Source organism: Manis javanica, chromosome 7, assembly GCF_040802235.1.
Source record: "Manis javanica isolate MJ-LG chromosome 7, MJ_LKY, whole genome shotgun sequence".
NCBI classification, from domain to species: domain Eukaryota; kingdom Metazoa; phylum Chordata; class Mammalia; order Pholidota; family Manidae; genus Manis; species Manis javanica.
The window spans coordinates 11985181-12057269 of NC_133162.1; the positions used below are offsets into that span (position 1 = coordinate 11985181).

The 72089-nt window shown below is 38.9% G+C and overlaps 1 protein-coding gene across 5 annotated transcripts; it reads left to right on the forward strand.

Moving 5' to 3' along the window:
- Window positions 1–14957: 14957 nt before the first annotated feature.
- Window positions 14958–44963, forward strand: FAM204A (family with sequence similarity 204 member A). Of its 5 annotated transcripts, none has more exons than XM_037011581.2 (9): window positions 14977–15104; window positions 18594–18775; window positions 20194–20435; window positions 20520–20607; window positions 20748–20778; window positions 20964–21063; window positions 30793–30882; window positions 43941–44047; window positions 44341–44963. In XM_037011581.2, exons 3-9 carry the CDS (start codon window positions 20202–20204, stop codon window positions 44390–44392), a joined length of 702 nt encoding a protein of 233 aa, XP_036867476.1. In that variant the 5' UTR covers window positions 14977–15104; window positions 18594–18775; window positions 20194–20201; the 3' UTR covers window positions 44393–44963. The 5 variants fall into 5 exon arrangements, with proteins under 5 accessions (XP_036867479.2, XP_036867476.1, XP_036867478.1 ...); XM_037011583.2 differs by having other exon boundaries at window positions 15025–15104; window positions 18643–18775; XM_037011582.2 differs by lacking the exon at window positions 14977–15104 and adding an exon at window positions 15463–15607.
- Window positions 44964–72089: the final 27126 nt, after the last annotated feature.

Here is a 72089-nt window from a genome sequence, read left to right on the forward strand (position 1 = left end):
ATGCAAAAGTCTTTCATCTATTCAAAAATATGCAGTGCACAGAATGTCTGCTAAGGTGCATGACAAGTCAGAGTTAAATATATATTAATAAATGAATTAGCTTCATAAATAATAGCCATAATGACATTTTAGGAGACAATAAGTCTGAGGATTGTCAGAAAACGGTTGATGTATGAGCTTCACGTCTCAGTGATTCTTCAAAATGAATAGGCTTTGCGAGATAGTTCAGACCCACGACCAGCCTATTTCCTTGAATAATTTACTTGTTGTCAATTTGTACAGCCACATTACACATGCAAATTGTGCTGCCTGTGCAAACACCACTTGGAGATGATAAAAACAAATTTACGAAGGCTATAGAAGAAGGATTTATTTCACTTTCTCACCCAGGTCAAGCAATACATGTATCTGACGATTGTGTGTACCCAATTTTGTTGTAATTATATCAGCAAATTATTCCTTATAATCTTATTATTTTTAGCAGACTCCTTGTGCTTGGGATAATTAGCTTTCTTCACTCAGTGTAAAAACAATTCAACTTGCCAGCCAGGCAGGGCACAGCTCCATTATCTGTTTTGGGTTTAAATTTATTCCCTATATTCTTGGACACTTTGTGTAAATTAAAAATTTCATAGTTCCTAATACTGTACACGCTGTTCATTCAGTGATGAATTAAGGCCCCTAAACCTCTCCGTTTGCTATTAGATATCTCACCCACTTTATATGTTAATCTGTGCTAATGAATTCCACAACCCCTAGCCACAGCAAGATGACTAAAATTATTACCACTTACAGAGATATGCCTTTTTCATTTAAAGTTCAATTCAAATTGCTCCCATAAACAGTCTGCCACACAAAGATACCTCCTATAAAGGAGAGTTACTTACCTGTGAGTAGAGTTCTCTGAAGGTAGTATTATCTTGGGATGCACATTCCCAGGTCACGTGCCCTCAGGTCTCTGGCATCGGGGGAGAGAATTCATAGCTGATAGGCAAGCCTTTCTCTCCTTGGGGCACTTCATTAGCTCTGTGGCCCGAATTCCTAAGGGTTATTTGTGCCACACCCCTTCCCACAACCAAGCCCTTCTGAGCAGAGCAGGTCCCAAGTGGAGGTGCAAAGGCAGGTCAACCACCAAATGGGAGTTAAGGCCTGGCTACCGTAAGCAGTTGCTGATGACCAAGAGACACGCTTTGCATCTTATAAGGACTTACCTATAAAATAATGTGTCAAATAACTGAAGAAGAAATCTAGTGTTTTTTTATATATGATATGAAATTTAAAATCTGTATTTCCTTTTTATGTAAACAACATTTTTATTGCAGAAATAACATGTTCTTATTACGGCATTAGGCGGTAGAGATAAAAAGATAAATAAAAACCACACTCATTCCACCAATCGTCCCACCACCCAGGGACAGCCTCTACTAGCGTCTGTTTGTGGACTAGTTTGTACTTACATATGGCAACAAAATCACTAGTCCTGTCATCCCCTGCAACCCATTCCAGTCAGAGGTTCTGGGATATGGTGCATTGCCCTGCTGGCCCGTCTCTGACTTAATCCATTTTAAGAATGTTATTTGCAGCCTTTCTCTAAAATTGGGTGATTCAGGTTCCGAGCCCTTTGCTCTTTCCACCCTGTTTTCCTCAACAGAACATTCAAGCAAGTTCTCATCCTGCCTTAGATCTTCTGTACTCTCAGTAATTACCACCTTCCAATAACCTTTACAAACAATACAGCAAGGCACAAGGGAGAGCCAGGCTCTGCCGAGGGCAGGGTCCTGTGCCAGACTTCACTGGGTCTTACATACACCAGTGTCCTTTTAGAGTGGCTGTGTTTCCCATTCATGGCTGCCTCTGCACTTGATCCTCACAGCCACTGTGGAAGAGGACGGAGCAGGTGCTGGGATTCCTGTGTCACAGATGAGAACATCTAAGGTCTGGGTGGTGAAGCAATCTGCCAGCAAGGAGAAAAGAATTAGGACCCAGGTACTCTTGCTGGTAATTGTCCCTTATGACTTTGGGATTTAGGGCACTTGATGTGTATTCAGCATTTCTCCATAAAGACAGATCATTTCCAAAGACAAATCTTTGGAAACCTTTTTGGATAGAAATTCAGAGCTTCATACATTATTTTATTTTGAGGCTCCTTAATTATTTATTATCTTGAGAAGCCTATTTACATAAAGCAAATAGTTTGCTTCAGGGGAGTTTATAATAGTCTACCTTTTATAGTATCCTCTCCTTAAAAGTCAAAACAATGTCTAGGGAATGAGAATTTTCGGTCCACGCTTAAGAAAATACTCAGAGATCAACTTAATTCACTATTGCCCTGGAGGCAGTATGATCAGGACTCAATGTGAGCCCTTCCCTACTCTGTGCTTGTCTTTTTGCTGCAGGGCCACTGACAGTATTACGTACCCAAGCAGTTAGAATGGCACGTCACATGTGACATAAAGCATGGGAGGAGCTCCGACCTAGAGGAACAATTTAATACATCACTTAAAAATTTGAAACCTCCATGTGGATGATAGATTGGGCAGCCTGCAATTAACCTGAGTTAATATTTGGCAGAACCAGACGTACAGTTCTTAACATCTAATCTTACATAAAGTGCAATGTGTTCTTTAGTTAATAGAACCAAATGCACTTTTATTCAGCATCTTCTCTGGAATGCTCTGTGTTCACCTAATTATCTCATCTCCATTTGTGAATCTCAAATGAGAGTTTGGTTTTAGAGAGACCAAACACAAATAAACGTGAAGGACGCGAGGTTGGTATTTTGTGACTCTACTATCCCTAGGGTGTCTCCCCCTTTCCTCCACCCAGTCTGGCCCTGCCCTTTCTTCCTGGGGGCCCTGTGGCCTGCGAGTGCTCCCTCACCTTGTTAAAGCTCCCTGTCTTGAAATTGGCTGGTCATTTAGTCACAAGCAAGTGCAGTTAACTCCCAGGTTTATTGTGGTTTTGACTGGGACACACCCTGGTGAAAATATTTAGAGACCAAGGTAATGTTCCCAGTGACCATCAGATGATGTGCCTTAGATCAGAGATCTTGGTGGTTGTGGGTATTTTAGTTGCACAATTGTTGAATGCTATGTGGAAGATCTGGCTCCTTACGATACGGCTCCTGGTCCCCAACGACAACTTACTCTCTTTCCTGGAGTAGTTAACTCACAGATAAAATGAGGGTAACAAAGAAATCACGCTCATATGATTGCTGAGATGATTTAATTAGTTAATATGTGTGAAAGTGGTTAGAATAGTGCTGGCATTTAGGAAGTTCTCATTCATTTTGCAGTCTTCTTTCCCTTTGTTTTCCTGCTCCCCTTTTTCCTATGGGAGGCAACACATAAAATTGGGAATCAGGTGATCCTGGGCTTATATCTAGATTCTACCACTTGCTGACTGTGTGACAGGAGGCACATAACCTTTCTGAATTTTAATTTCCTTTAGTATAAAACAGGTATAAAAAAGCATCTCATCTTCTTGTCATGAAAATTAGGTGAGATAGTACATACATTATGCTTAGCAAGGTGTTTTGCACCTAGCAGACACACATTAATGAATTATTATTTTTGATGCTAATAAAGGCAAAAGGCATACATATATTTGAAGTCAACAGCACAGTTTTCTAAATATTAAAATTGCCTCTTACAGTCTCTTAACTAAAGACAGATGCAAGCTTGTTTGCATTTAAATACTAAGAGTTTCCAGGTTTATGGATGATAAATACCACTTCCTTTATAGGAATCATTTTCCGCTATCCAAAACAAATTAACAACAACAAAAAACCCCACAATAGCATTATTTGGAGAAAACACTCCAATGGAGTAGGAAGGAGGTGCTGGGAGGAGGTTGTTATTGTAAAGACATTTAATGTAATGGAAAGTATGAAGCATTCACTAATAAGACTTTAATGAACAAGAAAGTAGAAAAAAAGGAAAATATAAAAATTCTGTAATTAAGCAAAATCATGCTTGGGCTTCTTTTTGAAACATTAGAATAAACTTCTGAAAATTATTTTTTTTTCTCAGCATCTTCACAGTTCCATTACCATTTTAAAATAGTTTGTGATTGTATTAAAATATTAGATAATTGCCTTTATATCAGCAAAAAATGAACCCTAGGTAGATATGATAGTAACCTAATAGCTGTAATCTACAATCTGATTCTAGCTGTTCCCATTAAATTCCCCAAGTTTCACTTCCTTTTTTCTCCATAGAATCTGTTGCCAAATCCTTTACATTTGTACTCTGTCATTTTTCCCCAGAGTCTTTGTTAAGAACAGAAGACACAATCTTTTGTTTTCACTTGGTAAGTACTTTTCATCTGGATTATTGCCACAGCCTCCTAACAGGCATCCCAACTCCAGTCTACATGTCTGTATCAACCTGTCTTTTAAAGCTCTCCACAATTTGATTTCTACTCAATTTTCCCATTTTTTTTTGATGATGAAGCTAAGGTTCAGGGAAGTTTTAGAAGCTGAACATAGTCATACATATTGAACATAGTCATGCATATCTTTTGATTTCATAGTCCAAAGTTTTATCATTAAACCATGTTACTCTTCCTTTTACATGATGAAAATTTCCCAAATTTTCATAAAATACTAAATTGCCTATCATATACCTATTAAATTCTTTGCATCCTTCTAAGGCCAGTATATAACCTAACTTCAGCAAGAAACTGTTCTGGAATCCCTATCTGATTTCATTGCTTCCTATTTACTGCAATTAAATATTGAAATTTGTTCAATCACATTAATTTATACTAGGTCTTTGTCTTGAAATTACCTTCTTTATATTAGGGTTATTTACACCTGTCTGTCTCCCCAACCAGATTTGGGATTCTTGGAGAGCGGGGACCATGTCTTATCTGTCTTATTTAATCATCCTTTCCTTTTATCCTAAAACAGTCAGTGTTGCCCATGGTACTTTGCATCTAATAGATATTAAGTCAGTGTTGGATAACTTAATATAAAACTCCATTTTAAAATAGAAGAAAATGGGGTCCTATGTTTTTGAGAGAAATTTAAGTGATTTTTTTTTCAGTTCTAATGGCAATTTTTACAAAAAAAACAGCAATTATTAACTAAGTGTTCTTGTGTAGAAAAATTTTTCTTAGTAAGACTATATTTGCATAGGTAAGGAAAATTTTATGCTATGTTTATTCATAATTCATCATTTAAATATTTATCAAGTGTCCAGTGTATATAGCACTTTAGAGCATGCAACAGTTGATATGGTGCCAAACATAGGTAGTATCAGTCCTTGATCTTAAAGATACAATTTAAAATAAATAAACTCTAACAACAAGATACCATGACAAATACAAGAATGTTTAAGAAGATATGTACCTATCTGAATTAGAAATGCTTCTACTTTTAGACATAGCCTAGTAAGTTCCTGTCTGACCAACCTTTCCACTGATGATAACTCTAGACTCTGGAAAAAGCAAAATTACATCTTGAAAGCATTGGAAGAAGATTGCAAAGGAGGAGTTTACCATTATTTTCCAACTATTATCCTGAGGGAAGGCCATGGCCAGTGAAGTGAAGGGAAACTAGAAATTGATTAGAAATCTGGTCTTCCTCGGGAAAGAGTCTGGGTCAATCACAGGAGCTAGAAAGTGAAGGGGAATCTTGTCAGGAAGAGAACTAGAGAGGGCGAGCCTGAATTCCACCTCTGACCTGTTCCCTGATCTCTGGATGACTCTTGAACTATTTTAGTGGAGCTAAATAGCCGGTCAGACTCCAAGCAGACCGGCTAATGCTAAAATAACTGAATTTAGATTTGGGCTGCCACCTATCACAGGGAGACAGAGCTTGTACTTTGGGCCCACCCAATTCACTGCCTGCTTAAAAAAAAAAAATTAACAGTCTTTGGAGGAACATAATAGAATCTAGAATGTCTGCAACCTATCATTTATATTTTCCAGGATGAAATCCAAAATTCCCTGTCATATAAAGAAACAGGAAAACATGAACCATTTTCAAGAGGAAAAATATCAGTGGAGACTTAAACTGAGATGACCCTGATATTGGAATCTAAAGAAAAGAATTTTAAAATATTTACATTTAAGGACTGAAAGGAAAATATTTATAATGAAGGAAAACATAGGAAACCTCAGTCAAGAGATATGAACTATAGAAAACAACTAAGTAGAAATTATAGAACTGAAAAATAAAAAGTTTACTGCATGGCTTATGAACAGCATGGATATAGCAGAGAGAGAATTAGACAACTTGAACATACAGCATTTATAAATGATATAATCTAAAAAACAGGGGAAAGTTTTATAATAAATGATCAGAGCCTTAGGGTTCTGTAGCACAATATAAAAATATTAGTATTTAAGGAATAGAATAAAAGAATGGACTAGAAAAAAATGGAAGAAATGATGGCTGAAAGTCCTTCAGATATGACTTAAGGCATAAATTTTCTAGTTCAAGAAGTTCAGTGAGCTCCAAGCAAAATATAAAAAAATGTAATCATAAATCTAGAAATATTATAGTCAAATTTGCTGAAAACCAAAGATAGACAATCTTGCAAGCAGCCAGGAAAAAAATGACACATTTCATACTGAGGAACAATAATTTGATGGAACTATAACATCTTATCAAAAACAACAGAGGCCAAAAGACAGTAGAATGGTGGCTTTAAAAGAATGAAAGAAAAAAAAATTAACCCAGAATTCTATATCCAGCAAAAATGCCCTTAAAAATGAAAATGAGTCCACTTCCAACAAGGATATAGGAAGCTGGAAAGATCCTTATTCATACTTTAAAATAAGAAGGTGCTGTATAAATGACAAAATCGTAATTCCTTGAACCTAACAGAATAGTTTATACGGCAAGCAGGTAGCTGGAAAGCCAAGGAATGATAGACCCCATTAGGGAGAGATGAGATGGGAGCACTGGATCACCCAAGAAAAGCACAGAAAAAAAGGAACAAAGAAGACATGGAACAAATAAAAAATAACTGGAAAGATAGATTTAAATCTGACTGTGTGAATAATTATATTAAATGTAAATATTCCACATACAACAATTAACAGATAGGGGTTGACAGGATAAACAGGCAAGACCCCAAGTATGTATTTTTTATACAAAAAAACACACTATAAACAGAAATGTGTTAGTATTTTAAGAATAAAATAATGGAAAAAGATGCAGTGCAAACACTAGTAAAACAACTAGAGTGGCTATATTAATATCAAACAAAGTGGACTTCATAACAAAGAATATTACCAAAGATAAAGATGGCTATTGTATAATGAAAAGATCAATTCACAAAGAAGTTATAAAAACTCAAATATATATGCACCTAAAACTAGCTCCAAATACCAGAAGTTAACTGGTATTAGAAATGAAAGGAGAAATAGACATACCCACAATAACAAGTTGGAGATTTCAACATTCCTCTTCAATGACTGGTTGAATGAGGAGACAGAAAATCAGAAAGGAGATAGAAATCCTAAATGCTATCCATCAACTTGATCTAATTGATGTTTATAGAACAATCCACACAACAGTAAAACCCACATTGTTTTCAAGTGCATGATAAAAATCTTTAAATTGCATTTCTATTTAATAGCAATGAATAATTGGAAATTAAATTTAAAATAGTACCATGTACAATATAGCACAAGAACTACAAAATACTTAGGCAAAATCTAAAATATGTACATGACCTATATGCTGAAAGCCACAACATGTTCATGAAATAAATTAAAGAAAACCTAAACGAAGTGGGAGATAAATTGTTCATGGATTAGAAGACTCAGTGATATTAAGATGTCTGTTCTTTCCAAATTGATCTACAGATTCAATGCATTCCCAATCAAAATCTCAGCAGTAGTCTTTTTTATAGAAATTGACAAACTAATATAGAATTTGTATGGACAAGCAAGCAGACTAAAACACTTAAAACAATTCTGGGGGAAAAAAATGAATGTGGCTGAAGACACTACTATCCAGTTTTAAAATTCACTATAAAATCACTGCAATTAAGACAGTATGTTTTTAGAGAAAAGATATACACACATACCAGTAAAACAGAATTGCAGATCCAGAAAACAGATCCACATATATATGCGGTGAACCTGATTTTCAAAAAGGTGCAAAGGCAATTCAAAGGATGAAGGAGTTTCAACAAATTGCCAAAAAATAAAGCTTTACTTATAATTTGGACCGTATACACATTTAACTCAAAATGGATCATAGACCTAAAATGTAAAATTGTAAAAATCTCCAGAATAAAACAGAGGAAAAATCCTTGTGACCATGAGTAAGATAAAGATCTCTTAGACATAAAACAAAAGGTGCAAACCAAAAGAAAATATCAATAAATTGAACTTTATTAAAATTGAAAACTTCTGCCCTTTGAAAGACACTGCTAAGAAAATCAAAAGACAAGTCAAAGACATCATTAGTCATAAAGGAAGTTAAAATTAATACAATACAGTACCACTATACACCTTTTTGAATGGCTTTTTTTTTCAATGTCCCTGCCAAGAATGTGGAGCAACAGGAATTTTCATACACTGCTGACAGGAATGAATAATTGTAACACCACTTTGGAAAATGGTTGGCAGTTTCTTATATAGTTAAATGTAAACTTACACTGTATAACCCAGCAATCCCTTTCCTAGGGGATTGACTCAATCAAACTGACTCAAGAGAAACGAAAACTTTTCTTCACACAAATCTTTGTGTGAGTGTTTTGACATCTTTGTTCATAATTCATTATTGCTAAATATGGAAAACAATCCAAATTTTCTTCACCTGGTGAATAAACAAATTGTTATAGGTAGACAGTGGAATACTACTCAGCAATAAAAAGAACGAACTGCTGAAACAGTCAAAATAATAATCCAAGATATAAATTAAAATGAAATTCTCAAAAGAACCTAAGAAGTGAGCTTGGGAAGAAGGAGGACATTTCTTTAGGGTGGGCAAAGCTCAGAGCTGGGAAGGCAGGGTAGCAAGTTCTGTGTAGCTGAGTGACTGATTTTGCTGTACTGGCTGAGAACATGTCTGTAATTCGAGACCATACAGTGGAGTGAACTTTTCTTAACTGGCATTAAATAAGTAAACTTACCCAAAGTTTAAAGGTAGAAAGCAATTTGAAAAAAATTTTATGACATAACCTAGCAAGGGTAAGATTGTATGGGGCAGATGATTCAGGATATCCTCAATTTAGCAAATATGTGGTTTCAAGCATTTATTTCCAAAGAGTTACAGGAAATTCAGAATAGTTATTTCATTAGAGATAGTATCTTAAATGCTGATTAGATTCCCAGGCCATAGACAATAACACCACATTGCAATAAAGTCAAACAAGATAAATAATAGTACAGAATAAGAAATGACACTCCCTTACTTTCAATGGTGGAAACTTTGGAAAATATTCTAATGAGTTCTTTTGGACACATTCAAGGTGAGATGCCAGTTCTTTAATTAGTTATTTCACTTTACACTTACAGCTTTCTTTTTCTTTGCAAGCACGTCATCATCTTGTGTTTGGCAGTCAGGAATAAGTGTGGTGAAAAGTGGTGTTCTATAGGTCACAGAAGAGATAATGGCGGATGAGACATCAAAGTTACTGGGCTAAAACTGGAAAGGAAGCTTCCAGTTGGTGCACATGTATCTGAGCAAGAGATTAGCTGACATGGGATTTCCATATTCTCAACTGTGTAAGAATCAAAGGAGAGGCAGCCTGAACTTTTTACATTCTCCCTACTGCAAGAGGAAATGTGTTGCGTCAGTCACCAAGTGGGCCACTAGAAGGCCACCTACACAACCATCACTCACCTGGAATGGCGTTGTTATTGTATAGAATAAATTGATGTGATATTGAAGGTGGAAAGGAGTTAAGAGGTGGCATGCAATAGATTGTTTATGGAGGTTACTTAAAAGTCAGATTTAATTAAAAATGTTCTATAGGGTTCATTGTAAAGGAGGTATCCCTAAAAACTGGGTTAAATTCATAAAACTGAATGCAGAATCTGAGTGGGTAAAAAGCAGGGAGCAATCATGAGAGAAAAGGCAGAAAAACAAGAATGAAAGGGAATGAAGGAATGAAGGATGAGGAAAATAGTAGAGGATGCTCAACTTCTCCTCTTTTGCTCCATTGCCAATGCCTTTGTACAGATGCTAATGATTTATGCCGTAATGGTCTTTTAGCTAAGGTGTCTTTCATGTTAGCTCAACTACCTCCAAATCCATGTTTTCATATTCACAAGACTGTAAGATTAGGCTCTCCAGAGCACAAGCTTCATCTGATCAGAATTACTCCCTTGATCAGAATCCTTTCATTCCCTCTCTTGTATCAAGGCAGAACTTGTCTATTTGTCTTAGGGAAGGACCCTCATAGACTGACCCAAGTTGGTTTGTGTCTTACCTAAACCACAGCCTTCCTGCCATCACTCTGCCTTTGTTCACGTGGTGCTTCTAAACTATCTTTCTCATCTCTCTTCATCCCACGCGTTGACATCTCCCCTTGTCACCCATCCATCCTCTTCACAAGCACCTACTGAGCACTACATGACAAAGATGTGACTTCAAAGGAGCTCACAATTTATTGAGGCAGATTGACTCAATTGACAATAAACTGTATTTTGGTGTAGTAAAGTCCTAGTTGTGCTGTGTATTAACTATTATGAAGGCATAGAGAAGAAAGGCATGAACTGCATAAGTAAAGAAATGTTTAACTCAGGAGGTAATAGTAGACATGGTTTTTACGGGTGAAAAGAAGTTCAACAGGTACAAAAAATAATGGTATTCCAGGCAAAGGGAAGAGCATGTGCTAAATTCCATCTAGTTACCCTTCCATTCTCAGGATTCCTATAGTTCCTACTTACACCGTGCACCTCACAGTTCTATTATGGTGTAAAATGTATCATTTATAGCCATATTACATGTCTCAGGCTACAAACTTCTCGACAGGCCAGTTCATACACTTCATTTGTATTCTCCTTAAACCTCAGCAAAGTGCTGAGCAATGGATACATAGTAAGGACCACAAAGATGTTGACAGATAAATCTGATAATCTGTCAGCATTTATGTACTCCTTAGTTTTTTGTGCATAAGTTCCAATAGAACTCATTTATGGACACTTTAATTTGGATTTTGTATAATTTTCACAGGTAATAAACTATTGTTCTTTTGAATCTTCCTAATGCTTTTTTTTAAGAGTAGTTCTAGGTTCACAGTAAAATGGAGGCCACAGTAAAATGGACAGAGATTCTTTCACATATTCATTGCCCTACATATGCATAGCCACCTCCATGATCAGTATCCCCCCCAGTGGTACATTTATTACAATTAATAAACCTACACTGACACATCATAATCATTCAAGTCCACAGTTTACATTACAGTTCACTCTGGCTTTTGTACACTCTATGAGTTTGGATGAGTGTATAGTGACATGTACCTGTCATTAGAGTATCATACAGGATAGTTTCACTGTCCTAAATATCCTCTGTGCTCCGCCTGTTCAATGCCCTTCCCCCAACACACACACACACACACACACACACACACACACACACACACACACATACACACACACTTATTCCTTAGTTTTTATGTGTAAGGGAAGGAAACTAATTTATTGACCACTGACTACATGCTAGACTCTGGGTGAAAAGCTTTTCATGTATTCCTCCATCTAGAGAGACTGATTAATCAGGCAGTGAGCTGTTTGGGAGGTTGAAGGTATTAGGAAAAGGGAGACTAGCAAAGAGTTCAATGTAGCAAACCAGGAATGCCTGAAGAGGATACCTCTGATGGGATCTGATCACTCACTAGGTACTGAGGGGGACAGAGAGGGGATACAGTTTGCTCCTGCAGCGTCTGGGTACACATCCCATTGGGTGGTAATGATGTCTATACTTTATTGACTGCACTATGCTGGGATTTATCAGGGACTTCACCTTCAATGGGGGGCAGGGTGTGACAGTGGGAATAACAGGGGTTTCAGAGTCCATTGAAAGTTTCCCAAACCTTGATTTGATATATTACTAGCTGTATGAAATTAGGCAAGTTTCTTAAACCTCTGAAGCCTTAATTTCCTAATCTGTAAAATGGATACAGTAACAACTACCTCACAGGATTTTAAGATTTTAGTTGCAAAATACCTAGCCTACAGAAATGCTCAATAAGCCTTCCTCTCATCTTCCCTTTCTTCCTATGTACAACCTATTGGACCTGGAGATTTTAAATGTACATGACCAATAAAGAAAAGTGATTTCCTTTGGCAACATCCTATATTACAAAAATTTTGTTTCCTCAAATGTCAACTCTTGCCAATGTTATGGTGTTCGTTCTCCAACATATTCTTGGAAGACTACCATTGCTTAAAGCTGCTTCAGTATGCAAATTTAAAAAGCAAATCCAGGTAGAGAAATTGTCACACATTTTCTAAAATTTGGAACTTCTTTGTTTCTATTTTTTTGCAAAAGTCACTAGACTACTTTTTCTCCAATGCTGAAAATGAGGCATTTTGTACAGATGGAAATTAACTGTACTCTTTTCCAGTTTCAGCAAGAAGCATGTTTATTATATGTTCAACAAAGTCATATTCACTTTTACTAACTGAGAAATATTTAAGAGATTTCATTATATTTGGGGAAATTTTCATCAATCAGAGTTTTGGCAGCTACCAAAAAAGACTTCCATAGTTAATCTTTTATACCATGAGTGTGATTTGTAATCTCTATGCTAAAAAAAAATGACTGAAAATAAGGGAAAACTCTTCATAAGCTATAATATTTCATGGCAAAGAAAAACTGCTTTATGATTTTTTAAGATATGTTTGAGAATTTAAATGTAATATACATGTGTGAAATTAGTGCCAGATGCATCACAATTCAAGCACAATTCACAAGCTCCATCACATTCCCTGTGACTTAGTAAAAAGTATTCAATAATTCTGTTTCATAGAAATCTCCCAAATACAAGTATTTCATTCATAAAATGCAAGGTTTGGCAGATTTCCAGGGCAGGAATTTGCTGGAGGGAAGGTAAATTTATTGATAAGATAAATCAAATGACTGACACTTTCTTCAGAAAACTGGCAAAACAATAATATTCAGAGACTAAAAGTCTTACAACCAGAACCAGAAAAAAGTCTGAGCTACTTACATTTATTATAGAAATCCAATAATGTCATACAGTAAACAATCAGATATTTGGAATTCTTGAATTAACATTGAGAAAATTTAAAAATACATATTCTTTTGAGTAGGACTTTCTAAAAACCTTTGATGTTAAATCTGGTGTTTGTCTTTAGCGTACTTATATTCCTCTCCTATTCTTTGCACATTTATACACACTGAATAATAAGTATTCCTTGATGACATATCGGTAGCAACAATCCAGATAGTTCTTAAATAGGTCAACATTACTTCCTTCCTATCCCATGTCTCAGTTCTTCCCCTTCTGTGCTCTCTCCCCATTCTGGTCATACTTCCACTGTGAACTTTTGTTATGGACTAAATGTTTACCCCCCCAAATTTCTTTTGTTGAAATTTGAAACTCTAATGCCTGGTGTGGCTGTGGTTGGAAATGGGGCCCGGATCAGACAGGATTAGTGTCCTCACGAGGAGAGTCACCAGCGAGCTGCCTCTCTTCCTTGCTCTTTTTGCCCCTCCCGCACCCACACAGAAGGCATCACGCAGGCACACATGCCAAGAGAAAAGGGCTTCAGAATGAAACCCATTTTGTCGATACTTTAATCTTGGACTTTCCAGCCTCTAGAACTGTGAGCAATAACCTTCTGCTGTTTAAGGCGCCCAGCCTGTGGTATTTCGGTTTGCCTGAGCAGGCCAGTGCCGCAAGTGAGAAGCCCAATGCAACAGCTTGACAGTCTTTCATCCACATCTTCTTTTTAACTTCTTAACACTTTAAGGATTTTGATTCAGGGAAAACACCATGGAGAAGCTGGACACATCTGGACACAGGAGTTTCACACAGATCCTCACATCACTCGGCCCTGCTTCTGTTCTAGAATCAGAGAATGGGAGTATGAGAAAGGGTAGTGACCCCAGCTGGTCAATTCAGTTTTTACTAGGATTCTGGGGTTAAAGAGAACGACTCCACAGATCTGGCTTACCTTCTGAAAGACATCGGGGATTGAGGGTGTGTATAGTTAAGTAATAAGCTTGAACCTCTGTTTACACTAAATCGTGATGTATTACTGAATGTCGTGCAAAATTTTTATGTATTTCTAGAATGCTTTAAAGAAAGGCATTATTGATAACACTAACACCAATAAAAAGTACACCAATAAAAAGTACCTTGGGAGTTAACCAAGGTAATGTAATAAGAGCTTTATATGTACTACAGCATCCTCACAACACCAGAAGATAGAAAAGTATTTTAAGTCTTTTTATCATTATTACAGAACACTATTTCGGAAAATGGAAGCATTTCTAAAACAGCCCCACGCCCAACACGATGGTATTCTGCCTTCTTCAAAGCACTTTTCTTGTTTTCTTGCTTATTCCTCATGCTCCGCCGATCCCCTCCTTGGGGCCTCCACCAGTGGCTGTCAGCGGACAGGGCTCACTAAGCTTCTGGCGCAGAGAAGCAGACGGTAAGCGCCAAGAGAGCAGGGCCGTTTTCTGCTACGCAGAGACTGGCAGCGTGCCTGCTCAATAAATACGTGAGAAAGAAAAAATGGAAGGGCGGGAGGGAGGAAAAAAGGGAGCTAAGGGAAAGGATGAATGAGTGGAAACGTTTCCAGGACAGTCTCGAGGGAATCTGCAGCGACTCTCCCTCCTTGGGGTAGCAACTAATTCCAAGTCTACGCCAGCACGTGCCTCATCCCCGGACGCCGGCGTACGGCAGGGAATGGCGAAACAATAAAGCCTAAAAATCGTCCCGAAGAAAGGCGGGAAAGGGTGCAAGAAAAGAAGTAGAAAAAAACGAATAATTTTCCTCTTGCAGACTGAAAAAACAGGGCTGAACGCGGCCGGTTGCCATGGCGACCCCGAGGCCAGAACGGCCGCGACCTATTGGCTGGGATGCCGGAGCCAATGAGAAGGCGCGGTGTTGGTGTGGGACCAAGATGGCTGCCGGACGGCCGGTTCCAGCCCGGTGAGTACAGCTGACGGCGGGGCTGGCGGCTGGTGGGCCCGGGTTCCGGCGTCACGGGGCGGGAAGCACCGGGTGCGGTGTGCGAGGGAGCCGGAGTGGGCGGCTTCACAGCCCCTCGGCCGAGCCGGACCCACGGGGGCGTTAGCACGACTGGCCTCCACTTTGCCTGGAAGGGGAGTCGCAGCGCCTTTCCGAGTCTGTTGGTGGGAGAGGGGTTCTCCGCCTCACCCAAGCCAAAGTGAGAGGGGTGAGGAGACTTCAGTTGGGGAAACCCACTCCTTTTTACAATTACTGAGCCCCGGGAAGGAGTTGCAACTAATGAGTGTCAGACTAGACGTCCTACCCCAGAATCGGCGGCGCTTAGTTCCGAGCCCGGGGCGGGTTCTTCCCGTTCGGGGACCAGCGTGTGGAGCTGCCGCCAGAGCCTGCGGAGGTGCGGGGCGTGCTGCCCAGCAGGAAAAGGTGTACCTTTCTAGAGCCACCCTCTTGCCCTCTTGAACGTTGTAAGTATTCTTATAGCGGCATCCGACCTAAAATGAGCCTCGAAATGTTACTGGTTAACTGTAAATCTTTCCATGCAGGGTCTTGGGTCTGGGAAGTGTTTTCCAGGCCTTGAGTAAACAAATACTGTTTTTAATTACAACTTTTGCATACATGCAGAATCCTGCTAAATAAATATTATATCTGGGTAATAAGATTCGGTAACTTAAATTCGAACTCAGGAGTGTGATTCAGTTGTATTTTCTCTACCTTTTTGAGAAAAAGGAACACATTTATCTCATAAAAGTGAATAGGACATTTACAATCATGTTGATGATACATGCTTAAAAAATATTTTAGTTAATTAGTTCCAAGTCGCGGAAACTCTGACTGTTGTGTATTTAACATGATGGTGGGTGGTGCTTTATAATTATTATAGAAGTAATATTAAATTCAGATGAGACAAGGCTCAGATTTCTGTGATTATTTCTAATTGAACACAGAAATATGAGAAATAAGATAGCTTCATTTGGTAAAAATGGAATTGAAATTTTGGAATAGTAGAGACAGGAGATATTTACATTAAACTGCTCAGATTGGGTTTTGGTTTTAAACAGTTGCCTGGTCTTCCAGAAAATGTGACATTACTACCCAGATTTCTGAATGTGACTCTGATGCATGCAATTTAGTATAGCATCTTAACATTAATTTCTGCACTTAAAACGTGAGAAAAAAATTATTCTAAATCGAATTTTAACAGAATTACAGACTAGAGTCGTCCTTCACACCCATTCTCCAATCTTTGTCTCCATGACTATATTTCTACTTAAACTCAACCCTCTGAAAGTTTATAAATTGAAGCCATAGAGTTCTGTCTTTGCAAAATAAGCATATCACAATGCATTAGGCAAGTCAGTTACCCCAAATGCAAAAGGGGTTTAAATAGTAATTCCTAGTTGGAAGGGTCATTGTGAGGATTAACTGTAAAAGAGCGCCTGTCATTTTGTTTGTATGCCATGTATAGCAGTGACCTGCTTTCTTTTCCTTTCTGGTTCTGTTTCTTCTGCTGAGGCTGGGGTTTCCTTCCCTTTCTCCAGAGCATCTTTCAGATGTCCTGTGTGAAGTGCACAGTCTTAGAATCTAGTGCAAACTAGAAATCTTGGCTGTGGTGGCTAGGTTGAGGAGGGAAACCTGCTCTACTGGGGGTACTGTGGTCTTATCAGCATTGCATCTGGCTGGTATAACACATCTCTTGAGAATGTCTGAGTAATTTTCACATGTAAAGGGTAATTTGGAGTTTAATCTGCTTTCAAATAAACAAATATACCCTGGAAGACTTGGTGTGAGAGACACTTCAAAGACCTAGAGGATTACCCTCCAGAGCACCCAGAACAGGAATAACAGGAGGCCTAACGTGGTACCAGTTGGTACTGCAGTGCAAATGCATGAATGACATGTATATGCTGGGAATAGAGAGACAGTGTTTTTTTACATAGCCGAAAGCAAGTCACAAAGCAGCCACTCCATAATGGCTGATTTACAGTCAAGCTGCTGCTCAAGTGGGCAGCTCCACTTTGTGCCACAGAGTTGTCCTTGTGTGTGTGTTTGTTTACAGTCACAAGAGAATGGCATATAACTTTAAAGATGTTCAGAAATTGAGTTCAGAAACATACCTTATTTGAGTTTTGCCTTATTATATGGATTTGGATGTAGAGTCCACTTTTTTAAAGTTAATTTTTCCTTTTCCAGTGGGCACGCACAAGAAATTAACATATAGCTAATGCCATACTGAAGACAGTTCTTAATGCCACATCAGCAAGAGCTAAAAACAGATGATTTTGAGAAAGTCCAAAAAGCAATAAAAAATGCTTAAGGGCTGATGAGGAAAGGCATCCTGTCTCAGGGCAACTGAGGCTGCTCCCAGGGTGAAGCACATTCAAGTGCCCAGAGCATAGACTCACCCTGCAGAGGTGCTGAACAGTGGTCCAGTAGAAGAACTGTGCCCATCTGAGAGGCACATGCCTTTCATGAGCAGCCACAACCAAAGTCTGGGCTGAGTGGTACTTGGCTACTTACTGATTGACAGAGGCTTACCATGTGTATATATATATATATATGTTAGGCCTTTTTGCTTGTTTTGTGTATTGCTGTCTATGTCTTGAAGAGTGCTTAGCATCCAGTGGGCATGCAAAAGATGCTATGGATAGGGAAAAGATATGGTGGTTTTAAACTTAGACCTCCAGTTATGCTAAGCAAGCCAAATCAGAAATTTGTGGTGATGCTCAAATCCTGAAATGGATGAGGCTAAAGGTATATTACGTACTAGTGGCAAAGTCATGTTGGAGCTTATCATTGTTCCCCTCCGCCTGGTCCTCCAAAAAGTAGAAATATTTTTATTACTAGCATAACATCTATTTTTCAATATTGGCATGTTTTACACATCTCCTTTGTGTTAACAAAGTATGTCAAGATTACCTCCATTACAACCTTTAAAATATTCAGGCTGGGTTTAAGGGTGGATCTAGGTTTTATGAGTCCTGGAGCTTAAAATTTTGAGTCACTTTTGAAATAGGGAATATAGATTCTAAATAGAAAAATAGGTATAGTTCTTTGGAACGACCTGTGCTGAGGAAGACATGAAGCATAAGCTCCATTATCTTCCTGGTAATTTGCTTCTGGTTTTATTTGTTCCATTCAGAAAACTATAGACACCTCCATTTTTTATAGAAACTTAAGGTCAAATTGTGGAAGTCAGGAAAGTAAATGATTTGCATCAATTGTTTAAGTTGATGCACCTCAAACATGAAATACTTCAGAACTATAGTATGAATGCTGCTATCCATAACAAATTATTAAAATGCAATACATGGCCACAAAAATAATAACAGCATAAAGAACTTAGCATTCAGTGGACCCCTAAAACCTCCTATTTGTTGAGTATTTTCATGACTTATCTCATTTAATCCTCAGAATACCTCTGTATCCAGCTTAATTATCTCTGTATTACAGATGAAAAAACTGAGGGCCAGAGGTGTTAAAAATGATTTCCTCATGCCAGTTACAGACAGTGGATCAGGATGGCAGGAGCAGTTTGATGCCAGAGCCCTTCCTCTTTAAAAGCCAAGAGAATATTTTGGAGAGGATGTGTCAGAGAGCTAACAACTGATGAGGCTGGACTAAAACCGCAAAAGGTAGTAAGATCTGACTCTTTGGACCTGGGAGGAGGCCCTTAAAAGTCATTCAGGATCCATTATTCAGAGTACTGCAAAATCCTGTGATGCCCTTGTCTCAGAGACAACGGTGGTGGTTTTCTTACTAGATTAATCACAATAGGGGGCAGAAAACTCAGCAAGAAAGAATCTATCATCCCATTTTGTTCATTCAGGTTGATAGTAAATCATGAGCAGTTCAACTTCTCTATTTTAGGCATCTTTTGAAGACACTGGTTTGGCTTCAATATGCATGCTGAAGTAGACCGTGCCATGGAGATGAATAATGAAAATGTGTTCTATTATCATTTTGGCAAATGATTACAATTCCAACTTTTAAAAATCATTTTTATTATACTTAACAGTAGTTAATGATTCTACCAATGGGCCATATAGCTAATGATAACTATTATCCTGAACTCTTAATATTTGTTTCCCAAATACAGTATTATTTAAAAAACTATACATTTTTGTTAAATTATTAGGATTATACTCCATTTAGTATTATTTTAGCAAACAGTATAAAATTTAAAACTAGGACATCCTTTTCATCACCTTTTACTGAAACTTCTTGTGCAACTAGAAATTTTCCTTTAGTAATTGTTTTCTTACTCTTAGTAAGTGCCCTCAAGGTTTTATACATTCAAATACAGGTGAAACATCTAACTTTCTTTCCTTTTCAAATTGATAATAGCTTGAAATACTCTATTAGTGTATATTGTTGGACTTGTAACATTCTTGAACAATGGATGCTCTACTGAACTTCCTTTTTTTTAAAGACAACACTGCCCATATATTTAGATGATCAAGATTCTGTTTCTTTAAGTTACTCATTTTTAAGTGGGCCTTGTAACAAATTTACTTGAAGTACTTTATTTTTTAAAAATTTATACAAGCAAAAATTTTAATTATTTTAATATGGAGTACATCCCATTTCAGATTATTAAAAAAGCTTGGATGACTATTCCAAAAGTCATTGATATAGTTATTAGAAGCCTAGGTATCTTTTTAAAAATTTTTTTTATTAAGGTATGATTGATATACACTCTTAAGAAGGTTTCACGTGAAAAAACAATGTGGTTACTACATTTACCTATGTTATCAACCCACACCCCAATGCAGTCACTGTCCATCAGTGCAGCAAGTTGCCAGAGATCCACTATGTGCCTTCTCTGTGCTGCACCGTTCTTCCCGTGATCCCCCACACCATGCATAATACCCCTCAATCCCCTTCGCCCTCCCACACCCCTCCCCTTTGGTAACCACTAGTTCATTCTTGGAGTCTCTGAGTCTGCTGCCATGTTGTTCCTTCAGTTTTGAGAAGCCTAGGTATCTTTAAATGGTTTTAAAATTCTTTCCATGTCTACTTTATGTATCTAAATTCATCTTTGTCCCCTTAGAAGAAAAGATGTGGAGTGGGCTGCTACCTCCTGGCCTAAATGAAAGTGATGTTGAGTTGAATTCTGAAGATGAAGCCACATTAGAGAATTCTGGACTTAACTTACAGGAAGGTAAAGAAGGTGCAGCCGTTATAAAAACAGAGATCTCAGATTGTCCTGTGGATGGACCCAAAACTGAAGCAGACACAAATGTAAATGCCTATGAAGAGTGTCCCTCTGGAATTTCCTTAAATATGTGGAAGGTAGGTTTTCTCTGGTGTATTCTTATTAAAGTATGTTTTGCTTCAAATGTATTCGCTTTTCATTTTTTTTTTACTTTTATATAGAAATTTCAAGAATTGCATAAAAAACATTCTGAACAGAAAACCGCAAACTCAAGATTCAGAAGGAAAAAAAGAAAACGCTCCAGAAAAGGTGTTTTGTTTTAATTCAGGTCAATTGTCAATAGTGCTAATGTTAAATTGTGACTAATTGAGCTCAACAATTTTTAAGAAACATAATTTTGAAATAACAACCAAATACTTAGGTATTGACACGTTGTGAATTCTTTTCAGGTAAACTGAAGAATGAAGAGGAATCTCATAGGTAGGTAAAATCTACACTTGTCTATTCTCGACTGTATTTGTGGAACTTAAACTAATAGCTGAACTACTTACCTTTGAAACATAAGACCTAGTTTTTGGAATTTAACTGGAAACCAGTTAAAAACAGTGAAAATAAATTTGAGTACATTTTGTGTAAAATGTAAGTTATTGTCTGTCTGCTTGTAGTGAACAGACCTCAAGTGAAACCCAGTGGAAGGAGCTTACTCAGTATTTTGGAGTCAATGATAGATTTGAACCACCTGTTAAAAAGAAAAAAGTTGACAAGGTAAGATTTTTTTATTGCATCTTACATTATCTGGTAGGAAACGTTTGCTGTTAGCCTTGCCTATAGTAGTTCTCTTTAATTCATTCATCGAGAAAGTTAAAATGTCTACTGTGGGCCAAACAAGATGCTAGGTAAACAAGTAAATATATAGTTATAAGTTGTAAAAAAAAAAAAGTGTTAAGAAGGAAATGGACAGGGTTTTGTGAAGAGATTGAAATGGAGGCTCCACTCTCCCTAGGGTGGTCAGGGAATGCTTTTCTCAGAAGATGCCATTTCACTGAGGCCCAAAGGATGGGAAGGAGCTATGTATATAAAGAGTGCAGAGCTAACAACCTGGATAAAGATTCTAGAGAAGAAAGTCATCATGGGACATTTGAGTAACTATAACAAGGTCAGCCTGAGTGGAATGGAATCAGTAAGGTAAAATTGTAGAGGAAGGCAGGACCATAGTAAGGAACTGGGTTTTGGTTACAGTGAAACTGAGAGTCATTCAACGGTTTTAAGTTAAGGAGTGATGCATCTAAGTTATGTTTGAAAATATTGGCCTTATGCAGAGATTGGACAATAGGGCAGCAAAAGTGGATGAAGAGAGAACCGTTAAGATAATCTTCCAGGCACGAGATGGTGGATTGAATACCAGTGGTGCAGCTGAAGATGGAGAAAAGTGGATTTGAGACATACTGTCGAAGTAGAATTGGCAGTATTTGCCTCTGCATTGCTTATGAGATAGTGGGAGGATCTGGGGCATGGGGAAGGAAAGAGACACATTCAGGGCTTACCTTGAGCAATGGTGTGAATTCTGAAGCTAGTTACAAAGATGGGAAAGCTGGGTGGGAGAAGATTTAGAGAGGGGCCTATCCAAAGTTCTTTTTGAGGCTTGGGTGGTATGAGCAAGCAGGAATAGAGTAGACTGTTGGTAAACTGAGGCAGGAGCTCAGAGGAGAATCTGAGCCTGAGATACACAGCGAGAGACATCAGTCTGTAAATTATGTGAATACTTAGTAGAGGCTTGAGTGAATAACTTACATATTCATGTAGGGAAATGTTGACAGACTCTAGGAGCATGAAAATTGAGCACTGAGTGGTAGGGCTGGAAGCACGGTTGGAGCCCAGGTGTTTTGTATCCTGCATGTGAAGGCAGATGCCTTTCGTGGATCATTGCTGTAGACTACTGTGTGTATGTGGAGACCATTGCCATTTTCTGGTTCATTGATCTTTCTTGTGAAAAACTACTAATTTAAAATCCATTATTGGGTAGTATTGCATCATTGAGGGCATGTGCATTAAGGAACTGACGTAAGAACTTTGCATGTGAGCTTTTTGGTTCCAGCTTTGCCAAGAACTCCTGTCATCTGCTTCCTAGTACACTGGGGAATTGAACCCAGGATCACTTTCTGTGGCACCTAATTACTGCTACTGAGCAGTCTCTATTGTACAAATGTTCAGAAGGTGCAAAAATGCTAAGTTTCTTACAAAGAAAGATAACTGGTGGAGCTGAAACCAAAACCCAGGCTTTATTACACCATTCTCAGTTCTCTAGCGTCACTGCAGAAGGGGCTGGTAAGCATTTTAAAGTATAATTACCAAGCTTTTAACCCTTGTGATTCCAGTGGTCTGGGAGGAGGGATCTTGTGAGAAAGTTGCTCTCAATTGTACCAAACCTGTTCTAAAGCAACAGGGAGCAGGCTCATTCTGTCAGCAGTGGTCTACAGGCCATCTCTGGCCGATGTGCTTTAGAGTCCCAACCACTGACTAGATTATTCTTTTGAGGGAAGGACTGGTTCTCATCAGAAATATTTTTTAAAGGTTTACTTGTTGGTTAGGTGGTCTTTGATCTTCAGTTGTATACAGTATTTGTTATGTTTTCTCGTAATTATATTGTTTTTAGAAATATCTGAATTGTTTCTTAGCAAAGTTAAAGCCATTTAATAACATAAAGATATTAAATTGTTAACCATTCTAAACATAGAGATTTTTAGAGTATTTCTTAAAATCTCTGTGGCAGAATTTTATTGTTACCTTTCATATATGAAATTGTACTTTCTTGATACTGGCCAGATATGGTTAAGACTTACTCATTGTCTAAATTTTGAAATTTGGGTAGTTTTAACTTTAATAAAAGATACTGGGAGCCAGAGACGGGTAAGATTCCTCAAGGGAGGAACAACCTAAGACAGACACAGTCGCAGGGGGTCCATCAGGTGAGAAATTGGGGATCAACAGAGGTGAGGCTTAGAACCTCACCCCCCCTGTTTTGAGAGAAATCTTCTGCATCTGTGGTTGTTTTATTGCCCTTGTCTAGCTTGGATTAACACTTAGTCTACAGGCACACACCAGATCATCTAAATTTGCTCTCTTACAGCACTAAACTATGTTTTCTACCTTTATCTTGCATCTACCTACCACTTCAGCATTTTACTAAAAAAAAAAAATAATAATAATAATAATAAGGGAGAAATGTGGGGGATTCACATATAAATCAAGTATAAAAATCAAATGAATATTCATATTTGACCTGATTGTTTATAGTTCATAATGTGTGATCAAAACCGAAAGTTTCTGTGATGACTGCCCTTGTACTGTTCACCATGTAAGAACTTACTCACTATGTAAGAAATTGTTCACCATGTAAGAACTTGTTCGTTATGCTTCAGAAGATTGGAGACTGACAAGAATTAGGCTTGGGGTGGATTAATGATTGTACATTGAGCATTGAGTCCCCTATACAGAATTTTATTGTTGTTAACAACCATTTGATCAATAAATATGAGAGATGCCCTCTCAAAAAAAAAAAAAAAGATACTGGGATTCCTTGTGCAAAATTTTTTAAACAAGTCAGTTTTTCAAAGTAGGGTTCTGTTTCCTAGTACATACTAGCTATATTCTAGAAAAAAGTTATACCCAAGTACCATTTTAAAAATGAGATTTCTGCTTAAGAGAAGACTTACAAATTATTTTGTAATCATCCATTGATCTATTTTATAAGTTTAGGTTCTCTTAATGACTGGTATTCCTCCATATGAATGGCGATTGACAAAGAACATTAAGGCAATCTTCTAAACGAGGAAACTGATGGTGGCTGGGCTTCTGTCTGCCCAGGATTTTACCAGCACTTAATATTCTATAAATAATGCAGGCCTAAAAGGCAAGGAAAAATTCTGTGAGGCCAAAGAATTTCATATTCTCTTGGTGGTTCAGCATAATGGCCTGCCGGCAGGTTCACACTCATCCTTTGGTTTGGGATCACTGTTTGACACAGACACCTTTTGCTGTGAATGCAACAGAGCAAATAGACATTACAGAATGTCCACATTGGAGGCACCAAGAAAAAAGCTAAGAATAAACGAAGTCTAGCAGATAATAGCTACTGCTCAAGAAATCTAGAGAGGATTGTGCAAATTTGTGGTGAAGTCTGGACAAAACTAGCATGGATTTCTAGTTCATTATTTTATTTTTTTGAAGCAGAGGCTGGTATTTACCATATCTGAGAGAGCCTTTTTATTCTGTGGTCACTCAGCCCTCAAGAATGGTAAAACAAAACAGACTTCTTAATCTTGTGTCCCTTGTACAGTCCTTTTTGTTTGGAACATTGTCAAGCTAAAACTTGCATAACCATGGATATGTATTTACGACACTTCTGTCACCTGCTTCCCTGACATTGCAGAGAGGATTGTAGTTTTAAAAGTTACCTTCCTAATATCCAAAGCTGTTTTAAAGTGTTCTTTGTATTAAATACAGCTGTAATTGTGTTTCTGGCAGCAGTCCTGGACTTGGTAAAAATTCAGTAATCATAATATAATTATTTTGAATTTATGTGAGAATTTCTTCAGAATAAATTTTACTCATTAGTTTCATTATAAATGTCTCAAGTATTTATTAGTTGAATCGATTTGATTAGTTAGCAGTCTTCATTGAAGTAGTTTTATATATACTTAATGAATACCTTTTGGCATGAAAGCCAAAGGAATACTTTTAATAATTTTTAGAGTAATAGTACATTGTCTTTGATTGTTTTTTTTTTTTTATTTGTTTACACATGGAAACTGCTATTGTATAGTGAAGCTTTTTTAAACTTAATTTTTTAGCAGAATGCTTTTTCCCACAGATTCTTACGTGGGACTCCTATACACAGATCACTGGAAGTCTGGCTTTCTTGGTAGGGGTGTGGAGGCTGTGGAGGGGCTGGGGGCTGGGGGGAGTTGCAGGAGTACTGTGATATTCCCCTGGCATCAGTTACGGTGTCCTCTCTTGATCCCTTGGTGATCGCTGTGGGGTGGGTGGGTAGAGCTAGTATTAGTCTCATAATATAGATGAAGAAACTGAAGCCTTGGCATGATTTATCTAAGGAAATAAATGATACTTTGACCCAAGTGATTTAGTCCTAAATCTAGATTTTTCTGAGCTACTAGCCTGAATTAGTTTTTACTTAAGCTGATTCAAATATTTTAGGTAGGTATGATTTATATTTAAAGGTAACAGTACTAATTCTTAGTTCTTTTTCTCCCCCTTGTTTATGGAGAGATGACCAAATTTTTTTCCCTAGATATTTAGGTCCAATTACAATCCACCAGCCTTTAGTGGAAAATTCATTTGTATGAAGCTTTGATTGAATATATTACCCAAGTAAGTAAATATTGTGTAGCAAAACTTCTGTAGAAATATTTCTTGGTACAGTTGACTTGAAGAGTTTGAACCACATATCAGAAGAGATTTCCACATACAAATAGGATAGTGGGTCCTTAATGTTAAAACTAGGACCATAAATTTCCTAGGTATTTATACTACTGTTTTCTTGGTATCTGTAGCAAAATTGCTAATTGGAGGTTGCCTGTTGCCTCATGGGAACCTGACACCAGCATTAGATGATTTCCACCTGTGGCCAGATTGCCATCCCTCGTTTGTCTGTATTGAGATATACCTTAAACTAGATTCTGATTCCTGCCAAAAGGCCTCTAGAAGCACACAGAGGCCGTGTAGAGTCTCAGCAGTGCTTCTGTGCCTCCTGTCCTTCCTGGGGTATAAAAGGTGTCTTAGAGCAGGACATAATGAAGGTTATTCTTGGGTCCAACATCAGAATTTTTAAAGCCTTAATATGCGTATCTCATTTCTTGAGGCTGCTTACTGACTCAAAGTTGAATTCTTGGGTCTTAGGTTTGGGGCTGAGTCCTTGACAAACTATGAGGTCAGTAGCCTTGTAGAGCTAAGCCTTCTCTTTGTTTTAATGGTATCCTGACATTTAGATACAAAATGAACAACATATTTATTGATTGACTACTATATTCCAAAAACTTTGCTTGGTATTTTACATATGTTTTCTTTGACCCTTATCATACCCTGCAAAGAGTGTGGTATTATCATCATTACAGATGAGATAACTACAACCTTTATAGAGGTTTAGGAACTCACCCAGGGTTTTTTGGCTAGTATGTGAAGGAGCTGGAATTTGAGCCCCATGTCTGACCTCACCAGCCATGCTCTTTGTATGTTCTTAAGAACTATATGTAAGTGAGCATGTAGAGATGAAGGAACCTGCAGGACATGATTTACCTAAGGATGTTTTTTTTACTAATGTAAGCATTCTGAATGTATTTGGAATGTTAAAATGTTCTTATGGAAGCAGAAAGTTTGGAACCAGAAAGTTTTCGAAGCCAAAAGGAATTACTATATTTTACTTAAATTGCCAAAAAAAAAAAAAAAAAAGGAAAGAAATTGTGGAAAAATTGTATCTAGTGAAAATGTGTTGAAATTGAATTTAAAAAACTTTCAAAAGAAAGTTGAACCTGAAAGTGGAATTCTAGGTTTTATTTCTGGGAGAGGATTTTGGTCATTAAGCCAATGCTTTTTTTTTTCTTTAAGGAAACTGAGGCTTGTGAGTTAAATACTTCATTTACCCAGAGCTGTGTCCACATTTCTTGGCTTCTGTTTCCATGATTTTTCTACTATATTATGCCATCTCCCTTAGAGGCTGCTTTGAGTGGCTGGGGGAATAGAAGTTGGTTGATGGTACACAGATAGATTTGTAATTTTAGTTGATTTATTTTTAAGTGAAAATTGTATCTATAAGCTCAACAGTTCATAGAAGTTTCTAGAAGAGGGGAGTGTTCTTATTTTCCACTTCTGTTACATTAGCTATAAGCTGTGACTCAATGGTAACCAAAGGGAAGTTAAGTTATCAAGTTGTTGCAGCACAATGACTTGATAAGTAGACTACTGGTTCATTCATGGGCATTGGTGGTAAAAATAGAGTGGATTCCTTTTTACTGACTGATCTGTGGTAACTCTAGGTCCTGAAGTAAAGGCGTACAGTACCTAGATCTTATGTAATCTCCAGAAACCTAGATAATTGGAGGGAAACAAACAGCTGTTATGTGGAAGAAGCAGGACAGGATTATGAGTGTGTATTAGGGACTAGGTTGCCGAGATGAAAGATTGGAGCAGATTAAGTCTGGCTTGAGGTGTCTGGCTACCCCAGAATTTTAGGTGCAGGGAATGTTGAAGTTTGATTTCAACATTTTATTTTCATATATCTCAGTGGCATTTGAGGAAGGAGAGGCCATTGGGCCATTGCATTAGCATTTCTTAATTAAAATACTTTACTTCTACTATAAAAGTAAATAAAAAGTTCCAGGAGTAGTTACTATTCTAAGCTCTGGGAACCTAAGATGGAGAAGATACTCTCTATGCCCTCAAATAATATATATTCTAGTAGTGGGAAAGATTTATATATAAATAAATCTGCAATAAAATGGACTCTATTTTAGCCATAGGGTTATTATTACCATAGCATTACTGCTGGGGAATTCCCTTGGGAACTTCTCAGCACAGTGGATATGTGGTAAATGTTCCCCATTTGGGTGGGTCTTTTCAGTACTAATGAAAACATGGATTACTGTCCTGTGAATATTAACTCAATAACTAGGCTGACTGAGTGCCTCCTGTGTGAGAAGAACTGGGCTAAATGCTGGGACACACCAAGCTAGTAACACATATGTCTGCCCTTAGTGAGCATAGAACTGAGAGGGGACACAGATGCACAACTCACTGTGGTGTGTCAGCCTTGCAGGTGCTAAAGAGAGACGAAGTGCAGTGGCAGCCCAGAGTGGGGAAAGCAGTTAGGTGCTGGGCCTGGGGAAGGGTGTGGCAGGGTAGTGGGTATGTAGAGATGAAAGAACTTGCAGAGAGAGAGTCGGGGAAAGAGAAAAGAAAACTTAAAGAGCAGAATTCTGGGTAACATGCAAGCAGGTGGAATTGTGATGAGCACAGGTGGGAGGGCTCATCTTGGGAGGAGAGAGTGTTCTTCCTTGGAGGCAGTAAGGCCAGAGGAACACAGAAAGTGAAGACACACCTTTGTGGCAGGTGAGAGGAAGGTCCCAGAAAGGACATACATATCCTTGGTTCTTTTCTTACCCCCTCCCCTTGCCTCAACCTCCCATGAAGTAGGGGTAGAGTTATGATCTGCTGGAAAGGAAGATAGGGTTGAGAATATCTAAAAAGTTGGAAAAGATATGTAACAACTTCTTAGAGGAATGTAGGAACTTACAGGGCTGCCCACCGAGCTGAGTTTGAAAAACAGCTTTTAGTGAAGCCTGTGAATTGTCCATTTTTCTCTGACATAGCTGGCACACCTAGATGTTAAAGTAGTAGGAACAAATAATTGGGAATAACCCAAACAAGACAAGATGGTGGAGGAAACTGAAATTTTTACTTAGGTCAGTGGTTCTCCAACTTTAGTCCAGTTAGAATCAGTGTATTTGTGGGCCTGACCCCCAGAGTATCTGATTCAGAGAATTTGCATTTCTAACAAGTTCCTAGGTAATGCTGCTGCTGGTCCAGGCTGAAACTCTGAGAACTACTGGCTTAGAGTCTGGTTGAAAAGATTAATGATGGGTTGCAGGCCAGGGAGGGAAGATAGGAGAATCCAGGAAGGGACTGAAGGACTATGAGAAGAAATAGGGTGTTGGATTCAAATGAAGACAAGGCAGGTTCACTGGCTATGGAGACTTGGGATAAATGGAAGGACAGAATTTTGTGTTCAAAGAGAATTCCAGATTGTAAAGCTTTGGAAGTGCAGCTTTCAGGTGATGTTTATTCATGACCTACAGCAAGCCTGTTCAGAGTATTGGTCTTCTAAGAAGTGAAGAGCTTGTGCCTGAATGTAACTCAATGTAGTACTTCCTTCTCTGAGAAAGTCTTGTCTTCCTCCCTTACCCCACCTCCCCTAACAAAGTCACCTAGACAAAACTGCATAGTCATGTAGTTGATGTGCGTTATGAAACAGCTCATTTCATGGACTAGCACTATTTGCAGACCACGTTTATAGTGTCACTGGCCTAGAGTATAGACTCTGGGCTGGGGTGTTAGTTAGAGGTCCCTGAACATGAAGACTGTTGGAAGAGTGAGTCCAGGACGATGATTGGCCCTTCGAGAGAAGAGTTCTACAGAAACACAGAAGAGAAATATCTGGAGATGTATAGATAATTGTAGAACCAGAGTAGGAAAGGGTAGTAGAGCCACATGGCCTAGGGTCAGAGGCTGAGGGGCAATTGAATGACAGTCTCAAGCTCAGCTGGGAGCAAGGAAAAGAAGCCTTTTGTCCTCTCAGATCCTTAGGTGAGATGAAGGATTGTGGAAGGAATGATCTTGAATCAGTACGGATATCAGTGATGATCTCACTGGTCTTTGTTTCTGTAATTTTTCTAGGCAAATAGTGTTTGAGCATTTTTAAATGAACACAAGGAAACAGAGGCTTATACTTAGTTCACCAAGCTCAAGGTCTTATTTCAAAAAAGGCAAAATTTCTTAGTTGACTGGTATAATGAAGCAGTACATGATGCAAGAGGCATTCCTGGGACTTTCTTTCATCTGATAAGGAGGGAGAAGTCAGTTAACTGAAAGTATAGAAAATATCCTAGATAAGCAATTGTTAGGATAAAATTTTCTATATGTTAGAACATTAAAAAAAAGTTGCACAAGCTAAAATTCAACTATTTAAGTATCACTCCATAAATGTGTGATGAATCTTACCTAGTCTGTTTGATAATACAACAATTTTAATGATGATTTTCTGAAATATCTTCAGCTAGTAAATAAAAAAAAACATATCTATAGGACAATAAAATCATTCTTATATATACGTTTCCTCCCATGTTTAATATCCAACTTATTAGCCATAGTCCAAGACTAGGAAGGGCTACTGAATGTAGGTCTCAAGCTACAGGAATAGGCAGTAGAGAAAAGAGGCCGAGGAGAACGGGGATTGAGGATATAGGCTCTCGGCAAGCCTAGGTTCATGTGATGGCCTTACCAAAATAGACTGTGATCTTTGCCAAGGTAGTGAATATAAGCCTCTGTGTCCTCATGGTAAAAATAGGATAACAGTATTTCATGGAGCTGTTTTAAGGATTAAATGAGCTTCCTTCTTGTATTACTAAGCCCAGGGTCTACCATATAATAAGCATGTCATGATTTCTATTATCATTAACATTGTATGGTTATTAAGGGAAAGCATAGTCCTTGGCATCATAAAAATCTTACCTGACCTTGAATAAGCCATTTAATAACTCTGAGCTGCCTTCTCCTCACCAGTAAATGGGAGTGGTACCAACTCATCAGGAGAATTAAATGGTCAAAGTATATAAAGCATTTGGTGTAGTTCCAGGACATAGACATTGCTAGCAAATGTTTGCCTTGCTTTCCTTCCTTTTAGTTGTTGTGTTTTTTTCTTTCTAGTCAGGCCTTGAAAAGCGTATAGACCAGGCTGTGGAGGAGTGGGATATTGAGAAGGCTGAGGAGCTCAGCAACCAGCTAGCTACTCGAGAGGTGAGTCAAACTGATGGCACATTTTTTGTATTTCCAGAATTTTTGAAAATGAATGTACATTGTTTTTATGATCATGAGTAAGTTCAGTATTCAAATATCTCATCTAAGGCTTTCCTTTCTATTTTTTTCCCTTTTACTTTGCCATTTATTTCAGAATGCTGGGTTTTATTTTTTTCTTTAATATTTTAAAATTATTCTGGTCTAAAATTTATGCTGGATACAATCCATGATTGGCATTCACCCATAGATTTCACCTAGTTTAGTGAGCTTTTTGCCAGTTACGATTAAAAGGCTAGCTTTCTTTTTCCATTTGCATCTTTAATTCAGTTTAACTCTCCCTGAGGGCAGCTTCGTGTTCTAATGTCACGCCTTTCAACATGTCCCTAACCCTTGCTCCCCAAAGTGCTTTCTTCCTGCATATTCTAAATACCTCCCTCAGCCCTAAAGAATTTTCAGCCTTTTTTATTTAACCTTTAGTCTGTAGAATAAAGCCATCAGATATACTGAATATTCTTTTTCCAAGTACACAAGGTGTCCACAAGATTCTGACTTGCACCTTCTGAGCATAATATTCCTCCAACTGGGAATCAGTGGGAGGTGTCACACATAGGCAAAGTCACACACAGAGTAAAGAGCTCATGCTGGCATATGTTTTGCTGTTGTTGTTGTTTTATAATTATTTTCTGTCCTTTCTAGGAAAAAAGCTCTACCATAGCTTTCCTACCTTCTTCACCTTGTTGTGAAACCGTAACTACTCCGTAGTGTTCAGTTACACAGAGAACATCATTCATCAGTCGTCTGTGTAAACTGATGACCATGCTCACTATTCTTTTTTACTTAACTGCCGGTGAACATTTTTCCAAACTGAGTGTAGTGATATGAAAGTACTCTTTCAGTAAATTCTTCTATGGAAACAACCCTCTACTCTTCCATCCTCAGATGTCAAAAAATCTACTATTGATGGCTTTTGGTCAGTTTGTTTTCTGTTCTTGGCATAAGTATGCTTGTGAGGTTTATATTTTTATGTAGGAAAAAAAACGAGTCTAGAAATGAATCTTAGGGATTCAGAAATTATCTTTCTTTTTTCTTAAGTTTTAAAATCACTGGCACATTAAATACTCATTTATAATCTGTTTATAATACTTATACTGTGTATTTATTAATGATAAACTTAAAGGAAATTATGAAGCTATGAACTTGAGTTTGTGACATAAGCAAGAAGCAGCATAAATGGAAGTTATGTACCCTTTTAAAAAATGACATTTAAAACATTTTTTAATGTTTTTTTTTCTTACAAGATTTATTCTTTACTTCCCAGCTTATGTTACTTCTTGTGCTTTTAGTTTGACATTTGCTCTATTTCATCTTAAAGTAACCAGATTCTTATTTAATTGATAATGGCATTTGTTGACTATAATAGCATTTTATTACGCTATTTTCAATAGAAAAGTTCAAGTATTACATTTAATAGAGTGAATTTGATAGTGTGTTGATTTGTACCACAAACTCAGTAGGATTTCACTGTTAGTTCACTATCTGCAGTTTGATATATATCTGGGCCCTTATCCCTACAAATCTGCTGTGTGCTAAAGATCATCTTTAAAATTGTTTGTTAATAAGTAAACTATTTTGGCATTTAGAACTTACTTTTCCTTAGAAATGCTATTAGAAATAGTGGTTCAGTTTCTTGGCCAGCCTGCCAAATATACACAATATATCTCATCTCCAAATTTTTGGGGGTTGACCATGAAATGTCAGAGAATGGTAGGGAAGGCCAATGCTTCTAGGGATGGAAGAGATTCCAATGGGTATATATGGCTACAAGGATGGGGAGGAGTCGGTACAGTAGGACATCATGTGGGTAGCGAGGAATGAAGAGTGGCTCAAGGTCTAAATGGGCTTCCAAGGACTGAGAAACGAATGAGGTTAAGGCAGCAACATCAATCACTGGTCTTGGTCACCGTAAGTAAGGGATATGCAGCCTTTTGGTAGCCTTCTCTAGTACCCATTGCATTTGCGTGAGAAGCAAAAATTCTTAGAGGACTAACTGGTACTTAAATACACCACTTAAATACATGTTGTGTCTCATGTTTAAGCATGTATCTCTTGAATCCTTTTAGGAATTGGGGGAATTTGTTACTGTTTGCTGTCCAGCAGATGCTGGTACCCTCAGCACTTGGCTGTTCTTTGAATTGGCTAGATAGTTCCAGTAAAGCTAAAGATAGAAATTTGATAAAAACCAGCAGGGCCCAAGGTATGGCTGCCTGATTGTTTTCAGAAACACTGTGGACTTCTGTATCTTCATCTGTCATCTCTCAGGGATCATAGGACTCAATAAACTGGTGTCCCGTTATCATTGCTTGTCTGGACTTTCTTTTGAAGACCCGAGAGTTATGTATTTTGTGATCTTTACCAGATAATGAGGTTACTGACTTAGCCAGAGGCCCCAAGTCAGTAAGTTTCATCAGCTCCTTGCCTGGCTATAGGGAGAAAGAGCAATGCAAGACCTAGTCTGTGGCATTAAAATGTGGGCTCCACATGATCCATAAAAGGCTGGCTGTTATTCTTTTTGTCTTTCTTTTTCTCCTTTTTAACATTGCTATATTCCTTGTGTAATTAATAAGTATCTCATAGAGAGATGGAAGGTAATTTGAGACTGTGTAAATATTCTGTTTCACATTATCCTCTATCCACTAGTTTTAGCATCCATTACTGATTCTGTCCCTGTTTGGGACAGTTATGGTGGTTGCCCAATGACTTTGGATCTTTAATACATTATTTGATTGTACTTTTCATCTTTACCTGGCAAACCAAATCTAAAATTTGTCTTAAATCAGGTATTTGATTATAGAATATTTCATGTATCTATGTTAAACCTCTCAGTAAGCCTGGGCCATTGAAAATTGGATAGTTTTCCTAATGGGGCACTGGGAGACGATGGGGTTACCAGTGGCCTTGCATTCACCAGTGCTTGCATGTTAGCTCCCACCCTGTCTGCCCCACCGGTGGTCACTCATGAACTTTCCTTTTTCTAAAGCTACTTGTCTGAATGTGCAAAAGTAGTGCCTACAGGTCTCAGATACCTGTGTTTCTTTTGAGGATGTTAGGTTTCTGTTTTTGTGTTTTGTTTTGCCATAGTTCTGTTTTAGAAATGAGAATTGCTTAGCACTAGGCAAGGTATTTTCTGTTTTAAGGGTGGTTATTTCCTGTCACCTTTATGATAAATAAGATTGCTTTAGAAATACATGATATTTACAGCATTTGTAAGGATCGTGAACATATTTCTCAAGTGTTCTTTTTACTTGCCTACAAATATAATGCTTTATTCTACTAAAATAAATTAAATTTATTTAGTGTGTGGTTAAAGAATTCTGATTAAAAGGAAGAACAATAATTTGGGCTATACTCTTTTCCTTGTATAAGTAGAAAACATCTGGAAAGTGTTTGCTATTCAGACACAGACATGGGGAAGATACTGATGCTATGTTAGTTAAACACCCATGAAGAATACTAAAGCAATCAAGATGGAATTCTTGAATAGTTTAGTTTAAGATTTAATTTTTCTTATTTATCCCCTTGGTGCCAGTCACCATGGATATGAGAGATGGGATTTTGACAAGTAAGTAATTGTAAGTTTAGTGCCGAAACCCTTTATGAATTAAATGTATACGTGCATGGTAGGTGTCCTTTTGGAAATCAGGTATATTGGTTTTTAATCAGTACCGTTTTCTTTTCTCAAGAAGCAGTGACTGGGACCTGCTGATAAAGCCTTTGCTCAAAGGCACAGATCCCAGAGTTCTTAAAGGCTTTTCCAACCATAATAAGTGAAACTAATTTTTGATGTTTAACATTTATAAGCCTGTGAAACCAATAGTGCAGCATCAGTATTGAGAAAAATGAATCCAGAAGTAAAACCATATCTGAGAATGGGCCTTGGAAACATTTCCTCAAAATCTAGAAAACAAACAGTATGCCGAAATAAGGCTGGCTGTGCACTGCCATTGTGATGCAGCAAGTGCGTGTTTCCAGAGTCACATTTCCTTAAACTAACAAAGACGCTAAGGATGCGTGTTTTCTGGTTGTGGGGATGGCTCAGGTTCACATGTTTGAAGATAAACCGAGCTGTTATCTTTGCTTTTGCCGTGCAGTAATGTGATTGCTTTGGGACTGTCCTTCCTGTTGGTTAAATACTTTTTGTTGTTAACAATCTTAGAGGAGAGATGAAGTGGAAAACTAGACTTGGGTTTGTGTCCTACTGATGAAGCTGGTCTAATTTGGAAAAAAAGTTGTTTAAAAAAGTATATATACACAGGCACACGTAAGTATTTGAGCATATTTATGGCTTGTTAATAACCTCAGGCTTACATCATTCTGTTCATTGACAATGATCCTTGAAAATTCCGTCCCTTGGTACTTGTCTTTTCTCATACATTATCTTTGTTACAATCCAGATCATACCAATTTATAGAAATCAGTTGAAACAAGTATTTTAAAATGAAGTGCTAAAGCCCACATTTAATTAAATAGGCAGCACTTAGGTTGAATCTCACATTTTAGAAAGAGAATCTTTCTCTAGGCACCTTCAGCTAGTCTGTTACAGATTAAAAAAAACAACTTGGTTTGGCGGGAGACAGTGAGTTTCTATCATCAAATGGGTCACACCTAAATTAACTAGAAATATTGCTTAGGTTGATATCAGTTATCCCTGTGCAGTGTCAGGGTCGAAATAAATGGGGAAGAGAGGTTGCCTGTGAATTTTGTTTGAGCTTTGTATAGTGCATACCCTTTAAGATTACTTTTTCTGTAAGTGACTCAACTAGGATGGTCTTTGGCAGCACCAACTAAACTCCTTGAAAACATCAGAACTTCTAGTGTTGTAACATTATAACCATTTTGTGTAACCTAGAAAGAGTAGTCATTTTGTTTTTTATAATTTTCAATGTATTAATATTAATATCTGAGATATTTTGGTTAAAATCTGCAGCCATCTTTGCTAAGGCCAAAAACCTTCAGTTTGGAATAATGATATAAAATCTTTCATATATTAAAGCTCTTTTGCTTGAACTTATGAATGGAGGCCTAAGGCAGTGGCTTCAACCTTTACTGTTATTGAACATATTATTATTTGGGAAACCAAGTTATCACAAATATAAATGATTAAAAAATATTACCTTATTTTAGTAGTATTCTTTTTATAGCTATAAATAGATACTACATTGGCAGTATGAATTAAACTAAATTTAATTTTATTAAATTTATTAAATAGACTACTTAAATTTTTGGATTCCCAAACATAGATAAAGTTGATAATGTTGAAATATAAATAGTTTCTTAATTTAAATAATAAAGGTAGGAATGTTTTTTTAAAAAAAACTCATGTCTGAATTGATTAAATTGTATTCTTTCTTAGCTAAATAAATTAAATGTATTCTAAATTTGGGCAGATTATTAATTTGTAGCCTAACCTCTATTTTTAGAATAATCTCCAGGATATCTTAAAGCATTCTTATTGAAGAGAGGTATATTACGTTTGAGGAGAGTTTTGCATTTTATGTTAACATTAAGAAGAAGTCCTTTCCCAGGAAAGCCCCAGATGCTGCAGCATTTGCTCGAGCATTCAGAATTTTCCAACACAGTTTATTGTTAGGCTTTAGTTTCCCTGAGAGGATTGTGGCTACAATTCACCCTTTTCATTTTAGTTATTAGTTTTATGTTGATGTATATGAGGTGTTATATTGAGGGAATGAAAGCTGGAGTTATCCCCCACTCCAAATCCTCCCCAAATAATACAAATTTGCCAGATTTATCTATCAATGTTCCTGGAGCATTATCATACTAGAGTTCAGAATTTGTTTGAATTTTTGTAATAGAGATGTTGCAAAATTTGGTAAATTTACAGTTACTTCCCAGCAGTGCTATTTTCAAAGCTCAAATATTTTAGGAAAGGTGTATGCATCACAATTGAAAATTTTTTTTTGAAAGACCTACACTGAAGCAAATCCAGTGGTTCTAAACCCTTTAATCTGTAACCCAGAGAGCAAAATGATTTTCTTCCCATTTTTGTGAATACTTTCTTTGGTTAGAAATATCTGAACAATCATGTTTCCAAATGTAAAATGGTTTGTTGAGATATGAAACTGAATGTATATTCCAATTAGCTATTATAAAATTTATCGTTGGATCTGATGTTCCTGAGAAGGATGGCAGGTACTCTTTGATTTCTTAATTATTGTGTTTTCTAGCCACTGAAAATAGGGTAAACAAAGTAAAAATGCCATGAATATTACTCATTTATATACATTAAGAATTTAAAATTAAATATCTCCATTCCAACATTTTTTTTAATCGCAAGGGGATTATTTTTGTTGCTGGTACCATGGGTGTGTTCGAAGAATACATTGTTTCATATAGTCATCCAGTGCCTGCAAACTCTCCAGCAAGATGTGTTTTGTCCCTTTTTCACTACTCTTGACTCCTGTCCTTTCCTTTTTCTTTATTCTTTTCTCTTTCCAGGTAGACGGTAGAGTTTAGGACCATTTTCTTTGTGGTATATTTCACTGAGTAGCAATGGGAAAGCACATAGGGGCACTGGGGAGAGAAAAGCCCTCATTGAATGGGCTTTTACTAAGCCTGCAGCTTGATCAGCCACCTGGGGAACTTGGGCGCTCCACCACGGGAGGGGCTGTTTGTCTCTTAAGGATCATCTAGAACGGATTCACTTTCATTAACTTTGGTTATTTCTCAGTTGTTTTTAAATTTAAATGTTCCTCTCTATATCGTTTTGTAGTCTGCGCAGAGTCTGGGGGGCTTTTTAAGTGGTGGCTTTGAATCTTTGAAGCCTTGTTCTCCTTAGTTCTTAGGAGTAATTCGGTTATTTCATATAGATGAACAATTAGCAGAATATATGAAAACCAGGTAAGGGAACACCTAGTTGAATTCCTTTACCTCAAGTTTAAAGATAATGTTCAGTCCCATAAAAAATTGTGTAAAGCCCTTGAAGTTGGAGCTTTTTAATAGAAGAGAAACAAAATGGTATTGAGTGATGGGTTTTTCTTTCAGGTTTTTGGGTGTGCTCCCTTAGATCTTGTTGCATTGAGGATGTTTTCTTTTTAACCTTTGGGGTACAACTGGGTGATCACCTAGAGTGGTGTTCCTTATGCTCTCTTTTAATTATGTTTATCTGTGCTTTTAACAAACCTTAAAAAAAGATTTCAGATGTTACAAGTCTAATTAAAGAGACAGACAAAGCACAGTGTATACTGTAGATTTTTTCTGCAGTTCAATTAATCAGCATGTTTTCTCTTTTAATTAAAACCATTTTAGTAAATTAAAGCCCACAGCAAAACACATATATAATTTGTTTGTAATTAGCTCTTAATTGGTGGTAGTTGAAGCTTAGCACCCTTGGTTTCTTTCTTCATGATTGCCATTTTATTAGCAGCCAGTCATTAATTAATCTTTTTCTAATTAGCTTATAAAACTGTTGATGGCACATTATTGTAAATGTGATTTTAAGTTCAAAGCTTGTTAATAAGCTTTCTTAGAAGAACAGAGATAAAGAAATTGCTGAAAACAGTACTACAGTTCTTTAAAAAAACTGTCTTTCTTATGGGGACTGTATAAAGCATCTAACGGCTTATGGTTAATTTTTTAATGCTTTTTTTCCCCTTATGAATGGGATAAGTTGCCTGAGTATAAATGTCTATATCCAGGAGTAATTTCAACAGTATAACATCCTTTCTCTATCCTTTGGAATACTGTAATCTATGTATATAATTTGAAGCCTTAATAGTCATCATTAAAACAGGTGTTATATAAACGATTATACTATGAAATCAAAGTTGAGTATAGTATTGGAATCAAAGTATGTCTTCTCACCCCTCATGGACCAAATACATATTTTCTAAAATAAATTGCAAGGTGAATCATATGCATACACAATATATGTGTATATAAATATATCTTTATGATGTGTTTTAAAAACAGGATTTCTTGGATTATGCTTTGAAAAAAAACCATTTGATTTTAACTGATAGGAAGTTGTAAGTTAAAAAAAAAAACAGGTGTTTGTACAATTGTGCATACACATAGACCTGTGTAGTACACAAACATGCAAACCTGTGCATGCACATTTTAAGATGACAATGAAATTAGGCAATTTCCTATAACAGAGAAAATGACTTGATTTAAAGTCAGAGTTTAAATGACTGAATATGGCTTAGCTTATTTGCTGTCATCAGAGCTTTGGCGTCTCAGGTATGGCCATGGAGAGAAAGGTACCAATCCAAATGTAGACATCCTGAATTTACTATAGCATATGCCGTATTAAATTGTGGTTTAGTAAAACACATTAGCTGCACCATATTCTTCATTGAAATATACTACCGATTCTAACTGCATGGGCTTCTGAGTTGTTTATCAATATTAGTGCAAAGTTTTGAAAGTTATAAAAAAGTAAAGCATTATCAGTCATTGGTAGTGCTTTTTATTTGCATTTTGAACTTTCCATGTTATTTCGACTTTGGCTATTTCTTTGCTTGTTTTAAAGAAGGCATTTTAAAGATGCCATGCAAGAGACACTAGAAAGGGATAGCTGACAAGGAAAAAATTAAAAATTGGATAAAAAGTAAATGAATAATGTCATATTACCAAAAAGATGAGAGGCTAATTTGTGCCGACTTTTTGCTAATTTTGTTCAAGCCTCAAAATGAGGAGCTGTCACCCGTTCTGTGTAGCACTGATGACAGTGCCAATGATCCATGAAATAAGCTGCCGCTGGCTTTGTTCTGATAAGAATGAACAAATCTGCACAATGTTCGGCTCCCAGAATCTCATTTTCATACTTGCATGCGGGCTAAAAGAAATAAGCTGTTTGCAGGCTTGATTAATCAGACATTGGAGGGGTTTTTGTCTCTTTGATCTCTTTCGTCTCCTAGGTAACTTGCTTGACATTAATGTTGAGCTTGAGTAAAGACAATCAGGAATTGTCGACCAAACTGATATAAAAATTAAAGACCTTAACACTTTAAGTACTTCGGTAATGGTTCCGCTTTACTTCAGAAAACATCTGTTTTCATTTAATTAAAGAACAAAAGAGAATGGCATAAATATTTTTCATAGAGACCTATTATTCCATAAAAGTTTAAAGTATGATAATTGGTATTTTTAAATAAGTGCCTTGAAAGTGTTCAAAAGGGGGGAAAACTTCACAAATCTGTTACAAGCTAGTAATTTTGAGATGAGTAAAATATTTTATGAAATGGATAAGAAGTTTACAGTTATGCTAGATTAAGCTGTTTGAATCAGATGCCTCAAATGATTTTCAGCAAACTTTGGAATGGCAAGGTTTAGCAAGGAAAACGAACTTTATTTTGAAAGTTTGTCTTTTAAAAAATCTCTCCTATGTTACAAGATGTGCCATTATATCTATTTTACAACCCAATATGATTTACAACATGCTAAACCTGTAAAATTGAAAGGAATTAAAAAAATGTCGCCGTGCATTTGCTTGAGGTTATGCAGACGCCTTTACAAATCTTCCAAGTGGCTGTAAAGATGAATGCCTCAAGGGTCCAGCCAGGGCCCTGCTTTTCCAACCAGCTAAAGCCCTTATCTTAAATCCAAGCAAAGTACCATTAATCTTTTTGAAAGACCTTTTATGGCTTTTAATATATCCCAAATTAGAACATTTTACACCCTTGGTTCCTGAAATATGGTGATAAAAAGCCTTTAGAGCTTAATTTTCCTTACCGCTTGCTCTGACCAATTTGCAGTTCTTTGTGATAATGTTTAGACACCTTAATTAAAATGCAGCAAAATATTGGATGTTCTATATGGAAAATGCTGATACTTCAGCTACACATACAAGAAATTCTGTATGTATTTTTATTCATTTGAAAAAATTTCTTCCCATATTGTGTTGCTGTAGTTATCTGATGACCTGAAACAGATTTTTAACATAAAAACATTGGCCAATCTTTTGTGATGTTTACACTGGGCATGAAGATGCATTTTTCTTTTTGCAGAAGCAAAGGGGTTCTTGTCGGCCTATATTATTTGTTTGTAACACTGAAACATAGCACGATACTCGTTTATCTTCTGAAACTCAGGTTGGTCACTGTGCCTGGGAAAATGCGTTTCTTCTCAGCTTCTCTTCCATAGAAGATCTTATTATCCTTCCATATTTCCAAAGATTTCCTTTTTTGTCTCCATGGGAGTAAGCAAAACATTCATTTTAAGCATATTAAGGACACAAAGTTGATAATGATTTATCATCATCATTATATGCCAGAAGATTCTTTCTGTAAAATACATAGACCAGGCTTGTTTAATCTTTAGCAGTTGAAGAACATTCCATTTAACCTAATCCAAGGCAAAATGCAGTTAGGAAATACACCTTTTACACTAACAGGTCTGTTTGAAAGTGTGGCCTATGTACCTAATCACTTATTATATTTACTTAGTCCAACAGATAATGAAACCCTTTCACGTAAACAGGTATTTCATGTATTGTAATGAACTATTTTTAACAAGTTTATAGTATGTCTTATGGAACATTTTCTAAATCTTAACTGTGATGCCAATTGTGCTGACTTTGGCCTTAATGCTACTAGAAAACTAAAAACTTTTATATTCTTTAAGTATATGACATTTGGAGATGAAAAGTCTCATTTAAATCAAATGACTGTCCAGACACACTGAAATATTCTTTGGTCTGTCTATCTCAAATTCAGAAAACCCATATTGGAGAATTTCAGTAAGTAAAACATGTAAGCTACATTTTAATTTACAACAGTTGTAGAAAATTTGTCACATGATTAATGGTACATGGCAAATGTGGTTCAGATCATTTTCATTTCATACTCCAAGTATAGACTTAATTTAAATATAGGATGAATTAGCTGGTGGGACTACATTTTGGGAGGTGGTCTTGGTGAAACTATATCATATATCAAATTCATTTGATATATAATACATAGGAATATGGTTATATAGAAAAATACAGAGTTCTGTGTTTTACTTTTTGGAAGGTGGGGGACAGAAGAAACTAAGTATTCTACACAAATGTGGAGATACTTAGCACACATCTTAAGCACAGGTGGCAAGCACATTTTATGACATTAGGCAGTTTATTAGTTCTGACCAGAGGGCTGTGGGCAGTAATGATGTGTGTCACTCTGGACTAATGCATTTATAAGAGCTAGTGTGAATCAGGGGTAGCAGTGGACACAGCGAACTTGAAAGCCACATGTTGAGGTGCTGGTGTCACAAGGTAGAGAAGAGCCCACCAATCCACAGCAGACTTTAACTGAAATAAGAATAAAAGTTCAGCTAGTGAAATTTGGGGATTTGTTTGATACTGCAGTTTTGAGTAGCTTGAACTGACAGGTGCTACCCTGATTTTCATGTTTAGTGGGTAGTTCTTGGATAGATAAATGGGTAGTCCTTAGTGGGTGTTAAATCCATCTCAGTGATAAATTATGCCACAGCATCCTTCCAAGGTTTCCTTTTCTCTTTAGATGATGATGCTATAGCTCTTTGATTCTTAGCCTTTTTTTAGTTGACTTTGATTAACTTTTCTAGGGTAAAGAGCTGAAAATGAGAAGAGGACCAAGAGCACAATGCCAGTATTAAAGCAGTCAGTGTAACTGGCAATCCAGTCTTCCCAGCCTCCCACTTTGAACATTAGCTATTTTGTTCAATGCTGTATCTCCAAGTGCCTGGAACAGTGCCTGGCAAAATAATGCATTTGTGCCTTCCTCATATTTGTTGAATGAATGTTGTCCTTGTGAACCAAAGATGACTACCTGTTTGTTTCATCCTAAAGGAAACTCTTCTCCCAGATGAGCTAGAAGAAACAATGAGCATGTCAAACCTCACTTTCCTCAATTGGCTTCTCTTTTTACACTCTTCAAGGTGTTCTTAGCTCCCTACCCCACCTCGCTGTTGGCAAGCAGATGCGTAAAACTTGTGCTTTAATATATTGACTAGAGAGCGGCTTCCATTTAATATGTCGACTTTCTTTATGAGGTCTTTTTTCCTTCTCCACAAAGCTGCTGCCCACTAGGCACAGGGATAGAAAAGGAAAAAAGCACCAGAAAGAGATTTTTCCTTTTGTTGTTTAACCTGGGTTCTTCACATATACTTTTGAGCCATCCATGTAGGTGGGGCATTTTTAAGATGAGCTCACTAAAACTGGAAGATCACCATACACATCCTGGAGGTCATCACTGAGGAGCAATTCCGTGACCAGAGAGCCTTGTAGGACAGAGTGTGGTGACTGCAGGTCATGGCATGGAAGCTGGGGGGCTGGAGAAATACGAGACTGCTTTAGGTTGAGTTCAAGAAGATTTCGCAGCAGGGACAGGGGTGGGTCGTGTTGGCAGGCAGAGGGTTTGGTCAGTGGGAGGCTTTGTTTTGATTGGACCTTATAGGACTGGGGCAAATGGGCTTGAGGAGCATGAACAGGGACCTGCAGAGGAAACATCTAGGTACTGTGGTCCTGGTGCCTAGCCTTCTCACCTCTTAGCACACCATATATTCTTTATTCCATCAGTGAATTAAAAGCTGTTGCCCATCATACAAAGTACTTTTATGAAGCAGTAATTAGCTTTCCCATGTTTTATTAATCATGTCTACGACTGCCAATCAGAGCTTCAGATCAGCATGAGATAACTGATGTGACCATACTGAGTTGCTGTAATTCTAGCCCAGAGCAAAGAAACTTGATGTCTCTGTCAGTCTGTGCAGCCTTATCAGGGATAAATTCCTGTTTGGCCTACTGAAATGCTGAAATAGCTTCAAGATCTTCATCACAACCCTTGTGGGCCCTTGAGGGGCCTCTGTTTGGGAAGGATTTCCATACAGTAGAGAAATATGGGCCACATCTCTGCATTTGTTATACTTCAGTTGTTCAGTGGGGCCTGAGCATAAGAATTTCAAATTTGTAGATAAGGCATTCCTACCCACAAGTTCTCAAGTATTTGTATTAACATTGTTAATTCTTGTATTAGCTGGAATATTTTCACCTCTTTTTTCTTCCCTTTTGTAATTCTTAGCTTGGTGTAAAAATTGCCAAAGCGGTTGCCTGCCACAACTTTGTAAAAGCCAAAAAGGATGCTGAAAATTCACAGGCTGTTCGAAAGAAGAAGAAACTTGCATGGGGGTAAGTTTATTCAAGACTTTTAGTACTAACCCAACTAACCAGAGGAATTACAGTAAAATCTTGTGATACAGTTTGTGTATCTAGTTTGTATTAATTGTTACTCATTTTATTCATTGTGTCTTTGAATGTTTATAAGATTGTAAATACTGGGGGCAATTTTTCATCCTTTTTGATGCTCATTTTGTAATCAACGGGATATGTGAAAATTTTATAAGTATTTTGCTTTGGCACTTGGTAAACATGTTACTTTAGTATTTAGAAATAAATTGGTATTTTTATGTTCTTCATTTTAGATTTGAAGCAAAGAAGAGATGGGAAACCAAAAGCAACATGGGATATATGTAACTTGTTCTTCAAGACATACAAATCTTTACTTGCATTTTTCCTTGACTCTTCAATTGTTCGATTTACTAAGATTTTCTTGCTTATGTTAACAATGCCAGGAAATTGATAGAAATAGAAAAAATAAGCATAAAATTTAGGAGTTGATTTTCAAACCTTTTCAGTCTTTTTCTAAAGAGTTTATTCTATTGAAGTGAATGAAACGGAGCATTCTATTATTTGTACAAGAAATCTAAGCATACTTGCAGGGAAAAAAGAGATAGGATTTTATTTATTTATTTACATAGGCCTCCAGTATAAAATTGATTTTACTTTTCATCCATTTGGTGTAGCATAGCCAATGAGCTCCTTATATTTTCTTACCTGTACTCAGTATAAATGTACTTATTCTGGAATTATGTTTTTAAGCTAGACATCTGTTTATTATGCATTAGGCATGAGTGCAAGAAAGTCTTGATTGATACTGTACTTACAAATGACTGATTATCTTATTGTTAGAAAAGTAATTATTGGTTCCTTATTAGAAGCAGTAGAGTTGATATTTCACAATCAAATAATAAAAGCAATCAATTAATTTTTGTATCTCTCCACATAAAATACTGTGGTTTTTAAAAAAGGACAAAATGTTGTATTTTGGAGGATGATTTAAATTTAGCTCTGCCTAGAAATTGCTTCCTAAATATCTCAGCCATGTCATTCTTCATATTATGAGATGGTTCTTAGAAGAGAAAATGGGATAATTGTATTGGACAGTTATGACTCAAGACAATATAACTTTGACCCATCTAAGAACATGGTTTGATTATTTTTACTCCTCTACCCATTAGTCCTTGAGAACTGAGTGAATTAATGAGGACAGAGAGGACTGGTGCCATGGGAAGTCATTTGGTCAGATGTGTATTTCACAGTCCTAACTAGAAGGGCTCTGAGAATCATATAACAAGCTGGCCAATGAGACCATCGCTGGATGCTGTGATTTTTGGCAGGCCTTTGGTATTTTGGCACCTCCCTTCTTGGTGCTCAGTAGAGGTGAAGAACTGCTTATCCGGGTTTTCATCAGCTCCCCTCCCTTCATTAGCCTTCAGAGGTTTTCTAGCTGTCTGATAGAAACTCTCTGGTTTGGTAATATAAATTCAGGAACACAGAAAGTGAGTCATGGTTATAATTATATATGTATATATATTTTTTTACTTTGTTATTTTTAGATTTACAATAGTAACAAAATTTTATTAATTTATGGTAGCATTTTTAAAGTTTTTTCTATCTCTGTTGTAAATGAATAACCAATTGCTATCTAAGAGAACAAAAATATTTTGCTTGTACTTGGGTGTGAAAAGCCAGTATAGAGAAAGCAAGATTTTAGGAGATTGTATATCAACTTAAGGAATTCATCATGAAAAGGTGCCCAGACCAAATATTGAAAAATCTTATATTTCATGATGTAACATTCCCTGTTGCATTTTATAGATATGATCATATAGTGTTTACCTATAATATCTCATTTCAGACCCGTAATAGGTGAATACAAACTTATAGGAACCTCTCCTCTAAAAAATCCACTGTGGATATCTACTATACAATCCTGGTGTTTTGTCTGAAACATTTGAAATGTTATCTTTGAGCAGGTAGTATAGATACTCTCATGCATGGGTCCCCCAAGACTGGCATTTTCCTGCAAGCCTATGCCTCATTTTTCCTGTATCCACTTCCTTAGAGCATTTGGTACCCCTGCAGGCATGTTTCACCACTCTGTTGAGGCCTTGCCTGAGTGGTCTCCGCTAGGGTCTGATTTGGGGGCCTCTGACCTGAAGTCCAATCGTTAAAGCCCTTCTTCAGCCCCTCCTGATGCTAGTGATTACCCACTCCGCCCTACTCAGAGCTGCTGGTGGAGATGGGAGCATTTGCACTGAACGGAAGGCATTGTGGTGGAATCAGGGGGTAGCAGTGGACTCTTTGGATAAGACATCTCATTAGTCTCAGCTCCTTTGAGGCTTGGGTTGTGAAAAACATTATGGAACAGCAGAACAGGGGATGAGAGGGAAGGATTTGGAGAAGAAGAGGGGACCAGTTGTCTTGGGTTAGTCCTGCTTGCACATTGTTTGGGACCAGTTTTATTTTTCAGCTTTAATTTGAATTAGACATTTTACTCATTAAAGCAATAAAATGGGAACATTATTCTTAGAGTACACATGTTGCCAAAAAAAGGTAGTCATTTGTCTTCTCCATCTGGTCACAGCAAAATAAGGATTCTTTTTGGATCAGTAATAACTTCAGTCCCTGAAGCTTTAACATGTGCATTTACTACCACTAGAATGCCTGAATTAGATTAGTGATGTAAACGTCAATTATTGTTAACTGAGATTAATATGTTTCAGGCCATTGGTATGGCATTAATGTAACCATGATTTACTGTTTAAGTACTTCAGGCTAAAACAACTTAACCAAAGAACAGTAATTTTAAGCTTTGAAAGCAATGGTTCTGAGAAGTGAAGTTGGTTGTACATTCTTGTTTGGGAGCCTCAGGATGTTTCTGATTTTCAGCAGAACATTCTATTTCTTTCACCAAAAGGAGAGTTTGAATATATAATCCTAGGTTTGCTATAATTAGTTCTGATGACAGAGTTAAATACCTTGGCCTAAACTGTAAATCAGTAGTTACACAGGTTTCTGCAACTGGTCATAAATCTCAAACTCCATATTTTAACCACACTTACTATTTTAGAGAGACAACTAAGAGTGGGGCAGGCCAAGGGCAGAAATAAAATGTTATCTAAACTTTGCATAACAGTTTAGAACCTCACATTTAAAATCTGCTGATTTTCCTGATCCCCTTTGTCTAAAATGTTATCTTTTAAATATTTTAATAACCTAACTTATTCTTTACTTTGATAAGACAAGTTTGAATTTAATTCTTAAAATATGAGTAATTTTCAAAATGTCCAAATCTTCATTTGTTAGGTAAAGATGCCACTTCTTAAGAAATTTATGTCCTGCCATGCTATAAAAACTATAGTATGAAGTTAATATTTAAATAAGATACCAGTTTTGGGTTTTTTTAAGAGATAAGGTTTGTGGGAAACAAGGTAATGTTATGACAGACCTCATTTTGGAATTAACTTAGTGAAACCTAGTAATCAAATTCAGAACCAACTGAAACAATTCAAGTTTTTCCATGTTGGCAAAAGTCGCTTTTATTTTTAGTATCTGGCAGAGCAACAAATGCTTTGCGTGTCAGTTTAATATTTTTTCAAGCCAACTGTTTATTCATTGGCTTAAAATTTACACTCTGCTACAGTTTTAGCCCTGACTTTCATGAAACAAATAGTAGTATTTGGACAAAGTATGTGCATGAAAACCCTTTTCCAAAACCAAATGTAGATTGGTATTTGTAGCATCAGTGCCTTTTAACATGGTCATGGATCTGAAAGACTTGAAAAAGTGTAAGGTATACAAACCCAGAGCAATGCATGTAAAGGAATTAGTTTTTATTATGAAGTAACCAGAGCGTCTTTCTAGGTTTTTAGATTTAATTTAGTGAGAGACTTTCAGCTAGAAAGTGCAATATATGTAAATTTCAAATAACCATCAGAAGATTATTTAATATATATCTATTCTTGATCTCTGTAACATATTGAGACAATGGGACCCTTTTTCCATTTTTCAGGTTGGGATGCTCTGTAGATTTTGATAAAATAGCAAAACTGCATTCTTTAGTCTTCATTATTTTATCCTTCTTCTACACCGCTCACCTTAGAAGAAAAGATGCGTGCACCTTCTTGGTGTTATAGCTGTCATCTGCACGCAGACTTCTGATTGCTGCCTCTAGTCAGGACCATGGCAGCGTGCACCAGATCGAGGCTGCCAAGCCATTGTGTTCTGGTGTCGAAATGAAGTGTGTTCCTTCTTCAGTATCTCCTACTCACCTGTGAATATTCTGGAGATACGTGCTCAATTCAGAGTAATGGTGCTGTCAGAGTAGCTTCCTGCTACATTGGCCTTAGGGATCTCCATCCTTGGGATGCAACTATGTAGCCTTTTTGTGGAACTCTCCATTGTGCTGTGTTTTTAGATGGTGCTTGTAAAATCAAGGATCGGCTGAGGATAATTATGTTTTTATTAGTTTTAGTAACCCTTTTTAGACTCAGGTAGAGAAGACATAGAAGTTTCTCAAGTGAGATGATTGAATTGAGGTACATGCCATTTATACTCAGACAAGTTTCTTAAGGAAGTACAGAATGAAAGGGGTAGCAGGGGCAGTGCCCTAGAGAAGCCTCGGCTCCTGGGTGCCATGCCAGGTTTCCTCCTGTGCCTACTCACTGCATCACTCCAGAAGCCACAGCCCACACCTCCTGCAGGGCCCATGGGCTGCCTCTTGCTGAATTGCTGCAGGGGGCCTGCTGTGTGACAGGTATGGACTGAGGTAATCTTTTCCCACCTCTAATTTCTGAAGGGTGTGTCTGTCCAGTTATTACTTGTTCATTGAACTTACAGGTTTAGAAACCAACAGCCCCAGTACAAGCTGTAATTATTGATGTCTGTTTCATATTCATGTGTAAGTTCTGGCATCTGATCAAGAAGTTAATATATCATTTCATCTTCAGGCTGAATGTGCCTCAGCTCTGAATGATTTATTGTTTGATAGATAGTATACAGTTATGACTCTCCAGAATTTAAAAAGTATTTTCATTTGTAATGTGGTGGTACTAGAAGAAGTAATTATGAATATCACAAGAAATAGTAAAACAATGAAGGCTTGCGTTTCTTTTCAGTTCCTCCCAGTGTAATACCTATTACTGAACACCTACGGTATGTCGGAGAGTAAGCTAACTCAAGGACACAGAGATGAGTTAGCACAGTCTTACGGGCAATGTATGTAACCCAGGTTTTGGCAACTTGATTTTTAAGTGTGCTATTAGAAAAAGTGACTTTTTCTCTGCCAAATACAAAGGAATAAGCTACATGTATTAAGTTATAACCTAGACTGAAAAGTTTTAGTTACATGGCTACACATTCTCCCCGGAATGAGGAGTTTCCTGGTTGGACAGCTAGCTATAGTCACTCACTGGCTTAGCGACTGGTCCACAAATGCTCACCTCAAGCCAGTTGACACCCTGAGTTTCACCCTATTTCTTAAGTTCACTGTAGAGGTAAACATTGCTGAGGTGAATACAACTGTTTCGTACAACACTGTAATTTTAAGCTTTTAAGTTTTTCTCAGACTGTCAACATGCCCTTTATGTTGGAATGTCTGTGTCGGAGTGCCTGCCCTATGGGGTGGTTTACACTGCTGCAAAACATGTCCCCCAGCACAGGACTCAAACTCAATACTTAAGTTTATTTCTTGTTCAAGGGACAAAGGAGGTAGTTCCTGTCAACAGGGGACTCTGCTTCATGTGGCCCTTCAGAGACCCAGACTGTCCTCAGTAACCCTGGGTGTCCCCATCTCAGCTGCAAGGGAAAAGAACATGGAAGAGCGCTCATGGGAAGTCACGGGCCTGGCCTGGAAGCAGAACACATTGCTTCTCACGCTGCGCTGCTAGAACCGGGCCGCTTCGCCACGCCTGCTTGCAAGAGAGGCGGGGCGGTGCAGGCGGGGAGGAGGAGAGAAAGTGAGCAGAACTGCATTCTTTAGTCTTTATTATTCTCCCTCTGCACTGCTCGCCTTGAAAGAAGCACACGTTCTCAGTGCTGGAGCTGTAATCCGCCCACAGACTGATGAGGAAGAAGAGGAAATACATTTTAGTGAAGAGCTAGCAGCGTCTGCCACATTGCCTCGGTCATGTAAGACCTGGACTTGGAGTGGTGACCAAGTTCTGCTGAGGCATGATGGTGAATAGCACAAATTGCTGTTTTTGATTTGATGAAGTAAGCATTAAAAAATTTTTTTTTATTAAGGTATGATTGATATACACTCTTATGAAGGTTTCACATGAAAAAACAATGTGGTTACTACATGTACCCATGTTAACAAGTCCCCACCCACACCCCGATGCAGGCACTGTCCATCAGTGTAGTCAGATGCCACAGATTCACTATGTGCCTTCTCTGTGCTACACTGTTTTCCCCGTGATCCCCTAACACCATGTGTACTAAACATAATACCCCTCCATCCCCTTCTCCCTCCTCCCCCCTCCTATACCCTTCCCCCCACCCCTCCCCTTTGGTAACCACTAGTTTCTTCTTGGAGTCTGAGTCGGCTGCTATTTTGTTCGAAGTAAGCATTTTTATTTGGAAGTGTTGACAGTACTGATCAAAATAGTCACTCCTGTTTCCAGGTAATGTGCATGGTAGAGGCCCCAAGGATCTACTGTGATGTATGGTAGGTGCTGAAACAGAATTACATGCTCCATGAGGCTCAAATGATGCTGTAGGTGCCACGTATGGAAAGTCATTGGAGGCTTCATGGCCGAGGCAGTGTTTTGTATTAAGCCATAAGGGGTAATTGGGACCACAGCCAGGAGACCAACTGAAGCACGAGTATATGGGGCAGGAGGAGCACTGGAAGCACAGCAGGGATTTTAGCAACGGATAGTATGCGAATATGGAGGCTGAGCAGCAGGATGGTGACCTGAGAGGGTGGCTGGAACCCATCTGCACACAGCTTGTGAGATAGGCTAGGGAGTTTGGATTTGAGTCTCTGGGGAGTGAAGGGGACACCGGCATGCATTAATTAGCAAGGAAGCAAACTTACTTACAAGGAAGGGTGGGTTGGAAGGCCAACTGAGAGGCTGGTTAGATTGTTGCAACAGCCTGAGGAAGAGAGGAGAATCTAAACCTAGAATTGAGAGGGGAACATGAATACTGGAGGTGCTCAGGTGGAAGGTTTGGCAGGACTTGGTGACTGGACAAGGGTGGGATGGGGCTGGGTGCCAACGGTTGGCAGTGTGGGCTGAGGAAGGTAGTAGGAGAGCAGGAAATGTAGGTCACATTTAGTAATCTAGTCATAGTCATGCCAATCAGGCAGTAATCTAAGTCACACTTAGCAGTGTAGGCCATATTTAGACACACTGTGTCAGGGTATAGCTGTGGAATTTCCTTCTGGACATGTGAAGTGGGCAGCGTACGTGCAGCTCTGGAGGTCAGAAAAGAGCACTGTTGCAGAAGACAGGTTGAGGGAAGAGGTTTTAAAAGATGGCACGTCAGTAGATGGTTTGATGCTGAGCCATCAAGCAAGGTAACGGTGGGGAGAGGACTGTTCAGGGGAGCTTTAGCCCTGGTGGTCTTGGCTGTGAGATTCAAGGCGTGATTTCAGTGGGTGGTGCCTTTGAGTTTCCTAGAAGCAGTGTCTCAGATGTCTTGTGAAAGTTATTTACAAAGGTGTCAGTTTCTGGAAAAACCTGTCAGTGAGGGAGTAGAATCTGCAATGAAGGGAAAGAGCTGGAAAAGCCTTGTCTCTGCGAAGCCCCCTTGCAGCAAAGGAGCTGGCCTCTTACTCCCTCGTCTCACCAGTCAGTGTCTGTGGGCTGCCCCTGGGCTGGAGGGGCATCACTTCCCTGGGCAAGGCGGCTTCCCTCAGTGGTGTGCAGTTTTCTGGAGACAAGCATAGCTGTGAACTGTTAGCAGCCAAAACAGCAACTAGGAGATGGGTACATGATCCAGTAGAGGGGAAATGTGGGGAGTGTGTGTGTGTGAGCAGGTGCATGTGCTCAGACCATCCTGACCATGGCTGTTGGGCCTCAGTGTATCCAGGGGAAATGATTTTGACAAGCAGTGTGGGGTGGTGGGTTTGAAATCAGGAGGGTTCAAATAATCCGCACCTTGCCTGGTGTCATGATTAATGAGAAGTAGATAGGACAGATAGTGCTAGATGGAAGCCTGCTGGACTTGAAATCCTAAGTGTCGAGATTATTGATTCCAAGAATAAATTAAACTCTTTAATAACCCTCTCGGGTAGTAGGAAAACTAGTGAGCTGTTTTAAAGATTTTAAAAAATTCAACTATAAAAACTAGTGAGCTGTTTAAGAATTTTAAGAAATTCAGCCGTACAGTGGGTCCTATACAAGGTTCTGGACAGTGGAAAAGGTAAAAAATCAAAACCAAGTACTACTATAGGGTATATGCTGAAATATGTAGTTAAAGAGATCTGGATACAGGTAGACACATAAATACAGATACAGAGAGAAGTGGATCCTCCCCCAAATTCCATGGAACCTCATCCCATTAACACAAATTTCTATGGTCAAATATGTTCGGGGAATGTTGTATTGTTATTGCCACTGTGACCTTGACAGTGCCCCTCTCAGCAAATCAAGGGCTCTGAGAAATCAATACGCCCCTGTTGATCTTTGTTTATCACAGTGCTTCTCAAATTTGTTTAAAAATATGATGGTTTTTTTCACCTACCGTTTATTAACAATCCGCATATGTAGCCACAACACTCTGGGAAACACAAATCTAACTATACAGTATCTATGGAACAGTAACCTTTCACTGAATCTAAGAGTTCTCTTGCTCTGGGAACCTGTCTGGGAAGGGCTTCTGGGCCTTCCCCATTCTGTGTTTGTGCTGAATCCCTTCCATCCCTGTCTAGCTGAATCCGTCCTTTACTTGAGATTCATCTTAAATCCTCATACTCCCAAGTTTTTCTTGACATCTCCCTCCAAGGCATGGAAACCACATCCTCTGCACCTTATATAGATTCTGAGTCCAGCCCATGCTTACTGAATCTCTGACCATGGAGTTCGGAGCTGCTGTTTTGTTTGAAAGCCCTGAGGTGATTCTTATGCAGCCAGCCTAGCACAGGATTGCAGGTCAAAGTTTTATGTGGATGATGAAGGGATGGATGGGTAGGTGTGTGAGTGGGTGAATATATACATACTTGGTCCTTCCAGTTAAACCATTTGAAGTCTTGATTTTATTAAATATTCATGATTGATTGAGAACATAAGCCTTGGAACTATGAAAAAAATTTTAAACACTTTGAGAATTCAGTGTTGTATGCACTCCTGCCAAAAAGAGACACCTTAAAGACTCCACTCCAAAACTACTAGAACTAATATCGGAATTCAGCAAAGTTGCAGGATACAAAATTAACACACAGAAATCTGTGGTTTTCCTATACACTAACAATGAACTAACAGAAAGAGAAATAAGGAAAACAATTCCATTCACAGTAGCATCAAAATGAATAAAATGCCTAGGAATAAACCTAACCAAGGAAGTGAAAGAACTATACCCTGAAAACTATAAGATACTCTTAAGAGAAATTAAACAGGTCGCTAACAAATGGAAGCTCATCCCATGCTCCTGGCTAGGAAGAGTTAATCTTGTCAAAATGGTCTTCCTGCCCAAAACAATATACAGATTCGATGCAATCCCTATCAGATTACCAACAGCATTCTTCAATGAACTGGAACAAATAGTTCAAAAATTCATATGGAAACACCAAAGACCCCGAATAGCCAAAGCAATCCTGAGAAGGAAGAATAAAGTGGGGGGATCTCACTCCCCAACTTCAAACTCTACTACAAAGCCACAGTAATCAAGACAATTTGGTACTGGCATAAGAACAGAGCCACAGACCAATGGAACAGAATAGAGACTCCAAACATTAACCCAAACATATATGGTCAATTAATATATGATAAAGGAGCCATGGACATACAATGGGGAAATGACAGTCTCTTCAACAGATGGTGCTGGCAAAACTGGACAGCTACGTGTAAGAGAATGAAACTGGATCAAATTAGAAATGGATCAAATACTTGAATGTAAGTCATGAAACCATAAAACTCTTAGAAAAAAACGTAGGCAAAAATCTCTTAGACATAAACATGAATGACCTCTTCTTGAACATATCTCCCCGGGCAAGGGAAACAAAAGCAAATATGAACAAGTGGGACTATATCAAGCTGAAAAGCTTCTGTACAGCAAAGGACACCATCAATAGAACAAAAAGGTATCCTATAGTATGGGAGAAGATATTCATAAATGACAGATCCGATAAAGGGTTGACATCCAAAATATATAAGGAGCTCACACACCTCAACAAACAAAAAGCAAATAATCCGATTAAAAAATGGGCAGAGGAGCTGTATAGACAGTTCTCTAAAGAAGAAATTCAGATGGCAAACAGACACATGAAAAGATGGTCCACATCGCTTGTCATCAGAAAAATGCAAATTAAAACCACAATGAGATATCACCTTACACCGGTAAGGATGGCCACCATCCAAAAGACAAACAACAAATGTTGGTGAGGCTGTGGAGAAAGGGGAACCCTCCCACACTGCTGGTGGGAATGTAAATTAGTTCAACCATTGTGGAAAGCAGTATGGAGGTTCCTCAAAATGCTCAAAATAGAAATACCAGTTGACCCAGGAATTCCACTTCTAGGAATTTACCCTAAGAATGCAGCGGCCCAATTTGAAAAAGACAGATGCACCCCTATGTTTATCGCAGCACTATTTACAATAGCCAAGAAATGGAAACAGCCTAAATGTCCATCAGTAGATGAATGGATAAAGAAGAGGTGGTGCATATACACAATGGAATATTATTCAGTCATAAAAAGAACACAAATCCTACCATTTGCAACAACATGGATGGAGCTAGAGGGTGTTATGCTCAGTGAAATAAGCCAGGCGGAGAAAGACAAGTACCAAATGATTTCACTCATCTGTGGAGTATAAGAACAAAGAAAAACTGAAGGAACAAAACAGCAGCAGAATCACAGAACCCAAGAATGGACTAACAGTTACCAAAGGGAAAGGAACTGGGGAGGGTGGGTGGGAAGGGAGGGATAAGGGTGGGGAAAAAGGGGGCATTATGATTAGCATGTATAGTGTGTGGGGGGGTACAGGGAGGGCTGAGCGGCACAGAGAAGACAGGTGGTGATTATACAGCATCTTGCTACGCTGATGGACAGTGACTGTAGTGGGGTGGGGGGGGGGCTTGGTGAGGGGGAGAGCCTGGTAAACAGTGTTCTTCATGTAATTGTAGATTAATGATAGCAAAAAAAAAGAGAGACACCTTAAAATGCTGCATATATCATATAAAAGTCTAGTAGGTTGGAAAGCCATTGTTTTCATTACTCTTTCTATACGATGTTCTTGGAAGCCACACACACATTATACCTGTTTTATAGATGAGGAATCTGAGATGCTGGAAGGTTTAAGAGAGAGCTCTGAAGCTGTACCTCCAGCATCAAAGAGCCAAGATTAGAACCCAGGCCAGCCCTTTGCTCTTTCTCACTATTCCAGTGATTCCCAAAGTATGATCATGTACCACCGGCAAGCAGAAGAATCATTTGTTAAAAATGTTGTTTCCAGGTTTCCTCTCTGGGATAGGGCCTTGGATTCTGCATTTTCATTGGCTCCTCTGTGCATACTAACATTAAAGGATCATTGTCTTGCTACAGGGGGAAGCTGGAGAGGAAAGAAAAGCCAATGAACTTGTACGTGTCTTATCGCAAACTATAGGGAGGGAGATATGTCATGCACTATAAGGATGGAGTCTAATTCCATTAATGTAAATGGTCATATCCCCAAACAGGCTGGCTCTACTCAGCAAACTACTTTGGTTTTTTTTTTTAAGTACCAGAAAGAAAGGTTCCATCTCAAAGAATTCAGTTGAAATCCTTGTTTGGTACTTGCTTCCTTGTCAGCAGTGCTCAGAAATAAAAGAGAAAATCCAAAGTCCATGTACACAAAAGTTCCAGTCCCCATGGCAGAGGGCTGAATTCAAGTCCTCAGATGTTTCTCTGCACCTCGGAAGGCATTTTTATAAAATTCCTTAGTTATCAGAAGTGGATCCAACAATTCTTGACAAAAGCTTTGTAAGTTGGGTAGCTTCAGGAACAAGCTGCCTTCTTCAGGATTCAGTGCCCTGTTCCTTTGCTTCTAGCCTTGTGGCAGTAAGGACTGCTCAGGGACGGGGGCACTAGAGCATTCTCCAAAGTTAAGGGCAGGTAGCAGAACCTGGAAAATGATTTTTCCCCATTTTCTTTCCTGAGTCTTAGTAAATATGTGTTGAGGGCTTGTTTGGTGCCAGACACTATAGTTGAGGATATGGCACTGAACAAAATGGAAAATTGAACTTCCTGGAGCTCAGATTCTAGTGGGGACGACAGATAATAAACTATACAACATCACAGTGGTTCCCAAAGTGGCATTCGGGTCCAGCAGCACCTGGGAAAGGTAGAAATGGATGTTCTCAACTTCCAGGCCAGACCTGAGTCGGAAACCTGCTGTAACAAGCCCTCCAGGTAACTCTTCTGCACACTCAAGTTTGAGAACCACAGTGCTGTCGCATGGTGAGAAGCTATGGAGAAAAAGAGGGGCGTTGCTGATACCAGCCAATGTTAAAATAGTGAAGCAGTTAGACACTGAACTTGAGCAATGCAGATTCACATCCCAGCCCTGCCACTGGGAATTGTGTAACCTTAAGCGGGTTACTTAATCTCTCTGTATCTTGGTTCTCCTTCTGAAAAATGGTGATAATAATAGTACCTATCTGATAGGGCGGTGAGGATTAAAGGCGTCAATAAATATGAAAGTGCTGAGATCCTGACACATAGCAAATAATAGCCTTGTGGGGTCTCTTGCATTTCTGCAAATCTAGCAAGCAAGGCACCACCCTTTTATTCCAAACTTATTTTTGCAAGGATGTTTGTATATATAAACAGCCTTGGAAGATTGAGATCATGTCTCCTTCTGAGGCAAAGAGCAGCCATGCTTACTGTCCAATATGGTAAAGAAAATGTGTCCCTCCGGAGCTAAGGCAGCCGTGCTTACTCCCATTACAAAGGGTTTCGGTTCCCTCAGCTCAGAGTTCCTCTGCTTTAGGGAGAGCCATGCAGAGAGCTGTTGTCACCTGGCCTTTTTAGTATCACATTGTAGGAATCTGTACAAAAAATGCTAATGGCTACTGCTCATGAGTAATAAATTGTCCTTTGTCTCTGACCCAGGAGTCTAATGTCCTCTGCCAGCATCCACAGAACAGCGGCAGGCTCGCCTAACTGTAAGTAGAGTGGATTCTCAGACCTTTCGCACTTCTTGATGATACTGTGTAAGGTTTATGTAAGTGTGTATTAGTGTTACTGTTGTTATTCCTGCCTGTGTGCCAAGTTTTCTGGAGAAAACAGAAATGTAATTGGTGGCTCCAGCCTTCAGACAGTTTCCCAGTGACCCAGAGAAGTTAAATATCCATAAAAGATGATATGAGAGACAGTAAAACTTGGGTTTGAATCTCGGCTCTGGACTCTCACTAGCTATGGGAATTATCTAGCTTCAATATCTTGTTTGTAAAGTGGTGTTAATAATAATGTTTACCTGTTGAAGTTGTTGTGAGCATTAAAATAATGCATGTAGAGAATTTAGCACAAGGCCTGGCATGCAGTAAGCACTCAGTTACCATTAGCTGGTATAGTGTATTAATTTTGTGTATAGTGTAGAGCATTTCCTATGTTCTCCCTGGATCTTTAGAAAAATAAGACACCAGCTCTATATTATATTCCAGGCAGAAGCTGCTTCCCTTGGAACTACCCAAACCCCATCTCAGCATATCCTGAATTCTGCCCTAAGAATTACCCAAAAGTAAGCTCTTGTACGTGGGACTGATAGAGGACCAGCTTTAGAGTCAGAAAGTTCTTAGTTATATATAATTTGAGATTTAAATGATAATATAATCATCTGAAGTTTATATGGTTGCTTGTGAAGATTTTATTAATGTGCATAAAACTCTTAGCCATAATATATGTTCAACCAATGTTACTCAGTCCCCTAGGCTGCAACACCATGATGTACTGGACTATCCCTTTTTTATGACTGTATCCCTAGGACCTTTCACAGTAACAGTTGCTTACTAAATATTCAGTAAGTATTTGTTGACTGAATTCATGAGTTAAAGTACCTATTAACTGATTAATAAATGCTTATTTCCTTTTATTTCTTCTTTGGAAACATTTCTACTCTAAAGTGTCCTCACTTTATTTTTCTGAAACAAAAAGATTTTTGACAAAGCTCCTCATTTCCTCACTTCCTCTCTACCTCTGGTTTTTAACCTTCTGGAGGCTACAGACAGACCCTCTCTCTGAAAGACTATATATGTGAACATATACACTATATTTTGATATGATTCCTGTGGTTAATGGTTCTAGAGGATCCTGCTTAAATAGGCCCCTTCTAGAGTACCCAGTTCTCCACGATGGCTAAGAAATCTCATCCCATCTGTCTCATATCAGCAAGCTATCATAGACCGTCTACAGCACAATGGCTATTTCTTCTCTCTAGTCAGGGCCACACAAGACCTACTTACAATCTGTTGTGATTTAGCAAAGGGGTAAAGCCATTCAGGAATTTTGGGTTTCTTGCAGTAGACTTGTGGCTTTTGAGATAAGCTAATGAAAATGTTGTTTGTAAAAATAGGTCCAGTCAGTCTAATTGGTCATGCTTATAATCCTGAAACTTCTCAGCATATTTTCAGTAACCATATTTCTCCTTGCCCTCCATTCTCTAGTTGTGAGAAAACCCAGTGGTCAACGAATTACCAAGCTTCTCTTGGCCCTCGGGAAGGAACTATGTCAAGACCTGGAAGCAGAAAGGAGGATAAAACAAAAGACTTTCTAAAACACAGTAATGTCAAGTGTGTTGCTTAACCTCAGAAAATCCTTAACGAGGGTTGGAAACTGACTGACAGGTGAACTCAGGGAGAAATGGGGAATGCATGAAACTGCTTAAGTAGAACTGCCCCAAGGAAGAACCTGAGAAGTTCAGCTGGTAGATTTTCTGAGAAGATGAAAGTGTAGGCATTAGCGTATTCAAGAATTAGGCAGTGAGTTTTCCCTATTTGAAGGCTAAAAAAGGAATGATCTGCTGCCCAAGACAAAGAAGAAAATGATTTGGGCCCAGAGGGAACTGTCACTCACACGTACCCTGACCGGGGGGCTGTGGAAGGATTAGAGTCGCCATTTTGGCTTCTCTAGAGTGAAGCAGAACAATGTCTAGTGGTTGCTAGGCAACCATTAGCCCATCGCTGCCCTTTTCCATTAAATATTATCTGCCTTCTTAGATTGTTCTAATTTTTTTTTTAAACAGGAAAGGTAGTGCAACAGAGAATTTCCAGTGCGACCTAACGATAAAAATGCATTTGAGGTGAAGGCTTTGCAAAGGTTAGATCACTCTTAGGTGGGATGTTAGAGATAGTGACAGTTGACTGAAACCTCTTCCCACCCCCCCAAATTTCATCATTTAACCTCATGTTTCTGGATGCCCAAAATAATAACACTGGAGACATATAACGATAATCGCTGAACCTTGTAAAATTTAAGGGCAGACATTTTTACACTGATCCAGTTTGAATAATATCAGTGCACTGCAGTGACCTTCCCTGAGCTACATCTGTCCTGAAGCAAGTCTGTCAGCAAAGAATGGCTGTCAGAGGTGGCGAATAGAAGTTCTGGCTCTGATCAGCTTTGCAGACAGCTAAAAGCATATTCACAGCACCTGAGCATAAACACATGGAAATAACACCTGTTTGTAAGGAACACTTTCTGGGACATAAGAATGTAAAGGACCTGGAAGGAGACAATACAAGTCATTATTCAGAAACCCATTTGCATTGATGTTTTAGAGCTACATTTATGACTTTTACAACAAGAGGAAGAGAAAGTACCCAGCAAAAGGGTATAGAATCAGGATTCTGAGTTATGCTACCCTGTCATGCACCAGGCACAAGCATATCTTTTTCAGTTCCAGTGGGTTCACTGTCCAGTTCAGAAGACCTATCTAGGAAAGGATTCAGGGAAAGAAAATGAGTTGATTCCATAATCTGCACTAAAACAAACACACACACATGAAGTTAGGTTCTCTGACTCTAACACATCCCCAAGATAAAGGTGATGCGACTGGGTGCCTGGCTGGGAGAATGGAATATGCAATTAACTGGGTAACAAGCCTGGTTCTCCTACTCACCAGTTGTATGACCTTGAGCAATTTTACAGTGCTCTTTATCTGTAGTGAGGGTAACAATAACTACTTCATCAGGGCTGTTATAAGAATTAAACAATATAATGGATGGTAAATATTTGCAAAAAGACACATCTGGTAAAGAGTGTTATCCAAAATTTAAAAAGAACTCTTGAAACTCAACAATAAGGAAACAACCTGCTTAAAAAATGGGCCAAAAACAGTAACAGACATCTCAGCAAAGAAGATATATCAATGGCCAATAAACATGAAAAGATACTTCACATTGTATGTAATTAGGGAAATACAAATTAAAATAACAGTGAAATGCCTCTACCCACCTATTAGAATGGCCAAAATCCAAAACACTGCCAACACCAAATGCTGGTGAAGATGTGGAACAACAGGCACTCTCATTCACTGCTGGTGGGAATGCAAAACGGTAACACTTTGGAACACAGTGTGGTGATTTCTTACAAAGTAAACATAGCCTTTCCATATGATCTAGCAATTGTACTCCTTGGCTATATTTTAGGTCATAAGAAAATGGGATGAGAGAGTACATATTTAAGATAGTTCAATTAAGAAGTGTGAGTCAAGGGGTTTAATCCATCAAAACTGATCTTCAAGGAAAAAGGTCTTAAATGATCTACTATTATCATAACTCAGGGAATATTGTTCCCGTGACCTCTTCCTAAGGAATCGCATAAAGAATGAACATCACACTACAGAGACATCAACCTAAGAACTATAGTGAGCGTTCTATACATATAGCATAGAATTGAGAATAGAGAGTATTAAGGGAGTTTATAATCTCTACTAGCTATGTGATCTGACAATGTATACATGAAACAGACAACCTGGGAAAGGAGTAGGGAAGTGCAAATCAGAAACCGCAGTGAGATACCACTTCACACCCACTAAGATGACTATAATTAAAAAAAGAAAAGAGGGGAAAAAGGGGGGAAAGGATGTGAAGACAGATACCAGAACCCACATACATTTCTAGTGGGGGCATAAAATGGTACAGCCACTGTGGAAGGTAGTTTAGCGGTTCTGCAAAAAGGCAAACAATTACTATATGCCCCTGCAATTTTACTCCCAGGTATATATACACAAGAGAATCGAAAACAGGTGCTCACACAGTAACTTGTACATGAATGTTCATTGCAGCATTACACTTTTCACAGGAGTGAAAGATGGAAACAACCCAAATATATATAACTGATGAGTTGATTAAAATCAAAATCTGTATATCCATACAATGGAATATTATTCCATCATAAAAAGGAACAAAGTACTAATACATGTGACAACATGGATGAACTTTGAATATATTATGTTAAATGAAAGAAGCTATATATACGAAAGTCTACATATTGCACAATTCCATTCATATTTAATGTCCCGAATAAGCAAACCCACAGAAACAGAAAGTAGATAGTAATTCCTAAGGGTTGGGGGTTGGGGAGGATGGGGAATAATTACTATGGGTACAGTGTTTCTCTCTGGGGTGATTACAATATTCTGGAATTAGATAGTGGTAATGGTTGTACAACACTGAATTTAACTAAAAACCACTGAACTGTACACTTTTAAATGGCGAATTTTATTTATGTGAATTATATCTCAATTTTAGAAGAGTAAATACTGGCAGTCCATAAATATGACAGCTGAGCTTCCATTTACTCGGCTATTCACACTATTGTTTAGACAGATGTTTTGCAGATGTGGTCCATGAACCACCTGCATTGAATCACCTGAGGTGCACTTTCCTGGAGTCCCATCCAGACCTCCTCAAACAACATCCTGGAATGTAGGCAACAGAATCTGCCCTTGGGTAATTCATTCACACAAAATATGTTTTAAAACTCTGCCTTTGTGGTTAGGGTTTTTAAAAAATCTTTTAATGCACAAGAGATGCCATGTGGGCTACAAGTTCTTAATAGGAAAAACAACTATTAATTGCAGACCAGAGATGTCATTCTGGGATTTCCCTACATCGTCATTCTAGAAATTTCCTTTCCCCTCTTCCTTGTTAAGCCCTTATAAACTGTACCCTGCATATTCTTCTTTCTTAATCTCTTGTTTTGGTGGAACACATCGTCCAGACCTTCCTGAGAAAGGGTGCAGAGGAGATGATTTTTTTGAGACTTGGCTGATGGAAAGTGCCTATAATCAATTAATAGACTGAGTTTGGAATTCTGGGTTGGAATTAATTTTCATTCTGAGTTTTGAAGGTCTTGTTCTGTTACTTTCGAGTTTCCAGTATTGCCATTAAGAAATCTGAAGACATCATGATTCCTGATTCTTTGTATGTGACCTGTTTTAATTTTTCCTTTTTTGAAATTCTCTCTGGAAGCTTGTGATCTCTTCTGTCTTCTCTGTTCTGAAAACTCATGTTGTTGTGTCTCTGCATTCATTGTCTTGGGTACTTAGTGGGCTCTTCAATTTACCAACTAATGTTTGTCAATTATAGGAAATGTTCTTGAAATATATGCCCCCCCCACTTTTATTTAACGAAAAAAAACCACCTCTCTTTCTTGACCATCCCCTCCTTTTCACTCTTTTTTTAATGGTAATGTTCCAAATTCATTTTCTAAGTTTTTAGTTGAGGTTTTCATTTCTGCTGTATTTTAAATTCTTAGATCTCTTTTTATAATTCTCAGAATTTTCCTTTTATATAGCAATCTGTTCTTCTTTTATGGTTGCCATAATTTATCTCTCAGTTTTACTTCTAATTGCATATTGTATGTTTCCAACAAATTGCTCTTTTATGTTCATTTGTTTTGTGTCCCATGTTTTGCATTGTAATCCTTGCTTGTTGGTTATATTTAAGAGCAGAGGGATGAAATGCTGACTTAAAGCTCTGAGAGCCTGAGGGGACCTCCAACTCCATGGCCTTCTCCCACACAGAAGGCTGTGATTTCTTACTGGGCTGTGATTTCAATGGCACTATTTTAGGTCTTTCCTTGCTGACTGGTCACCCTATCCAGAGACTCTACCATTCTCTCCTTGGAAATTGAAGGCTTGGCTATCAACTTTCTGGGACCTAAATAAGCAGGGATCTCAACTTCGAGCATGTCTCTTCTTTTATCAGCCTGGTTTTGGTACGTTTCCTTCTCCCTGAATCATGCCTAGGATCTCTCAGTCCAAAGGCACTTCATTTATCTCTCCAGGAGTGGGTGGAGAAGGGTATCAGTTTAAAAGCTGAATGCTTATGAACAGATCTTCCGTCAGTCCTCCTTACTTAGCCAGCCTGCCGTCACCCTCACATCCAGAGGTAATCGGGGCCCTTACGATTCTTCACCCTTTGTGCAGTTGAGCTGATCACTGGCCCCTTAGGATTCAGTCACTTCATTACTCCATCCTTTCCAGTTTCAGTTAATTTTGTTGCTAATGGTCCCTTTTTCATTGTACTATCCTTGTAGATACATACCTTTAAAAAGATTGTACTACTTTCTGTGATGACTGCCCTTGTACTGTTCACCATGTAAGAACTTACTCACTATGTAAGAATTCGTTCACCATGTAAGAACTTGTTCTTTATGCTTCAGAAGATTGGAGACTGACGAGAACTAGGCTTGAGATGGATTAATGATTGTGCATTGAGCGTTGACCCCCCCTATACAGAATTTTATTGTTGTTAACCATTTGATCAATAAATATGAGAGATGCCCTGTCAAAAAAAAATCAAACGAATATTCATATTTGACCTGACTGTTTATAGTTCATAATGCGTGATCAAAACCGAAAGTTTCTGTGATGACTGCCCTTGTACTGTTCACCATGTAAGAACTTATTCACTATGTAAGAATTTGTTCACCATGTAAGAACTTGTTTGTTATGCTTCAGAAGATTGGAGACTGACGAGAATTAGGCTTGGGGTGGATTAATGATTGTGCATTGAGCGTTGACTCCCCTATACAGAATTTTATTGTTGTTAACAACCATTTGATCAATAAATATGAGAGATGCCCTCTCAAAAAAAAAAAAAGATTGTACTACTATTTAGTGGAAGGGATGAAAGTAGGTAAGTTTCATCTAGCATCTTTGTCCAGAAGTCCCTCTTAGTTTCTAAAATCAGCTTTACTGTGGTGTGATGTATGTACAATAAATTGCTTCCATTTGAAATGTGCAATTCATTAGTTTTAACACATATGTACCTATAAAGCCTATGCCACAATTAAGATACAAAACATTTCCATCACCCCCAAAATATTCCTTTTGGCCCATTTGCAGCCCAAACCTCCCTCCAGTGTCCCAGGCAGCCACTAATTTGCTTTTTAGCACTGTAGATTAGTTCGCATTTTCTATAATTTTACATAAATGGAACCAGACAATATGTACTCTTTGTGTCTGGCTGCTTTTGCTCAGCATAAGCATTTTGAGGTTCATGTGTGTTGTTGCAGTTATCAGTAGTTCATGTCTTTACATTCCTACATAGTTTTCTATTGTGTAGCTCTGCCACCATTTGTCTTCCCCTTCTGCTGAAGGACATTTGGTTGCTTCTCATTTGGGGCTTTTGTGACTAAAGCTGCAGTGAAAATTCATGCACAAGTCTTTGCATGAACGCTTTCATTAGTTTTTAATCAAACTATTTCAGTAGTCTCTTACTGTGTCTTGCTCTCTCCAGTACCTCTCTGCCAGTACAGCCTACATATTGCATCTAGCACATTCTTTCAAAGGCACAGGTCTGACCATATCACACTTTCAGTGATGTCTCACAGTCTATAAATGAAAGTCAAAAATCTTTATTGCTGAGAACATCCACACATCTTCCCTCATCACTCATAATCTACCTCTTAACATCTTTCTTCTGGCTACACCAAACCCCACTCTCCTGTGGAAGTACCCTCCACATCCCTGGGCCCTGGACATTCTCCCCATTCTTCTGTGGGGCCTCTCTCAGTGCTTGACATCAGATGCTCCGCAGCCATTACTGGAGCCATTGCCTCCTTGAAGTTAAGTGAGCTGTCTACGTCTCCTTTAATTCTCCATCACCCTTTTGTACTTCTCACGGACCTGGGGTTCTTTGCACAGAAGTGGCCTCCTACCTGTTGTGTAAACAAGTGAGTGCATTTATAACCGTGTGGGATGTCTTCAGCAGAATGTGGTTTATCTTGCATCACTGGGAAGTGAAATAAAACATGTGAGTTACCAGGTCACTTAAGGGTAGTTAGCATTGAAAATACTAAAATATTTTATGGAAATATTTCTAAAATGAGTTACAAATGCCTCTGCCTTCTTAACCAGATTGAACTGAACATAATCGAGACATTGTAATGGGTCTGGATAATTGCTGTAATCATCATTTATGGATTTGTATTGTATACAGGGATGTCCATCGGGCAGTTACCTGTAGAGTTCCACCCCTTTACTAAATAACCCCATACAGCTGTACTTCCGTGCTTTTATTTCCTTTCTCCATTAGGCTGTCCTTAGACTGTGCCTAGTTACTCCCTTATGTTACTCATAACTATATATAATAGTTACATATAGACTGATATTTTAAAAAATAAATTTATTAGATAAATATATAAATACATATATATATTAGATTTCCTGCATGTTTTCTAGAAATGGTCCAGCAAAGAAAGCATTTCCTCTCCCTTTCATGCCAGGCCAGTTTTTTTCATCTGCCCTCATTTCAGTTCTCTGTCTCCCAAAGCTGGATTCAACCCTGAGGAAAGAAATACCCACCAGCCTGTGATTGTTTCCATGTGGATATGGTCATCCTGCTTCCTGTACAGCAGCTGCTGGAGGCTAATACTCCAATCTCTGCATGTCAGAGACGGTTCAGAACCCTCTGTACCTTTTTGGCCCCTATTCCCGCCAAGACAAAAGCTCTTCACATACTGTTTCAAGTCGAGCAACAATAAAAGTATCTCAGGACTGAAGGGCTTCTAGAACCTACTCAAATCTGGCTCTGCCGTCTAAGTATGTGGGCCACGTAGAATGGCTCTGTCCCCCAATCGTGAAGCTCTGGGATGAGCCTCCTGGACACTCGTGGACTGGGCAGGGAGATGGGGTAGACAGACAGTGGAGGGACAGCTGCGGTTTTCTGGGTCATGAGACTGACTACCAGCCTTGGTGAGACCAACCCTAGCCTCCAGACATGCAATAGCATCGATCTGGGTTGGGGGAGGGCCAGGGTGTGTGTCTCCCTTACCCAAGGTAACAGGGAAGATTCTTTCAGTTGCCCAGGAGATGCTTCTGATAGCCCAACCCGCCTCAGTCTTCTGAGCTCAGACCCTGTTATCCAATTGCCTGCCGAACATCTCTTCACTCTCCTTCTCAGTGTCAAGGTCCAGGAATCGCAGGGGAGGTAGCTACCTCCCACTCACTCTCCAGGACTCAGATTAGGTGTCGCTTCCTCCAGGAGCCTCCTGACTCTTTGCCCTGGTTGGGTGCCCCTGTCCCACGCACTCACACGGCCCTGCACCACCTCCATCATAAGCCACTGTATATTCTGCTGTAATCCCTTGCTCTGTGTCTGTCTCTCCAACTGGACTGAAAGCTCCATGGAAGCAAAACTGTAGCTGTGTTGTTCACACAGTATCTCCAGCCCCTGCTTCTGGCAAGGCGCCTAGGCAATGCTCTGTAAATGGATGCTGAAAGACTGAAGGAATTACTACACCATCCATGCCTGCACCCAGGTGAGCTTGAAATGTGCCTGTTAATGGTCGTGCCTAATTCATGGGCTGGCCTTGAAGGCATTGCCAAAAGAGAAACTTCTAAGATAGTTTCAGCAATGAGTTGAAGAAACCTTTCAAGCTACTTATGTCTTTGAGTAGGATTGTGTGCCTTGGAATGAATATGCTTTTATACCGTAGTTTAAAACAAACAAAAAAGCACACAAGAGACTGTTGAAATAACCAAACTTCATACAAAGGTAACTGATGGGTTATCAGTTTTTTCCCTGCAGTTTATTCTGCAGCTTTTTCTGTAGTTGCCTCTTTGGCTTTGTCCAAAGGCCAGAGAGGGAAGGAGGTATGTGCCAGATCTGCTATGGAGCAACGCTTTGCTTTTCTCAATTCTGAGTTAACAAAGAAAGAAAACAACCTTGAGGATGTAATACAAAATGTTCATTCTAGATGCCACATACATGAAAAATAAAGGAGGGGATTGAGAGAGAGAAAAGAAATGCTTGCCAAATACCTACTATGTGCCCAGCTGGTTAAGCACCTACCACGTGCTGTTCTAGAACACTTAAAATATATCTTATTCAATGTTCACAATAAATGTGAGGTAGGCATTTTCTTCCCCAATTTACAGGTGGGTGAACTGAGATACTGAGATGTTAGAAGGGGACCAAGAGAAGTTCAGTGAGTCACAGAATGGCGGGGAGTGGGGATCTGGGATCAGACAGTTAGGATTCCAAGTTCATGCTTCCTTCACCACTTTGCAGAAATATTCAGCCCGCATGATTGAAGCCGACTAGAGGTCTGCAAATCCGAGTTTGAACACCCAAGAGTCGTAAAATAAGCATGCTCAATTGGTGGTGAATGGAAACCACTGTAAGCGACAGGGTCTCCCCCCACCCAGCCCCCATAGAGGACTTAGGCGCTCTTCTGTTGTCTGTCACATTGGGATTCAAACTGACTCCAGCCACAGCAGGGCTGTAACTCAAGGACATGTACCCTAAGTCACCTCACCATTAAGATTTTGGGAATCATGGATTCTTTAATAATCTGAAAAATAGCTGTGGATGCTCTTTTTAGAATAACATGCACAACAGTTAACACAATTTAAGGAAGGTGCAGAGAGCCCTGGAGTTTAGGGAGGGGTTATTCTAAGAATGTCAAGACAAGGAAACTGGACTAGACACTGGACTCTTGAATGACAAGCTAGCTCTGTGTGTGCATGTGTGATTATACATGCAGGGGAGAGCCAAGCCAGGGAGAAGTGGGAAATAAAAGTTAACCATATTTTTCCTGAATCTATCCAGTAACTAGAGATAAGCACTGGGCTTAGTGCTATTTGTGTGTGCATCTCCCTGTGAACTACTACTTTGAAGGTAAGCCCTCCCTGCCTGCAGCATTTTGCACAGGGCCTCCCAACTTGCAGGGATTTTTCATAGGTACTTGATGGATTACCCAGCATTCCTATGATTCTCCTACCCCTTAACCAGCCTTATATTTAACCAAAGGCAGATGACACTGTCCTAACACAGAGATATTGCAATCTCCTGACCTGTATCTGGTCCCTGAACTGCTGTTGATAAGCCTGTATACCTTGGTCAAGTCACTTCTGCTCTCTGGACCTCATCTGTCATTTCAGCTATGCCCTTCTGATGCACCAGGGGCTGAGCTGGAGAGTCACTGGGGTTATAAGGTAGACTACTCAAGGTCTCTAACCTCAAGGAGCTCTCAGTGTTGAATTAAACAAAAAAAGCAAGAGTAATATTTAAAATGTTTAACAACCAGAGAGACATGGGCAGCAACCACTCAGCACACCTCCTTGGCCATCCCACCTGAGCATAGCCCCGCAGGGAAGCATGGTACTAAAAGACCGTTGCCATAGTTTGACGTGTGTGAGATTCAGTGATGACTGGATAGAGCCTGGGTCCCTGTTTCCACATATGTATGTGGGGGTCAGGCTATGGCAGAGGTCAGCCAGGTATACCCTGGCCTGTGGACCCGATTTGACCTGCCAGCTGTTTTTGTCAAGTTTTCTCGAAGCACAGCTGCACTAATTTGTTCACATATTGTCTCTGCTTTCGTTTGACAACAGCAGAATTGAGCAATTGCAACAGAAACTGTATGGCCCACAAAACCTAAAATATGTACTATCTGGCCGTTTACTGAAAAGTTTGCCAATCCGTGGACTAAGTAACCATTAATATTCCTTCCATCATAAAACCTCCATGATTAAGGCAAATTGTGGAACATACGATTTGCCTTAAATGTGCTTATCTTTGACGAAGTCAGCAGAGAGTCCTTGTGGCCCATGCAGACATTGAGCATTATTCTCTTTGACAATGGGAGTGTGGAGACAATGGGAGTCCTTAGAATACAGAATGTAGGCCGGCCTGTGTCCTGTGGGAAACTTTTTATTCTGTACAAGTTCTGCTTATTGCCATAATGAAGCCCATTAGGGAGTAGCTTGCGTGTTCTAGTTGGTGAGCCTGCACTTGTGTTAAAAACAGTGAAGCTATCAGGAAGTCACAGCCTCCAGTGCTGAGGGGCATAGTTGGACTAGCTTGGAAGTCACCAATGCAATGTGGTTTTTCCTTGAAAGACTCCAGGAGAAAGCAAGAATCAGTAGCTGGAATGGTCTGGCTCTGCGAGAGGCCCTGAGCATAGCAGGCCTGAGCAGTTTCCGGAGGACTGGGCAAAGCCTTGAGCAAGTGGAGAGAGTGGTGGAGCGGGGCTGGGCTGCTTTTCACTCAGGTCTGGCTCCCTTGAATCCCTTTTTCCCAAAACCGTTCCTTTTTAGGTCTTTTCTCTTCAGTCCTTTTTAAAGGCAGGCTCCTTGTGTATCTTTGAACCACCCTAAGGCATTATTGGCCCCAGTTCTTTATTCCTTTCTTTGCTCATCCCTTCCTAGGGACTGGTTTAGTTCCTCCACCGTCTCCGTGAGCAGAATGGCAGAATATAGTTTCATGCTCTTTGAGTTTGGGCTTGGCCATGGCACTTGTTTGGGTGAAGGGACAGTGTGCTAGCTCTGATCCTAAGCTCATGTTTCCACTTGTCATCGGGTGCATGTACCATCACTCTAAGATCATGCCTGCATCAGGTGTAAGGATCAGAGGAGGATGGGAGGCATCCGGAGTGGAGTTGCCCCAGCCAACCAACAGACCTGCAGTGAGGGCCGCCACGGTGTCTGAAGCGGAGCCCTCGGCTGCCCCCGGCCTGGGCTGCCCGATCCCAGCAGAGCTACGGATGCGAGCAGTAATAAATCATTGCTGTTTTAAGCCACTGATACTGGGGTGGTTTGTTACACAGTGGAGCTGATACCAGCGCCCCACAAGCTCTGGAAGAAAGTTCTCTCACCAGAAAGGAAGAGAAGGGTTAAGCGGAGGGGCCAGGGAAAGTCCGCCGACGGTGTTTAGAAGCAGACAGCAAACATGGACAGAGCCCTTCTTTATCCCTGGATAAGAACGGAGGACGAGGAGGACAGGAGGAGGGAAGAAAGAGATGGAAAGAAGAAAGGAGAGAAGGAAAAAGGAGGGAAGGGAAAGAACACAGGGCAAATGATCGAGGGGAAGAAAAAGATGGGCCTATGACTTAAGAGGAGAACATAGCCTGAAGATGCAGAAGATCAGTATTTTGGAAAACATTTTCCTAAGGAAACAAAAGTTTTTAGGTAGCTTCTGCTTGATGCTTGCAATAAAATTTAAGAAAATACGGACTTGTGAGAAAAATGAAACAGGACAGGACAACTGTATCAATAGTATGTGCTCTCTTAGCTCACTCACTTTGGTTCACTTGCCGACTGCCATGTTGTGAGGACCCTCCGGTCAGCCCTACGGAGAGGCCCGTGTGGGGAGGAGGTGGGACTGCCCACAGACAGCATTAGTTCGCTAGCCGTGTGAGGCACCGCAGCCTTCAGATGGTGGCTGTTTGAAGAGAGTGCAAAGCGGAAGGTACAGTGCCTTTTCCTACCTACCTTCAGAGGTCATCCTACGTCTTTCCTTAGTGTTGTATCGGTTGCACAGCCCTATTCAGTGTGGGAGGAACAATACAAGATGAGTGTCAGGAGCCACCTTGGAAGCTGGCTGCTACACTCAGAATTAGATCCTCGTGGAAGAATTCTTCCAGTAAACAATACTTGCTAACCTTTATCCTGTATTTGCCATGTTACAGACACTATGGAAAGTGCTTTATATATACATTAGCTCATTTAATCTTCCCAATAACCCTTTGAGATAGGTACTATTATTGTCATTTTATAGACAAGGAAACCGAGGCCCATAAAGTTTAAGTACTTTGTCCAACATCATTTGCTTAGTATGTAGAAAACCAAGGATCGAAAACTCAGGCAGTCTGGCTTCAGAAGCCGCACTTAGAAGCACTATATTATCCTGCCCCTTGGTCATACTAAATTCTGCCATTGCATCTTGGTTTGAACCTGTGTTGTGGGACTGGGAAAGGAAATAAATAACAAAAATAAGAGGGAGCCAAGGGAGGTGGGGGTGGCTTGTTTGCTACTGACCTAAGAATGGCCCCTCAAGAATCCAGAAGCTCCTGCTCTGCTGGAAAGAGCATGATCTACGCAGTGACGCTCTCTGCATGTCGTGCCAGTGACAACTGGTTCCCTGTTTCCCACCACTGCATGGGAACATCCTCAGGATGGCTTCTGATGATGTGCATATGCTGCTACTTAAGCATCTTCATACTTCATTAGGAAAAAACACAATTAACCTTAGTTAAATAAACTTTCAAACCTGGTCTGTTAACAGTTATTTGCTCTGTGACACCAGGGAAGTGAAGGCAGGTGGGGAGCATCTCATGCACCTGTATTTGATGAGTATTGGACAGTAAATTACAAATGAAAATCCTACCTGCCCAGAATGGCCCTGCCTGTACCATTGACCCCAGAAGAACATCAACTTCACCAGAAGAAAGCAACTGGATTTCCCAGAAATAACTCATGGCTTTCTCGGTTGCCCCCAAGCAGAGCTAGCCTCGGGTAGACCGGTTGTAGATGGACACAACTGAAGTTATGCATGAAACTACCTGCAAGGTCAGGCCACCCCCTCAGGCCACAGTCAGGTTTCAGTGTGTCAGAAAATGCTGCATGTCCAAACTTTGTGGGAAAAACCAAGAGGGTTTTTCACAAAGAAATAC

Bases quoted from the DNA above. Each gene is read 5' to 3' on its own strand.
- FAM204A (XM_037011584.2), top strand. From the start codon at position 15,032: ATGCCGGAGCCAATGAGAAGGCGCGGTGTTGGTGTGGGACCAAGATGG. The intron at 15,105-20,193 runs GTGAGTACAGCT...TTGTCCCCTTAG, and splicing joins GGACGGCCGGTTCCAGCCCG to AAGAAAAGATGTGGAGTGGG. The intron at 20,436-20,519 runs GTAGGTTTTCTC...ACTTTTATATAG, and splicing joins TTTCCTTAAATATGTGGAAG to AAATTTCAAGAATTGCATAA.